Below are 72,089 nucleotides of genomic sequence, written 5' to 3' on the forward strand. Positions count from 1 at the left end.
GGGTTGTGTCGTGGATATGTTTATATAGCGCGGGTTGTGCCAGCAGGCCAAGCGGCGGTTTGAATGCGGGCTCCCGAAGTGAGTTTCTCGTCAGTCGCACATGTTCAATGCCAGCACGCAGGCAGATGAGCATCTGGCTTCAATGTGGTGGAAATCATATCGCTCTAAGCCAGCATTCAACGTGGTGCGGAGAGCAAGTGGAGGCGGCGCTCTCGGCCACCGCGTTGCTTCAGTGTCGCGCCTTGGCATGCTCTCAACCCCACTTAGCAGTTGTACATCGGACTTGAAAAATGTTCGTGGATTTATAATATAAGAAAAGGAAAAGTATATTTTTCGTCCCTGAACTCTCTCGAAAGTATAGAAATGGTACCTCAACTTCAAAACCGGCAAATCTTAGTCCCTCAACTTGTCAAACCGGATTACTTTAGTCCCTTGACTCAACAAAAGCGGTTTTTGTGCTGACTTTGCATGGTTTTGACCGGTCATCGCCCATGTGTGCCAATCTTCTTCTTCCTCTTCTCATTTTAACTCGGCAGGCATTTCATCGAGTAGTTTGCGTGCACAGAGCACCAAGAGAAGACGTAGGCATGGAGCGGGTGTGGCTCGCGGCGGCACACACAGAGGGTGCAGGCCTCCAGGGAGCTGCGCCATGGTGATGCTCCCGGGACCAGCAGGGCTGAGGCGGGGCTGTGCTTGCGGCTAGCCGTCCATGGTTACCTTGACTAACTAGCCACACCATCACCACCACGTTCAGCGCCCAAAAGACTACAAGGTAAAGACAAGAGAGAGCACGACGCAGCGGTGTACATCGACAACATTGACCCGCGCGGCATAGAGCGCTCAACGCCGGTGGTGACGCGGCTACATTGAGTCGTCCAACCAGGACCGCCTGCGCCTATCGGCACCACCGTCCCCGAACGACGAGGGAAGACGAAGAGAGCAGCTACTCCAATACCTGCTCGGGCTCAAGAACTTCGCCGCTGTCGCCACTGCTCCGCCGAGCGCCAACCAACCATCATGTCAAGGCACAACAGTGGGTGAGAGAAGACCCCACGGTGTCGAGGTCGACAAGGGCCATGAGGCGGCGTACACCTGGGCGTCGCGCATGGCGGAGAGCACGTCGAGGATGCCGGAGCTCTGCGCGCTGGTGCTCTGTGCCGACACCTCATCTTGTCACTCTATGCGCGGCTCCTGGGAGCTCGCATCGACGTGACCAGCTCGCAGCGCTCGTGACATGCCTTATGCGAGGACGACGACCGTGGCAACATCGACAGAGCAAAGCTCAACATCCAACGGTGCCCACGGACAAGCGAGCGCCCAGCCAACACTCTGTTGTCTCTGTCCTGTTCCACGACCTGCAGCATGCATGTGATGGATGTGACGTGAACTGGACAACACGGAGACATCGACGGCGGCGTTGCTGGCAATGGCAGAGGCATTCCATGAGCACTTAGCTGTGTTACGATTTCACTTATGTTGAGGCCAAGCCACCATGTGCCTCCGTGCTGCTAGCCATGATAGCCGCAGCTCTTTGGCCGCCTGCACCCTCTGCTTGTGCCGCCGCGAGCCAAACAAGGTCGATGGCTACCTCCTTCTCTTGTTGCTCAACCCTCGCCAACTGCTCGATGAAACGCTCAGCTAAATTAAAACGGGAAGGACAAAGAAGATTACCACGTGGGCCATCAGTGGCCAAAACCATGCCAAGTCAGCATTAAAACCACTTTGGTGAGTCAAGGGACTAAAGTAATCCGGTTTGAGAAGTTGAGGGACTAAGATTTGCTGGTTTTGAAGTTGAGGGACCATTTTTATACTTTCAATAAAGTTCAAGGACAAAAAATATACTTTTCCCTATAAGAAATAAAAATGTTCCTAAATTTAAATAATGTTCATGGATTCAAGAAATGTTTGTGAATTCAAAAAAATTGTGATTTGAAAAAATATTCATGGATTCAAAAATATTTATTATTTTTTAAAAATGTAAACGATTTTGAAAAATGGTCCTCGTTTTTTAAAATGTCTGTGATTTAAAAAATGTTCCTAAGTATAAATAATGTTCACGATCTGAAAAAAATTCTTTGCAAATTTAGAAAAAAAGGTACTTGGATGCGTGCAAACCGGCACACACGTATGTTAAAAGTCAACCTAGTGTGATTTTGAATTAAGAATAATATATAATTGACCCTGCAATATATACTTGTATGCGGATTTTCTCGGGATTTCATTTCATCCCTATTCTGCTCACACGTCTCATCGTGTGATGGCAAACATTTTTCGCGCCATCGGAATTGGAAACTTGGACCAAAATCACAAGACCAGACTATGTGTTCTCTGTCTTGTTATGTATCTGCTGCTCTTACAGGCCCTGCCCGCACAGTCTCCTCCATGCTAAGCATATGTTGGCTACTTCAGCAGCACTAAGCCATATCTTCATTTCTCTAGTAGATCCGTCGGAAGAGAAGAACTGAAAACTCTGTTCTTTGCCTTCGTTGCCTATGCATTATACATACACATATTCAGTTGACAAAGCATGTAGTATTGCTGTATACTTGCACGCATGAACTTAAATCTGCCAAAACGGAAGCAATCTTTCAACATATATATACCTCCTTCTGCCAGTCGGTGCAGAGTGTGATGGCCACGAACAGCAAGACCTGCACCAGAATACCGAAGATGATTCCCATCCAAAGGCCCTAACCATTCAAATTATTTTCACACCATTAGCAGTCTATCGAGCATGAAAGAGGTAAGAAGTCGTGAAAGAAATCGGGGAGAAGCACCATCCCGCCGACGTGCAGCACGAAGGCGAGCAGGTAGGCAGCCGGTATGCCCACGGCGTAGAACGCGCCGAGGTTGATGCAGGCACAGATCTTCTGCCACCCACAGCCTCTAGCCACACCTACACACCAATTAATCCGTGAGGATTATTTGTCCAAGACAACTGCTCCCCTGTTGAGAAGTGAATCCATGGCCATTTGCATACCTGAGAGAACACTCTGAATACCGTCGAGGAAGTTGGAGACTGCAATGACCAGCACCATTTTGGCGACGTACGTGACGACCTCCTCCTCGTCGCTGTAAGCATGGCCCCAGACGTGGCGCACAGAGACCAGGACGACGCCCATGACCAATCCTTCCAAAATGGCGAAGAACATGACGACGCACACGGCGAGGCGGGCAGCCCGTGGTCGGCCGGCGCCCAGCTCGTTCGAAACCCGGGTGCTGCGCAGTCAGATCGTGCGAGAAACAAATGAGTACTGATGTCACCAGTCAGTCTAGCTTAGTTAATGAATCTGCATAGGTGGTTAGTTTACCTTATGGTGGCGCCGAGGCCGTAGGGGATCATGAACAAGCAGTTGGCGGTGTTGAGGCTGTCACAACGAATATGCATGAGGCAAATGCGGTCATACCAAGGGAATAAAGACGTTAAGAATCGCTGCGATTGAGGGTATATATCTTACGTGATGGACAGGACGGACGTCTCCAGCTTGGGGTTCGGAAGAAGCCCCGAAAGCAGCACCAGGGTCTCGAACGACCACCATTCCAAGCTGCAACGATAATTCCAAGACACATGCGCCGATGATCAAACAACATCTAGGAACCTGATTGGTCCGATGGAATCATGGAGCGCCGAATCTCACTTGCCAATTTAAGAGGAAAACTCACTCACCACACCATGAGAGCAGACGGCACGGCGAGCCTGAAGAAGCTGAGCGGGTCATGGAAGGCTTCCATGGAGAACCCCGTCCATGTCTTCTTGCAAGAGCTCGACACCCTCACGTACACGGCTAGTATGACCACGTTGATCCAGTAGGAGACGGCGTTGCCGATCGCGGCGCCCTTGCTGCCCAGCCCGAGGACGTACACCAGCAGCCAGCAGACGACGAGGTGGCACAGCGCCGTCGCGGCGGCGCTCAGCATCACCGGGAGCACGATGTTCTGCGTCTGCAGGAACCGGACGTGGCACTGCAGCAGGCCGAAGGCGAAGAGCGCCGGGATCATCCACCGCGCGTACGTGCCCGCCTCCGCGGCGATATCGGGGTCCTGGCCGAACAGGAGCAGGATCTCGCCGGTGTAGAACCACACGACGGCGAGCGGGACACTTGCGGCGGTGAGCACCACCATCGCGCGCTGCTTGTAGATGCCAAGGAGGTGGTATTGCCTGGCGCCAAATGCTTGTCCGCTTAGAGTGTCCAAAGCAGTTGCCATGCCAAGCTGATCAAGGAGGCCTGCTCCGGTGCTCCCCCTAACCTAATTTTGGAGGGGTATTTTTGTTCCGGCGAGTTTGTTTTTTCCTGACCCGCCATAGCCCAGATCCAAACCCTGTCTAGCCCTGCCAAGCCCTGTATAGCCCAGACCGTATACGTACAGTACCTGGTCCGGAAAAAAAACATCACACGACCCCACGACCATATAGGACCTGCCGGATCCAATCATTCACGCACCTCCATCAATCTCGCGAGCATTCACGCAGCTCCATAATTCACGCGGTAGATCTCCAGCGTCGCGCGGCTATCTCGTCGCCGGCGATCTCGTCGCCGGCGATCTCGTCGGACAGCGGGCGTGGCAACATCGTGAATCTCCAGCGCTCACAGGTACCGCATCCTGCATCCCCCCGCACCCATCTAGTCTCGCTCGCGGCAACATCGAACGAACTGCCGCCGTCAGATATAGTGGTTAGCCTAGCGGGGAGGGTAACCTACCTACCCAGCGGCGCATGCAATCGTGGATCTTGTTCCGGTAGTGCTGCTCCTCGTGATCTGGGTTTCTTCAGTGTAGGATTCACGTAGCGTCGGTTGCCGTCGGCTGTGTCCACCAGGACTATCATTATTTGATGTGGCGGCTAACCTAGGTATCCGGTGGCAGAGGTAATCACAGATCTAGCTAGGTTTTGTAGTGCTTCTCCTCGCGATAGAAAGTGATCACGACGGGTGCCGTGGCCATCTTCCTGGCTTGGTTTGGCAGATCTGAACGGCCTCGGTTGGGGTTGTTTACAGAACATCCGTGATCGTTAGCTATGTGTTGATATTTCATCATTGATAATGTTTTCATCATTTGTTGTAGGAAATGGCGGACGAGGAGTTAACTGATATGATGGTAGACATGGAGTTTGAAGAACTGATGAAAGACTGGATAGAAGATTGGTCAGATGATGACAATTCAGATCTTGGAAATCAGTCAGAGAATGAGAACGAATGGGAAGATTTTAATGTGAGTGGCATTACCATGTTGTAATTTTTTGGTGCCATCGTACAACATTATATTTTTGTGTTGAAAATTTGTAGATGGATGAGCATGATGATGGTCAGGAAAACAATTCGGAGCTCTCAAATGAAGATTACATTAGTCAGGTACGTAAGTGAAAAAATTTATTGGCATGCAAATTGAATTCATTCTGGAATATTATATGATAAGTAATTATGTATTTGTGTTGTATTTTCAGTTCATTTCCGAATGTCATAATGCATACGACTTTTATGGTGAATCCGACGCGGAGACAGGCCTTAACGACGAATCATCAGATGCACCTGATTCTGGGGATTCAGTCGTTGGTCACCATGAGTGAGGTATTTGTGTAATCAATGTTCTATGAAAGTAATGTTAAACCATACAAAACAGTTTTCATGGCTATGTTTTGATTGTGTAGGTGACAGATGATGGTGGGGTAATGAATGTCCAAGATACTGCCAGTGCAGATGATAAGAGGGATATGTTCATGCAGATAATGGACATGACTTTTATGACTCAGGATGCTGCGTATGATTTCTACAACAGCTATGCTAAAGCTAATGGTTTCAGCATTAGGAAGAATAAGGTCAGGTACACCAAAACCGAGGCACATCTTATGCGTTATAGGAGGTTTGTTTGTTCCAGACAAGGGAAACGTGACAGCAAGTTGCTAACCGAGGAAGGGCACAGCCGTCGGCTCAGAGCCGAGACACGCTGCTTTTGCGAAGCACACCTGACTGTCAAGCTTGACCAAAAGCGTGGGGTTTGGTATGTTGCAAGTTTTGAGGACAAGCATAGCCATATGTTGGCAGGACCGGACGAGGTACCTTTTCTTTGGTCCCACAGAAAAATCAAAGAGTTTCAGAAGCATGAGATAATGTCCATGGGAGCTGCAGGGATTAGAATTCACGACATGATGGATTCCCTCATCAGCAAACATGTATGGTATGGCGGTGTTGGTTTTACCAGGCGTGAAATATACAACCTTTGTGCCAGGGAGAAGAGGAAGCTGCTTTCAAAAGGTGATGCTGCCACAGCCATAGGCATCATGGCCAGTAGGAAACAGAGGGATCCTAACTTCTTTTTCGAGTACATGCTAGATAAGGAAGGACACTTGAATAGGATGTTCTGGTGTGACTCCCAGTCTCGTCATGACTATGAGGACTTTGGCGACGTGCTTGTATTTGACAGCACGTACAAGATGAACCGCTATGGTATGCCATTCATACCTTTTGTTGGTCTTAACAATCATCAGAAGACCACTGTTTTTGGTTGTGCCATAGTTTTGGACGAGACCGAACAGACATACGTGTGGCTGCTGCAGACTTTTTTGAGGTCCATGTGTCAAAAGATGCCGAAGAGTGTAATCACAGACGCCGACACTGCGATGATCAAGGCAATTCGCGAAGTCTTGCCAGACGTGTGGCACCGTATATGTACGTAGCATATAGAAAAAAATATGAAGATTCACCTCAGTCCCAAGTCCTTGAAGGAGTTCCGAACTCTTCTGTACTACAGCACGTCCACGGCCACGTTTGAGGAGAGATGGCACGCGTTTACCAAAAGATGGCAGTCGAAAAAAACAATAACATGGTTGAGACGGATGTATAAGAAGAGGAGACTGTGGGCCGCGGCTTATCTGACAGAGGGGTTTTGGCTTGGCATGAAAAGCAACCAGCGGAGTGAAAGCCTAAACTCATGCCTTCACCTCCACCTAGACGGTGAAATGACGCTGGTGGATATGATTTTGCATTATGAGAACACCGTTGTACGTATCCGTGAAAACGAGGCGCGAGATGACTGCACAACCTCACAGAGTTTACCGGTGCCAGTTACTACATCGAGGGAACTTGAGATAGCTGCTTCTCATGTCTTCACTCTAGCAAACTTCTATATGTTGCAAGAAGATCTTAGAAAAATTGATGGCATGGAGATTGTAGAAATTAAGCTGGGAGATGGATCACAGCAGTACATCGTGGCCTGAAAGAATAACCGGAATAGTCGTTTTTGGGTGGAGTATACAGCTGCAGAAGAATGTTTCGAAAGGGTCTACCTTGCAAACACATATTCCACGTACTGAAGTACTTGAACATATCTGAAATACCAAAGTGTTTAGTTCTTCTTCGGTTCACGAAACAAGCAAGGTTGGGACTGCCCGCGAGGCGCACAAGCGATCTGTTGGGATATGGTTGGACTGGGGCAGAGGAAAGAATGAAATATAGCTAGGTCAGTGTGTTAGCGTCAGAAGCTATGCATGCGGCATGCAAACACCCAGCTTTGTGGGATCAGTTACAGGATAGTTTGAAGGCTGTGATAGCTAAGAGTCATGAGTATGATCTGCTACAGAGAAATTTGAGCAAGAATATAAATGACTTCATTAAGTGTGCAGTTGAATATGTAGACGATGGTGAAGGCAACATGGTCGCAGTTAAAGATCCTATGAAAGTGTCAAGCAAAGGTGCAACGAAGGTGGATGAGAACCGCCCTGTCTCGAAAAATGGTAGACCACTCTCTTTTGATGAGTTGAAAACCTGGTGCGGCGCTTGCAAATTGCTAGGACACACTAAATGTAGCAAGAAATGCAAACTAAATCAGAAGTAAGTGTTTGTATGCATTCTGGAATATTGAAAAATTTATCGTTCATAAACTTATATTGTCTTCTATGATGTGCAGAAAAGTGGAGAAGGAAGAAGTGTAGAACACTTGCTTCAATTTTTTACTGATGAATCGAGTGAACAGGGCAGTATATCCTTTTCACATTATGTCATCAATTTTAGTTTGACGTTTAACATTGTGTTTGGATCCTATATATATCTTCTATACCTAAATACCTAGCCCCCAGTACTAGATTTGTGTACACATGTAGTGGCGGAGCTAGCCAGAATCAACTGGGGGGGGGGGGCAAAAGGTAAAATATGAGTGTTTGGGGGGGGGGCAAAAGCTAAAAAATCTCTCATCTAAGCCCTCACAATTTTTTTCTTCACAAGTTGCATCAATGTTGGGGGGGCCACAGCCACCCCAGGAGCCTACATAGCTCCGCCACTGTACACATGCCACTCCCCACCACACATTCACCCACCTAAATAAACAAGAAAATCGGACCTAAATAAATTAGTTATAAATTAGAAAGAATATTGTACATTTCCCTTCCCCACGTCCTAACTGCCATTAAATCACCTAACTTACCACTCCCCATCACACATTCACCCACCTACCTCGCGCGCCGGTTCGAACTCCCCTTATCCCCACCTACCTACAGTAGATCGAGAAAACCACCGCCGGCGACCGCTACAGCCGCCTCCATGGAGAAAAGCCTCGGCTGGCAGAGAGCGATGATGAAGCTCGCCGACGATGACGAGGGGTGGCGCGCCCAGTTGGCGGAGGTGTGCGGCTGGTTCCCCAGCACGGAGAAGTTGGTCAACCACGCGCGTGGCCTCGTCAAAGTCCTGACCGACGCCGAGAAGAAGCGCGCCTTCCCCTACAGCTGTGGCGTCCCGCCGGCTCTCCTCCTCGTCTGGGCAATGCGAGAGGCCACGCTGATCGACTCTCCTGTTCAGCGCGCAAGGTGGTGGATGTACCGCTCCACCATCATGACGCTGTGGCCAGATCCAGCACGCGTCGCGTCAAGGGCGGAGCACGTCGACGTCGAGCTCGCTCTCCCTGCGCCCGTCAGCCCGGACTACCAGGTCCGCCACGTGCCGAAGCCAGTCCTGCCGTTGGGCTCTGACGTCGTGGAGGACGACGTGGACGAGGTACTGCTCATCCCTGATGACCCTGAGGAGGGCGAGGAGGATGCCGTGCAGATGGTAGCGCCTGTCGCCGTCGAGGGTGGCAAAACAATGCCCATCGACGTCGAGCTCCTTCCCCTGCACCCTGACATAGTGAAGGTGGAAGAAGAGGAGGTGGCTCAGGATCAGGTGGCTCAGGATCCGGTGGCGCAGCTGTCGAACAGGACGGTGGTCAAGAAGAAGGCTTCTCTGTGTGTGGTGCGCCGCTCACACCGCCTCAAATTTTTGAAGAAGTGAAGATGGGCACAGTTGCTGAAGGAGGAGGAAGCTGCTGGTTATCTTAGGTATGCTGTTATATGTTTCAACATATAAGTTTGCTGTTCTCCTAGTTTCTACTGGGCTCCTTCAGCTTCATGCTTGCTTTTGATGTAATAATGATCGATGTAGGGTGGATTGTTTCGTAGCTTGTGAACTTGTTTGGGTCATTGCGCGGTTTGCTGGCCTGTGTTGGCCTTCTATTTTTAGACTGAACTTCGTTCTGAACTTTCGTGGTTTTCAGTAATGAAAATCGAAAGGGGAAAGCCCTTATTTGATAAAAAAATTGGGCTTGATGTTGGTTAGGTGTGCTTTTCTCCAGGTAATTATATAAGTTATGGAATCGGTACGGTTTGGTCGGGTTCTTTGTGGCTAAAGAACTGAATATCTACTGCCTAGCCTAAGTGTGAAGTTCAGTTAAATTTTTAGAATATTGAATATGTACTGTTGTTTTGCTTCAGTGTTGAATCAAAGGTGTAGGTGTTGCTAGATGTTGCTCCTATGTTGCAACAAGACAATGAAGTGGGCTGCTGCACAAATCAGTAGTGTTGCTATGTGATGTGCCCATGTGCATCACTTACCAAATATAGAACATGACAAATGTGCAGTGTCTGCCAAATGTAGAACATGCCAAAAGTGCATGATCTACCAATCATGATGGCACCATGTTATTTCTGCTGCAATGTCTATTACACTTTGCCCATAAACTGAATAGCAAATAATTCATCAGGATTTCATCATGTCAACTACAATGATGTCAATAACTTTATGAACAATCTACTTGGTAACTATGACAATAATTATAGTGGCAAGCAGGCCAAGATACAGAAGACCTCCAAATCCTAAAATCCTATCCCTATAGAGCAATATTTCCTTGTGCATCTTAACAATTGCCCTCTTTTCTTTCTCATTCCTTTTAATTTCAGCTTCACATTCTGTAATCTTAGTCTCCAGTTTCTTGTTCTTCATGGCTAGATACTTAATGACTAAATTTGCTTTGCTATCCCACTCCCCATCAACCCATTCAACATACTCAGAAGTGACATCATCCTAAATAAATCATGAGCAATTCAAGTCAATTAATAATGCGATAGAGCGAACGAGCGGACATGACTAATTTTCATCTGTGTAATACGTTCTGCCTCGATATATTTACATAGCTAACATGATTACTTTTCATAATCATGTGATGAGGGGAAATTACCAGGAGATTATTGACATGCACATAGCTAAGGCAGAAGGCAAAAGTTTGATAGAGTTTTTAAAAAAGTAAAGAATGTGAAAATTTTAATATGAAACTTCTGAGAGCAGTTGAAGAGAAAAATAGAATGCGAATACTATGAATGTGATAAATACAATTATAAAAAAATTGAAGAACGAGAACAATATTAAGCAAGAACAATTGATAGTTAAAGCCAAAACTTTATTGGTACGACGAAATTGTCTTCTCCGAGCGAATTGTATGACCGAATTGTCAGGTACGAGCCTATTGTTTGACAGACACATACACATGTATGTGTCACAATATTCGTGATGCCGTGATTATTACATAAAAATGATAGAAACAGTAAGATAATCATGTCGTCAAAACCATCGATCGGACTAAATCCAAAGCACTAAAACTTGACCCTTGCATGCCGCAAGAACTCTTCATGCGCGCCTTTTCCTTGCGATTTCGTGAATTTTGTTCTTCACACACTCCATTGTGTTCGAAGGTGACATAATCAACTCGGCGATGAAACGTCTTCTACTTGCGTCAACGCTGGCCTGCAAAAAATGACATACAGGTTACATGAACCGAATTTTGTACACGACCATAGTAGCTACTCTACAAACGTAAATAACAACATACCTGTGAAAAATCGCGGGTCATTCGGTCCCCGTCCCAATGCTGTAGACATTCTGTGACAAAAAGGCCACAAGAGTTCCTGGTATATATGCAAACATTAGCGGCGTGCAATACGAACATGTGTATTGTTGTTTGAATGTGCATGATGTCGTACTAACTCACCCATCCTCTTGCTGCGGCATGTCACACTCCTTGATAGGCCACTTACTTACGTCCGGATATTTCCCTGGTGTAATAAGATTTGCTTGGCGAAAATCGTTTGCTATAGCCATTCGCTATAAACAGGATAGTGTTAAAGAAGAATCATAAACAACATGGAAGAGCAATGGTACAAATGTTGGTTATATTACCAGTGCTTTGACAGTCTTTTCTGTCAGCTCCAGAGGATAGAGTGAATCGAGAACTTGGAATTCTTTCTTGATCATGTGCATGACCACGGTCATCCAGTGGGCATTTTCGATATTCAACGCGATATACGTCTACAGTGCCAAAAACCATTATGGATCAAATGAAATACTAGATGAAATGTCCTGAAGTGAAGAATTACAAACATAACGTACCTTATCACGCACAGTATACTCTTGCGTGACTCTATTAACTGCTCCAGCTTTGGACAGAGCACTGTCCATATTGCAGCTCGACGGCAACGGATCGTCTCGCGCGATAGCACGATCTACAAGGAATTTGGACCTCCACGCTGGACAGAGGTAACGATCATGACCAACGCTCAGCTCCAAATGTCCCATATAAGCATCAATAATCTTCATAGAATATCAGGGCATTACATGTTGAAATTTGAGACATAGATTATTGACAATTTAAATAACAGAACATGCAAGTAGTACTTACATCGTCCGACAGCCATCTATGACTTAGTACCGGTCGAATCCTTTCGGATGTCAGAGATATGCCACGAGCTTCACTGTAGTAAACTTTCTTCCCCTTATTCTTGTCGGTGCTAGAAGCTAACTCGACAAATGAAACAGCTGCATCAATTATTTCCGGCGTCAACTCATCTGCCACACCCTCCGGCTCATCAATCTCAGAAAAAAGAGCTGCATGAAATAATATGAACGTCAACAATGGTGATCATATGCATTCATAGTATACAACAAACCGAGAAAGTTAGTTACGATACCCCTACTAGCAGAACGGGTACCGGTGGGTTTCTGACCACGGTTGGTACGCCTGCTGGGCTTTTCAAGTGCGTAGGGGGATTCAAATTTCTTGGGAACGGTCCGCTTCCGCTTACCGGACATAACTTCCTCATCCTTATCAACTGTTGCACCCTTTTTTCCGTTCGCCTTAGCCATTAACTTGCTGACAGAAGATGGACAAATGTCTATGTCCGATGAAGGTGCTTGTGTAGAATTACCAACGACCCAAGGGTTTTCGGGTGTAGCGCCACATTCATCATTACGCTTAATAGGTGCAGCTTCCTTGTGTCCATTCATCTTTGCTGGGGTTTTCTGTTTGGCAAACAATATGGTGTGAACATTTCAGCCCATATAAAAATGGAAGGAGAAAATTATAGACAGAAATATATATACATAGTACCTCAGGTACGGATTTATGGTTGGGAACCACTTCATCAGGCTGCGTCATGTCAATGACAGGCTCTCCGTGTGAGTCTATGTCATCCTTGTAAACGAATTCCTTCTTTTCATATGGACCGTTCTCGAACGAATCCACTTCTTGATCCACATCATTGTCCACGGATGGCACGGCAGCAGCCGGCTTGTACATGACACCTGATTTGTTCATCTTCTCCAACAACCTCTGCAATAGATATATAAAGTTAAGAATGCTTGCATGGTTTAAAACAGGGAACAAACTGTAAACTATTATGTTATGGTGTGACACCTCAGCAACTTGATCAGGGATTTGCCTCATCTGGGTGTGTATGAAGTCCATGCACCGCTTCATTAGAAGCTCCATCAAATCTTCCGACATTGGGGCTGTCGTCGACTTCTTTGCGTTTCCATTTGCAGGTTTGGTTTTTGGCTTCATGGTAGGCACATTATATGGGATTTTGGGCTCCTGCGCCCTATACTCTTGGGTGATATTATTTTCGATCTGCATGCGATATACAAGTACATGTGATGAATTAAAAATAAATATTATTTAGTTACAAAACATTTAAGAAAGACAGAACAGAATGACTTACCTTGACGTTACCACGGCCGCGCCCATTATCATAGTCGAACCGATCTCTCCTAGTGGCTACACCTTTGGTCCAGTTCCTCATAAGAGGTTGTATGGACAAGTTGGGATTATAGGCACAATCGCCTTCGACAGGTTGCACCTTCTCCCAGTACAAGTACTACAAAAAAATATAAGGATTTAGAGTTAGTTCAATACGACACATAAAATTGCAATGATATTATAATTGACATTATTCAACAGGCCTCATTTGTGTACCTGCAACAGAGCCAAATTGCCTTTTGGCCATTGGCGTAGGTGTTTGCCTTTCCTCACTATGCGAAGGCAATCGAGTAGAACACGCAGGGTGAAGGCATTCCAGTTAATATTTGAAATACGTTTCACATCATGGACCAAAGCGTAGTACTGCTTTGGCACAATCTTGCTCGACGTGGGAGCAATAATTGTTCCTAACAGGACAAGGACTAATTTTCGAAGAAAATCGTCGTCAGTGGCTTTACTTTTAATTATGTCCTCAATGAGATTATCTATCACTATGTTTTCTGATGTCTTACTGAGAAATTGTGGTGGCACCCACTCCTTCATGTCCTCTCCTTCTTCAATCAAAATGTCTGAAGCGGAGAGTCCTTGGTTCTCGAGGTTAAAGATGCACTCGACGTCGACCGCACCAAGAGTCACCTCCCCAACCTGATCTTGTATAATGAATCTGGACTTGCTGGCATCAAAATTCTCAATCATATACCTAATCAGAAGGGTACGCATCTTAATAGATGGTATCTGGAGCATGCTGCGTAATGTTGTATCAGCCACTCTAGCGCGTTGACCGCTCGATAGAGCGGCAACAAGCTTGCACCATTTTTCAACGGCGCACACTATTTCTCCATTCAGCTCGTCCATCCTATAGAAAGAAAATATAAAACTTCGTTACATTTGCCAACACAAATGCAAAAATAACAATAGACATGTAAAAATATAAAACTTTCTGGCAGCAGCAAACAAAAATGCAAAAATAACACTAATGCAAATATAAAACTAGCACCATGTATACAGTAACATGCACCCAAATGTGTGCTGATATGAGGCAATAAAAAGTAACATTCTGTTTGCATAATTGTTTTTTTCGACAAGATCTTTAAAACAAGACTAATATTGAATATATTTTTGAAAGTTAGTTTTTAGACAACTAAATAACCATGCTTCAATATTGTTTTGTATAATTGTTTTAGTTCCATGCATTTTTTTAATAATGTTGCATTCTATTTCGTAAAGAAAAAAATCTAACTAACACTATGGCTTGCCGTGTTACATTGTGTATCATAATGTCACATTGGCTGCCGATTCTTCTTAATTTTAAAGTGTTTCATCATGATTCAGAACATGAATCTTCGAACTTGTTAAAATATATTCAAAAGTGGTCTCGTATTAAAGTTCTTGTTGTCATAAACACATATATGCATCCGATCTTCAAGAAAAATCAACGGCTCTTCCATGCACGGTACCTCCCGAGCATGGGAGATTTGCTTTTCTCTATTCTACCCTGATATGAAAGATTTATTTCATGTACGCCTTCTGGTCAGAACGCATCTAGTCGAGTTGATACTAGCTACTTGAAACTATGTGGTAAACCTAAGTCCATGAGAGCAACAAGACGATAGAACTAGCTTGCTATGAAGGCACGAGGTAAGGAGGACAACTTACTTGATCGGTCGACGAAGATGAAAGAAGTCGGCGATGCATTGTCAACGTAGTTCGTCGACGGCGGCCAGCACGTGGGGACGACCTTGATCTTCTCGGGGTTTTTGTGGCGTGTGGGATGCGGCAGACAGAGCTGTCGACGACTCGCCGGCAGGAGGCGATCTAGATGACGACATGTGCGAGGAGGTTGAGATTATATACGAGGTCGTCTCCTAGGTTGTCGTAACTTCCCTGTGGCCAATCTCACGATCTATATTTTCGTCTGTTGAATTGAGGCTGAACGTGCTCCTCAATCGTAGGGATTAGGAACATAAGGATTAGCACGATCCCGGAATTGTGTAACCGAACGTCAACTACTTCCGTGATCGACGTGCATGTGATCGACGTGCATGGAAAGCGCAGCGTGGTGGGCCCCCACAATATGGATCGGACAGTTATTTGCGGTCTGGGCCGGCCCACCTACCTCTACATTGTTTTTTCCTCAAAATTAATATCATTGTTTCTTCCCTCAATAAAAAATATTTGTGACACCTATTAGTTATTGTATACTTGTATATGTTCAACAATATTTATAGTATCTCTATCAGTTCTGCAATATTATATATTGAAATGTATCTCTATCAGTTTGCACAAATTCGGACACAAAACGCACTTTGCGTCACGTGGGGGCAGTGTTGTAGGGTTTTGTCGCCGGATAAACTCTAGAAAATGGTTCGAGTGTCAGAAATGAACGATACTTGTCATGCATGCATGCCATGATCATCCTTGGGTATGCATAAAGTTTGGGATCATTCGGTGGGACCGGGAAGGTAAACCACTTTCAGACCTACCCTCCGGCAGACCCGAATGGTCCTGCTTGTACATGGTGCATGTGGAGGCATGCATGAGATGACCCCAACTATTGGGACCATGTGGGCATGGCCAATGTGGTCCCCCCGGCAAGGTGTGCACAAATTCGAACACAAAACGCACGTTGCGTCACGTGGGGGCAGTGTTGTAGGGTTTTGTTGCCGGATAAACCCTAGAAAATGGTTCGAGTGTCGGAAATGAACGATACTTGTCATGCATGCATGCCATGATCATCCTTGGGTATGCATAAAGTTTGGGATCATTCGGTGGGACCGGGAAGGTAAACCACTTTCAGCCCTGCCCTCCGGCAGACCCGAATGGTCCTGCTTGTACATGGTGCATGTGGAGGCATGCATGAGATGACCCCAACTTTTGGGAGCATGTGGGCTTGGCCAATGTGGTCCCCCAGGCAAGGTATGCACGAATTCGGACACAAAACGCACGTTCTGTTACGTGGGGGCAGTGTTGTAGGGTTTTGTCGCCAGAAAACCCTAGAAATTGCATCGAGTGTCGCATATGAACATACTTGTCACGCATGCAAGCCATGGTCATCGTAGGGTATGCATGAAGTTTGGGATCATTTGGTGGGACCGTCAACGGAAACCAATTTCAGACCTGACCTCTGGCAGAGCCGAATGGTCCTGCTTGTACATGGTGCATGTGGAAGCATGCATGAGATGACCCCAACTTTTGGGAGCATGTGGGCTTGGCCAATGTGGTCCCCCAGGCAAGGTGTGCACGAATTCGGACACAAAACGCACGTTGCGTCACGTGGGGGCAGTGTTGTAGGGTTTTGTCGCCAGAAAACCCTAGAAAATGCATCGATTGTCACATATGAACGATACTTGTCACGCATGCAAGCCATGGTCATCATAGGGTATGCATGAAGTTTGGGATCATTTGGTGGGACCGTCAACGAAAACCAATTTCAGAACTGACCTCCGGCAGACCCGAATGGTCCTGCTTGTACATAGTGCATGTGGAAGCATGCATGAGATGACCCCAACTTTTGGGAGCATGTGAGCTTGGCCAATTTGCCCCCCCCCCCAGGCAAGGTGTGCACGAGTTCAGACACAAAACACACGTTGCGTCACGTGGGGGCAGTGTTGTAGGGTTTTGTCGCCGGAAAAACCCTAGAAAAAGCATCGAGTTTTGGAAATGAACGATACTCGTCATGCATGCTTGCCATGGTCATCCTAGGGTGTGCATACAGTTCGGTCTGAATTGGTGAGACCGAGAAGATAAACCTGCTCCTGGTACATGGTGCATGTGGAGGTATGCATGCGACTGTCCCAACTACATTTGGTTAATAATATTTCAAGTATCAAACAGAAAATAAAATTTATAATTTGGAATGAAGAATTGAAATAATGAAGAAGTGCAATAGAACATAACATATTATCTTACATTTTGGAAATATTTCGAATATAAAGAAGAGAACAAATATTAGAATGAAGAAGTGAAATAAAACAGAACATTTTATCTTACAAACTAAAAATATTTCAAAAATAATAAAGATAAGAAATATTAGAATTAACAATTAAAATAGAACACACCATTTTAGTTTATATTTCATAAATATTATCAATATACAAAAGAGAACGAACAAATGAAATAAAACACAACAGAATTTGGCTTATTTTTTAAATTTTAGTAAACACTTTTACAAATAATATAGAAAAAGAGATTTGATTTTAAATATTAGAAATATAAACAAGAAAAGAAACAAAGAAAATAGAAAACATATCAGCGCGCGGGTAAGGCTGCCCTGGGCCAGCCCGCCCGAATTGGGCCCAAGGCGGAGCCGCGCAGGGCACATTGCAGCGCATAGCCGTTGGGTGGTGGGAGTTTAGTCCCACATCGCCAAGCGAGAGAGCGCCGCACCGGTTTATATACCCGGCTGCGACTCCCCTCACAAGCTCCTATCAATTGCAGGCAGTACATTGCCTAACTCTCGTACCCTCTGTCCCGTGGGGCCTACTAGTAGCAGAGATATTCTGCACCACGGGCCTGCATCCTGGCCCATGCACAGCAGGGTTCCTAGTCGTATGCAGACCGTGGAGTATGAATTCTCCTGCTCTTGTAGGTGGGCACTTTTTTTGGCATATTGCCATGTGTATTGATCTTCAAATCACACACTAAATTATACACATGCTCACTTGCATTCAATACACAAGTTAATGTTTTGACCTTCAAGTCATCTAATAAAAAAATTTGAAATTGTTTGAATTTTTTATTAATTTATAATGCCTTCTAGACTAACTGGTCAAAACATCGGTCTATACCTCAGGGGGGCATTGTAAAAAATTCTTTTTCCAAATTTTCTTTCATAGCCATGATTGGCATCACACACTAAATTATAAACATGCTCACTTGCGTTCAATACACATTTTTTTGCATATATGACAAGTTAATGTTTTGACCTTCAAGTCATCTAATAAATTATATTAAAATTGTTTGAATTTTTTATTAATTTATAATGCCTTCTAGACTGACTGGTCAAAACATCGGTCTATACCTCGGGGGGCATTGTAACAAATTATTTTTCCAAAAACTGGCTTAAGTTAGACCAAATGGCCCCTCCGAAATGCGGTCATTTTTTCGACCACCTCCAGATGACCTCAACTTTGGCACACATGATCTATTGCACAAACAAAGGTGGGTTCCAAATGTTTTATATTTTTTTGAATTTTTTATTAATTTATAATGCCCTCCAGACTAACTGGTCAAAACATTGGTCTATTCCTCAGGGGGGCATTGTAAAAAATTCTTTTTCCAAATTTTCTTTCATAGCCATGATTGGAACATGTGGGTCACCATGTTCAAGAAAGTTTGTGTGATTTGGAGGTGGTGGGAAAAATCACATTGTTTCAAAAACTGGCTCAAGTTAGACAAAATGGCCCCTCCGGAATGCGGTCATTTTTTCGACCACCTCCAAATGACCTCAACTTTTGCACACATGATCTATTGCACAAACAAAGGTGGGTTCCAAAGGATTTATATTTTTTTGAATTTTTTATTAATTTATAATGCCCTCTAGACTGACTGGTCAAAACATCGGTCTATACCTCAGGGGGGCATTGTAAAAAATTCTTTTTCCAAATTTTCTTTCATAGCCATGATTGGCACATGTGGGTCACCATGTTCAAGAAAGTTTGTGTGATTTGGAGGTGGTGGGAAAAATCACATTTTTTGAAAAACTGGCTTAAGTTAGACCAAATGGCCCCTCCGGAATGCGGTCATTTTTTCGACCACCTCCAAATGACCTCGACTTTTGCACACATGATCTACTGCACAAACAAAGGTGGGTTCCAAAGGCTTTATATTTTTTTGAATTTTCTATTAATTTATAAAGCCCTCTAGACTGACTGGTCAAAACATCGGTCTATACCTCAGGGGGGCATTGTAAAAAATTCTTTTTCCAAATTTTCTTTCATAGACATGATTGGCACATGTGGGTCACCATGTTCAAGAAAGTTTGTGTGATTTGGAGGTGGTGGGAAAAATCACATTTTTTCAAAAACTGGCTTAAGTTAGACCAAATGGCCCCTCCGGAATGCGGTCATTTTTTCGACCACCTCCAAATGACCTCAACTTTTGCACACATGATCTATTGCACAAACAAAGGTGGGTTCCAAAGGTTTTATATTTTTTTGAATTTTTTATTAATTTATAATGCCCTCTAGACTGTCTGGTCAAAACATCGGTCCATACCTCAGGGGGGCATTGTAAAAAATTCTATTTCCAAATTTTCTTTCATATCCATGATTGGCACATGTGGTTCACCATGTTCAAGAAAGTTTGTTTGATTTGGAGGTGGTGGGAAAAATCACATTTTTTCAAAAACTTGCTTAAGTGACCGGCCCCTTCGGAATGCGGTCATTTTTTCGACCACCTCCAACTGACCTCAACTTTTGCACACATGATCTATTGCACAAACAAAGGTGGGTTCCAAATGTTTTATATTTTTTTGAATTTTTTATTAATTTATAATGCCCTCTAGACTAACTGGTCAAAACATTGGTCTATTCCTCAGGGGGGCATTGTAAAAAATTCGTTTTCCAAATTTTCTTTCATAGACATGATTGGCACATGTGGGTCACCATGTTCAAGAAAGTTTGTGTGATTTGGAGGTGGTGGGAAAAATCACATTTTTTCAAAAACTGGCTTAAGTTAGACCAAATGGCCGCTCCGGAATGCGGTAATTTTTTCGACCACCTCCAAATGACCTCGACTTTTGCACACATCATCTATTGCACAAACAAAGGTGGGTTCCAAAGGTTTTATATTTTTTCGAATTTTATATTAATTTATAATGCCCACTAGACTGACTGGTCAAAACATCGGTCTATACCTCAGGGGGGCATTGTAAAAAATTATTTTTCCAAATTTTCTTTCATAGCCATGATTGGCACATGTGGGTCACCATGTTCAAGAAAGTTTGTGTGATTTGGAGGTGGTGGGAAAAATCACATTTTTTCAAAATCTAGCTTAGCCCCTCCGGAATGCGGTCATTTTTTCGACCACCTCCAAATTACCTCAACTTTTGCACACATCATCTATTGCACAAACAAAGGTGGGTTCCAAAGGTTTTATATTTTTTTGAATTTTTTATTAATTTATAATGCCCTTTAGACTGACTGGTCAAAACATTGGTCTATTCCTCAGGGGGGCATTGTAAAAAATTATTTTTCCAAATTTTCTTTCATAGCCATGATTGGCACATGTGGGTCACCATGTTCAAGAAAGTTTGTGTTATTTGGATGTGGTGGGAAAAATCACATTTTTTCAAAAACTGGCTTAAGTTAGACCAAATGGCCGCTCCGGAATGCGGTAATTTTTTCGACCACCTCCAAATGACCTCGACTTTTGCACACATCATCTATTGCACAAACAAAGGTGGGTTCCAAAGGTTTTATATTTTTTTCGAATTTTTATTAATTTATAATGCCCACTAGACTGACTGGTCAAAACATCGGTCTATACCTCAGGGGGGCATTGTAAAAAATTATTTTTCCAAATTTTCTTTCATAGCCATGATTGGCACATGTGGGTCACCATGTTCAAGAAAGTTTGTGTGATTTGGAGGTGGTGGGAAAAATCACATTTTTTCAAAAACTGCTTAGTTAGCAATGGCCCCTCCGGAATGCGGTCATTTTTTCGACCACCTCCAAATGACCTCAACTTTTGCACACATCATCTATTGCACAAACAAAGGTGGGTTCCAAAGGTTTTATATTTTTTTGAATTTTTTATTAATTTATAATGCCCTTTAGACTGACTGGTCAAAACATTGGTCTATTCCTCAGGGGGGCATTGTAAAAAATTATTTTTCCAAATTTTCTTTCATAGCCATGATTGGCACATGTGGGTCACCATGTTCAAGAAAGTTTGTGTTATTTGGATGTGGTGGGAAAAATCACATTTTTTCAAAAACTAGCTTAAGTTAGACCAAATGGCCCCTCCGGAATGCGGTCATCTTTTCGACCACCTCCAAATGACCTCAACTTTTGCGCACATGATCTATTGCGCATACAAAGGTGGGTTTCAAAGGTTTTATATTTTTTTTGAATTTTTTATTATTTTATAATGCCCTCTTGATTGACTAGTCAAAACATCGGTCTATACCTTAGGGGGCATTGTAATTTTTTTTTTAAATTTTCTTTCATAGCCATGATTGGCACATGGGGGTCACCATGTTCAAGAAAGTTTGTGTGATTTGGAGGTGGTGGGAAAAATCACATTTTTTCAAAAACTGGCTTAAGTTAGACCAAATGGCCCCTCCGGAATGCGGTCATTTTTTCGACCACCTCCAAATGACCTCAACTTTTGCACACATGATCTATTGCACAAAAAGGTGGGTTCCAAAGGTTTTATATTTTTTTGAATTTTTTTATTAATTTATAATGCCCTCTAGACCGACTGGTCAAAACATCGGTCTATACCTCAGGGGGGCATTGTAAAAAAATCTTTTTCCAAATTTTCTTTCATATCCATGATTGGCACATGTGGGTCACCATGTTCAAGAAAGTTTGTGTGATTTGGAGGTGGTGGGAAAAATCACATTTTTTCAAAAACTGGCTTAAGTAGACCGGCCCCTTCGGAATGCGGTCATTTTTTCGACCACCTCCAAATGACCTCAACTTTTGCACACATGATCTATTGCACAAAAAAGGTTGGTTCCAAAGGTTATATATTTTTTTGAATTTTTTATTAATTTATAATGCCCTCTAGACTGACTGGTCAAAACATCGGTCTATACCTCAGGGGGGCATTGTAAAAAATTCTTTTTCCAAATTTTCTTTCATAGCCATGATTGGCACATGTGGGTCACCATGTTCAAGAAAGTTTGTGTGATTTGGAGGTGGTGGGAAAAATCACATTTTTTCAAAAACTGGCTTAAGTTAGACCAAATGGCCCCTCCGGAATGCGGTTATTTTTTCGACCACCTCCAAATGACCTCAACTTTTGCACACATGATCTATTGCACAAACAAAGGTGGGTTCCAAAGGTTTTATATTTTTTTGAATTTTTTATTAATTTATAATGCCCTCTAGACTGACTGGTCAAAACATCGGTCTATACCTCAGGGGGGCATTGTAAAAAATTCTTTTTCCAAATTTTCTTTCATAGCCATGATTGGCACATGTGGGTCACCATGTTCAAGAAAGTTTGTGTGATTTGGAGGTGGTGGGAAAAATCACATTTTTTCAAGAACATTTGGGTCACAATTTTTGAATTTTATGAAATGAAGGAATATGTGCTCAGTTATTGGAATATTTGATCATATGGTGGAGTATTTGCTATTTTTGCTTACTCAAATGAAGGAAAGATGTCATATGTGTCGACGAACAATTTCCACTTACTACACTAAAAAACATTAATTTACTTTACCCAAAGTTTTACATTTGGCAAATTTTGCTTATGGGCAGAGCGTGTTGCACATGGCCACAACCTGGGAATTTATTGCACCATTGCCACAGCATGTTCCACATGGCCGCAGCATGGGAAGTGTTTGCAGCATGCCTGATCAGTGAAGCAACACTGATGCGACATGTCTGATCATTGCAGCAGCTAAATTGAAGCAAATCATACATCTAAGGAACCATAATGGCAAATTTAAGGGACACAAATATAGATAGAAATATATACTACTGCCATAGATAGTAGCATCCACACAGCACACTTGTTGATGCAGACCACTACCATATTAGATATGTTTCGACCGCACATCACAGTACTGCACTTAGATAAAGTTCATACTAAATTACCACCACAAGTTTCCACCATCAGAATACCACACAAAGTTCACCAAAAGGACTGAGCCTTCCTACATCATACGACAACGAGGGTCTAGGGGAACTACACGTCAGGGTTTCAGGACCTTGTGGAGGGCAGAATGCTGAGCCCTGATCTTGTAGTCATGACTGGCGATGGATGTAGCCCGACAATGCTCCATCAGATGCTCCAGCAACCCAGACCTGGGCTTGGGCCTGCTGCAGTAGGGGCACCGGTACTTGTCAGACCTCCAGTTGTAGTACCTAGCAGCTCCTTGGGCCCTGATCTTCACCACCTCCTTCTCTTCAAAGGACTCGACATTCCCCTCGACCACATCATCTCCAGATTGATACTGCACACATTAATGACTGACATTAATACATTATGCATTGAAATACTATAAACATCTAACACTAAGTCAATGCACAAATAACATTTCAGCTAGGCCTTACCTCGTACGGCTCATCCTCATCACTGTCATAAGGGTAGTAGCCAGATGAGTCCCACTTCCTCTTCTGGCCAACAAGATCCTCATTTTGCTATATTGTCAACCAAGCAAGTCATTTACAAGGAATATAATTGCACTTCAAATAATATCATGCCAAACAAGTTGATTTTGCATAATGATGGAAAGCTCCTAACTATATTTCATACACTATATATGAAGCTATATACATACTAAACAATTAGCTTATGAAAATACAAGTTCATTCATATGGACATAGAATTTCAGTTTTTGCTTTTGAACATGCATATGAAGGTATAAATGAATATCATTCCTCTCTTATTAACCCATGATATAGCAGTTTTTGACAGACAATGCAAATAGGACCTTTATATATAACTTCACAAACATGTCAGGTTTTCATTTCATTTGTAAATCTTAATAAATATTTAGTTCAGAGCAGTTCTCAATGATCACTCATAAGTCAGAATAAGTGAAATGGTGAAGCCTAACTCCTACATCTAATTAAAATACCTTAACTCCAGCATCTAATTAAAAAACACTAACTCCTAGATCCACTGGAACATTGAATCACAAAATTTACGTACATATATCATTGGATATAAATGAATCCACTACAAATAACACTAACTAATACATCTAATTAAAATCATAACTCTTACTTCTACTACATCATTCAGTCACACCATTTAATTACATTTATCTCTGCCTATAAATGAATCCAATACAATAGAAACCTAACTAAACATCTAATTAAGAAACACTAACTAGTACATCTACTACATCATTCAATCACAGAATCTATATAACTGTCTATAAATGAATAATACAAATAACCCTAAACTAACCAACTAATTAAAAAACATAACTACTACATCTACTGGATTATTCAATCATACATCCTACATATAACTGGCTATAAATGAATCCAATACAAGAAAACCCTAAGTAAACATCTAATTAAAAAACCCTAACTACTACATCTACTAGATGATTCAATCACAGATTCTGTATATATCTGTCTATAATTGAATCCAATACAAATAAACCTTAAAAACAATAACTACTACATCTACTGGATGTGATTCAATCACAAATTCTACTTATCAGTGGCTCTAATTGAATCCAGTACAAAAAATTCCCAACTAAACATGTAATTAAGAAACCCTAACTAGTACATCTACTGCATGTGATTCAATCACAGATACAACATATCTGTGGCTCTAATTGAATCCAATACAAAAAACCCAACTTAACATCTCATTAAAAAACCCTAACTACTTGATCTACTGGATGATTCAATCACAGAATCGAAACTTAACCTTCACTATAAATCAATCAAACATCTATAAACCCTAACTATCAGAAGGGGATGCAGCAACTAGCAACTACAAAAAACACTAACACCCAAAACTACTGCTTAACGGGGGTAACAACAACGGAGGGGACTGCTGGCAAGGATTACCTGCAGGTCCACGTGCTTGCCGCCGGCCTCCGCAGGTCCATCAGACGGGCCGCTCGACGCCGTCACGCCAAGCACCGGCACGGCTGAGTCCGCCACGGCGGAGACCGCCACGGCCACCTTCTTCTCCTCCGGATCCGCCGCCGCAGCGGCCGATCCAGCACGTGGGGATGCAGCAGCTCCTGCACCCGCGCCACCGACGAGGGTCTGCACAACATCTGCCACGGTCTCCGCGCCCGTCTTCTGCAGATCTCCGCCCGCGACGGCGGCTTCGCGACGGCCTTGCTCCATCCGAGCCAGAAGCAAGCAGGAGAAGAGAGGGAGGTGGTGGTGGTGAGCGAGCAGGTGGGGTGGCCGGTGAGGGAGACGATGAGGCCGAGCAGAGAGGAGGGAGAGGAAGGCGATTTGGGGGAAATGGGGTGGGCGATGCGGCCGATGCCCGTTCCCCTCCTCTTATACTAGGGGGCTTTTTCTGGAAACTACCCACAAACACGTGCACGCGCACGACCGCGGGGAAACGCAACCGCCAGCGTATAATACACGTACACGCCCGGCGTACAATATACCACGGGCCGGCGCGGGCTCATACAGGGCTCTACGACTGGTCTACGCGCGCTATACACCCACCTGAAATGACCATCGTGCCCCTCATTACGAACCGCCATCGACGCATCTGGACCGTCCTTGTGTTTTTCCCACTCGCGTTCAGCCCAGGGGGGGGGGAGCACCAGAGCAGAAACCCTGATCAAGATCGTCGAAAGGACAGGAATATTAGGGATGGCTAAAATAGGAGTATTTCCTAAATTTGAACTCACAAAACATCTTATATTAAAGTACAATCATGGTACTATCTAGTTCAAAGTTGACTTAAATACCAAAATTGTACCACTAACTTAGGGGCACAAGACTGCCTTTCATAGAAATCCGACAACTCCAATCATATCATCGAAACGATGAAAATTATGTTTAATGATTGGAATCCTGGAAAAGAGCTATGATATTCTAGAGTTAAGATAGGAGTTGTTCTTGTTAAAGTTTTGGTATTTAGTTTAAATATGATGTTAATACTCCAGTCGATTTGTTTTAATTGTTACTGATTTAATACAAAGTTGTAGAAAGTTTAGTTTCAATATAATGTTAATACGCACTTCGATCCATATTGGCAAAGTTGTTTTTCAACTTGTCGATGAAAATTTTCTGTACCCACCCCACCAGCAGTATAAGAAGAGTAAAATACGTCATTGGTCTATTAACTCAAATTAGTTGCAAACTTTAGGCCAAGAACTCGGGAAATGATCAATTTAGGTTGTAAACTCGTTTGTTTGATCACCAAGGCCAAAACTGATTCGGAGGAGACAAACCGGTCACGTGGCTGCCATATAGGCGAGTGTTTATCCAAAAAGCTCTTGTTTGAATGGAAGCGAGGTCACTTTGGGGTACCAAGCCAAATAAGATAGGGTTAATTATCCTTTTGCCCTCAGTGGTGTCCATGTGCTCAGTTTTGCCCTCAGATGCGAATTGTCCTCAATTTTGCCCCTAGTCCGTGCGCACCGACTCATTCCGTGAACTCTGCCGTCTCCGTCAGGTCAACCTTTTGACTCGGCCCTTACAGGTGGGACCAGGTGGCAGAAACGACCAATTTTATTCAGACCGTTGCACGCGTGGCTTGTGGGACCCAGCAAAGAGGCGTTGAGCAGAGAGCCGTTGGCGGGTGTGCTATATAAGCGGGCGACAGCGGCGGTGACCACGGCGACAGAGAGCACGGCGGTGACCACGGCAAGAGAGAGAGCACGGCGGCGGGAAGCTAGCTGTGGAGGGCGCGGCGGTGGGAAGCTAGCAGTGGAGGGCGCGGCGGCGTTGAGATCCCCTTCGGCTCCGAGCTCCGTGTCTTCCTCAAGCTCCCGCGCCACCTCGCGGATGCAGAGCCGGGCGCGTGTGGACATGTCTGTCTTCGTCTGTCCGCGGTGCCGGGCGGGCGTTGATCGAAGGGTTTCTCAGACACCGAGGAACCAGAATCGTCCGTTCTACGTGTGCAGCGAGAATGGGGTAAGAATCGGGGCAATTGCACCATTTTCGTCGTCGGGATGTTTGAGCAATGGGTTGATCTGTTTAGTGTTCATGCAGGTGACATGCTTCTTTCTTTGGGTCGATGCTCTGGCCAAGACTCTGATGAATGAACTGCAAGAAGAGCATGAAGAATGGTTGCGCATGCTGCCACGAACGGCAGTGGCCACACCACGAGCTCCGGAAGAAGAGATGGATGGCGAAGCACGCACTGACAGAGAGCTAGCTATTGAGCTTAGGATGTTGAAGAAGAAGGTTAGGAAGCTTGAAGATCAAGCACTACCAATACCCATTTTCAAATACTTTTGGGCATTTGTAGGTATGGTAATCGCACTGGTTGTAATGTTGAAAATGTATGGAAAGGCATGAATTATGAAGGAATTTGTAATCTTGAAATTGTTTGAGAAATTCACCTAGTTTAAATGTTGGTTAAAGTTGTTTAAATGTTGAAACAAAAAGAGAAGAAGTGACCAACATTTAAATATGTTGGAAAAAAGAGAAGAAATTAGGAATTCAGAAACTTTTGATCAATGAAATGTAGCTCTCTGCTCTGCCTTTCTGTCTGAAAAAAAGGTTTCTCTTGGGCCAAATTCAGAGCGTAGAGCCAAGTGCGGGCTAGACTAATGGGCCAACTGCATCCAATTAGGCCCATTCAGGGGTTTTCTTGCGTATTTTTTTGTTTTCTATTCTGATTTAATTTAGGCAGTAAATCATAATGCTGAAACTTTTTGTGGAAGCTAATTGAATTATTCCGGAGCCAAACAATTAAGGTTAGAAATTTTTTGGAGCTGTTAATTAATCCAATTCAAATACACCGTGATTTAAATCAAAGACCAAAATGTCATGGAAAATGTGCCTCAGCTCTGGTAGAGGTTTACGCCAGGTGCCAAAATAAATGAACATTTTTTAAGGGCATTACATTGAGGAAAACATAATATGTATAAAAAATGAAGGGTGGAAAATGCACAAAAAATTGGTGCGGCTGGGGACTCGAACCCAGGACCGCGTGGGTTTGTGGTGTTTAGGGCTGCGCTGGTAACCGCTAGGACAGATGGCAAGACTTTGACATAGGTAGGGAAGGAAGGTATACATAGTGAGACTGTGATTTTTTTTAAAAAAATAGTGAGACCGTGAATGTTTGCACACACGTGAGAGTGGTTTTCCTTTGTTTTGCACTTAAATTTTGGAGGGTTGCAAGGTTGAAAATGTATGTTGCACTACCACATGATTTTGGTCAGAGTGGCACTTGGTTTAGGGTTAGAGTGGCACTTGGTTTAGGATTTAAAGGGAATAAATTTACATGTTAGTTCATGACTTTTTGTTTGAATGAAACAGAGGGCTTCTCACCCCCTACGATTTTCATTAATGAAAACCACAAGTTCTTGAACTTCATGACTTGTTTAGGGAAGAAATGATAAGTTTGGGCACGGACATTTTTTAACACACATAATGAGATAGAACACACCGTACCATTACAATAACTTAGATAAGTTCACGGACAGTTCATGGACACATGACGAAACATGACACGACACGACATGACATAGAAAAGCAACAAAATAAAAAACCAAACATGACGAGCTTGACTCCGGGCTTGAACATCTTCATCTTGACCTCCTTCTTCCACCTTGGCCGCGCGCGCCCCTTCAACACCATCTTCATCTTCACACCTCCTCCTCGTCGTCGTAGGGAAGGGAGTGCATCTGGCCTGGAGCGGGGAAGATGCGCTCGTAGTTGGTGTAGATGTTGTAGATGGTGAAGAAGATGGCCTCGCAGCCGCACCAAAAGACTTGGCCGAGGAGCTCGCGCGCGTCAAATGGGTTGGTGAAGGTGACCGTGAGCAGTAGGAGGATGCCGCCGCGGTCACGAACCTCGTTGAGGGTGAACATCCTCGGCGAGCCCCGTGGGAGGTGGGCATAGCCGGCTCTGAGGAAGGCGCGGGTGAGTTCGACGGAACCCCTCCACCTTGAAATAGCCCACACACGGAGCTCCCTCTCCACGAGCACGCCCGGTGGGTAGCGCAGCTCCGGCACCACAGGCGGACGGCGGAAGGTCGGCCCGTTGAACTGCATCTTCTTCACTTGGTCTCGCTTGGGGAGGGCTTGGTCGCTTGGGTGTTTGAAGTTGGAGAGGATCGGATCTGGCTTGTGGGTGGGAGAGGAAGAGAGGCACCCCATTTATAGGCCTGTGGGTGGGAGAGGAAGAGAGAAAGGATGAGAACGGTGCGTGCGTGAATCCGGACGCGTGTGTGTATCCGTTACGTTTTGCACACTTAAATTTTTGCACGAAAACGATGCATCTTTGACCGGGCAGTGCATGTGAACCGCTGCCCTGAACCACTGCCCTGAACCACCTAGCTCGCCTCGCTAGCCTAGCTCGCCTAGCTGGCCTAGCGCGCCTCGCTCGCCTCACTCGCATGCATGCACGTCGCCGCCTCCCGCGCATGCGCAAACCCACGTAGCCGCCTCCATGCATGCAAGGCCTGGAAAGGCTGAGACGGGCTATTTACTGCGATCTCAGGCCCAGACAACGAGACGGCCCAACGGTCCATCCAGCGCGTCCGATATTTGTTAAAAAAACAATCTCCCAGCCAATCAGATTGCATCTCGCGGATCGCCCCCCTCCTCCCCGCAGATTTCTTCTAGAAGGGTTAGATCGACGGCCCTTGATCACCGCTAGGGTTAGATGAACGGTCCTTATTCAGCGCTAGGGTTAGCGGGGTTTGGGAGGGGTTTGGAGCAGTCAAAGCTATGTTTGACCAGATTTCAAATGAGCATAATAAATTAAATAAAAATCAGAAAAATGAAAAACCTGCGCACATAGTCTTCTTATGTCATATACTAACGATTTAAGTTGATAAACAAGCTTTACATACATTTAAATGATAAGTTCATGTGTATTGTATGATATCTCGAGTATCTCAAACTCTCTGGTATGAAGTGAAGAGAAGTGTTTTGGGGAAATGAACATGAAAATTTCAAAAAACTCACCACAGCTTCATTTTGGAGTGACTAAGAAGGATCCAGGCTTAGTTTTTCATTTTGATGTTTTACACTTGTTTAAATCTTGGTCAAAGTTAAGTTTGACCAGATTTCAAATGAGCATAATAAATTAAATAAAAATCAGAAAAATGAAAAACCTGCGCACATAGTCTTCTTATGTCATATACTAACGATTTAAGTTGATAAACAAGCTTTACATACATTTAAATGATAAGTTCATGTGTATTGTATGATATCTCGAGTATCTCAAACTCTCTGGTATGAAGTGAAGAGAAGTGTTTTGGGGAAATGAACATGAAAATTTCAAAAAACTCACCACAGCTTCATTTTGGAGTGACTAAGAAGGATCCAGGCTTAGTTTTTCATTTTGATGTTTTACACTTGTTTAAATCTTGGTCAAAGTTAAGTTTGACCAGAATTCAAATGAGCAAAACAAATTTAAAAAAAATCAAAAAATGGAAAAACCAGCGCACATAGTCTGTACATATAGAATATATGTGTAGGAAAGTTATTTGGCTGATTTAGATAAGGTCGAAAAAAACCTTGCTTAGAAATGAGGCCGTTTACCCTACCTTTGGACCCCTCTTTTTAGCACATTTTTCATGAAAATTTCAAAAACCTCACCACAACTTCATTTTGGATTGACTAAGAAGTATCCAGGCTTAGTTTTTCATTTTGATGTTTTAGACTTGCTTAAATCTTGGTCAAAGTTAGGTTTGACCAGAATTTAAATGAGCAAAACAAAATTCAAAAAAATCAAAAAAAGGAAAAACCATGTGCTCATTCAAACATCATCCAACAGATATTTAAACATCATGTCAAACATACTTCTAACATAGGTCCAACATCATCCAACAGAAATACAACATGTCAAGTGATAAATGTTTCATAATACAACATCATTCCTTATTCATAATGTTTCATAATTGTTCATAGATAGCGTTGGGGCTTCTGTCTGTTCCTTGAGCTTCTTGCCATCACTTTGCTCCTCGTGCACCTTGTGCTCATTGTTTCTTCTCTTCTTCTCTTGGTTGTCGGTACCTTGCGCGTCTTCTTCAAACCTACCATAGAGCTGTGCAAAACATAAAGGGTCCAAACATAAACGGTAATGAGATCGTGTCAAGTGATAGATGTACAGTAGTATTTGACCCTTGCAAGATTTACATACCTAGCAGAACTCACAACAACAGAAGGTTGGTCACCATTTGGAGCCTCACTTGGATCACCATGATCACCATTTAGAGCCTCACTTGGATCACCATTTGGAGCCTCACTTGGATCATCATTTGGAGCCTCACTTGGATCACCATGATCACCATTTAGAGCCTCACTTGGATCACCATTTGGAGCCTCACTTGAATCATTATTTGGAGGATATTTTGGATCATCGTCAAAATCATGCGGCTGTTGACCATCATCATTTGGAACCTCGTCAAAATCCTCATCTGATGCAACCGGCTGTTGACCATTATTTTCATCATCTGTTGAGGCAACCGGCTGTTGACCAACATTTTCATCATCTGTTGAGGCAATCGGCTGCTGACCAACATTTTCATCGAAGCCTTCATCGAAACTCTCTCCGAACGCTGGATCTACTGTGTTATCACAATACTTACCGAAATGACCAGACCCACCACATCTTGTGCACTTACGCTTCCTCGCTCCAAGTCCAGCTCCTTCGCTGCGAGGTCTTATTCGACTCTTCCTTGGTCTACCTGCTGCTCTCTTCAGAACTGGAGCGCAAAGCTTGAATCCAGGGTCCACCATGTCCCATTGTTGTTTTCCCTCCATAGCAGGCAAGGCATAAGCATATGTGGCTTTGAACCTTGCAACAGAGTAGTAATCATGCACATACTGCTGTATGTTCCCTGCTGGACCTGGAAGAGAAGTGATGAAAAACAAGGCATGAATGCATGGCAACCCAGTTATCTGCCATTGCCTACAACTGCAAGTTCTAGCTTCTAAATCCACTGGATATCTCCATTCCCTCTTCTCTTTATCCAAATATGATATCTCTGCTGTGGTACCCGAGCAAAGCGTCATGTTCATTTCCAAGCCTATTGTCTTCTGCTTCAGTTCATTCATCACGGCAGGGATGATAATGTGGCCCATGAATTTTGCCTCGGCTATTCCTGCACGATAATGAAATTTCTGCATGTATTCTATCCTTATCCTGTCAAGCAAATCCACCACATAATGACCCTTTAGTTTCCGGATCGTTGAGTTGAAAGACTCTGCTAGATTATTGTGCACATAGTCAACTTTGCTCACTTCACTGAATTGGCTTCTGGCCCATAACTTGGAGTGGTGTGTTTCCAAGTATTCTTTCACTTTGGGATTCATGTATAACTGCCTCAAGTGGTAGTTGTGCTTCTTCACACTGCATGTCAAAGATGCTGGCCATAAATTGTCGGTATACACCTTTCCTTTGAATTTCTTCATGAAATTTGCAGCAAGGTGACGCATGCATTCCCTATGCTCTACTCCAGGGAACACATTGTCCACGGCCACTTCTAAACCTTTGCAGGCATCTGTATGAATGACCAACCCATTGGGATGTGCAATAGCCCGGCGGAGATTATGCAAAAACCAAGTCCAGCTCTCCTCAGACTCTGTCTCCAGCACACCATAGGCAACTGGAAATACAAAACTATGTGCATCAACTGCACAAGCTGCTACTAACTGTCCTTTAAACCTTCCTGTGAGAAAAGTGGCATCAATAGCCAAATAAGGCCTGCAGCCTGCCAAAAAACCCCGGCGACAAGCCTCAAAGCAGACAAAAACCCTTCTAAAGCATTCCTTGGTCTTTGTCACTCCCCTGAATGTGTACTCCACGGTGTGGTGATCAATATCTACAATACTACCTGGGCTTGTCCTCTCCACTTCACCTTTGAATGAATACAACAATTGAAAACTTTCCTGCCAGTTACCATAAATAGAATCCATAGCATGTTGTTTACCATTGAACAACCTCATGTATGGTAAATCTATCTTGAACTTATCTTTGATGTTCTTCTGCAATTCCTTTGGACCCACTTGCTGGTTTTCTTTCACCCACTTTTTTACTTCTTCTGCCACCCATCTTGACTTGGCTCTACTGATTGTATCCTTCCTAAGGGTTGATTCCTGGCATGTGTGCTTAAAAGGATTCACTTTGACCTGAACATTAGTGCTATTCCGCATTTTAGCTGCAAGCAGCCTCCATGGACAACCCTCAGTCGGACAGTGCACTCTGTAACGTACTTGATCGCTCTTGTCAACTTTGAAAGTACGTTCTACCTTGATGCAGTATGTCACAAGTGCATTTCTACACTCATTCATGGATGCAAAAACTGTACCTTCTTCCATTTGAGGGTTCAAAGGGTCCCATTCAACAGCTGCAAGGTCTTCGTCCTCACCCATCGCGTCATCATCCACACGGACTGCATTGTGAGCCTCATCTTGGTTTTCAGCCCGAGGTGCCCGTCGTAAATTCTGAATAACATCAGAATATAACTTCTCTTCATCAACCCCAGAATTGTAGCCATCAGGCTCCACTTCAAGGGGGACCCTACTGCTGTTGCCCACACTTGTCGAGCCACCACGTCGCCGTGCACCAACTGAACTGTTCTGGCTAGAGATGCCATTACGACGACTTGATTCTCCCCGAGATGTTGCACCCGCCATCCTAGGTCCAAATGCCTGCTCAAGCACATCAACTTGCAGCCTCACATGAAAATTATCTTTCTCTTTATGCCTAACAAACATGGTAGCTAGCTCTTCATCATTACTAACTGTCACCCAATTCTTTTCCCCATCATAGTATTTGTATACCACTTCATCAAGCAAACCCCAAGGATATTGGCTACAAATTACCTCCCCAAATTGTCTGAAACTCCAATTACTAGCCATTGGCAACCGATAATCAAAACCTCCTTGGTATTTCTTCTTATCCTTTGCATCGAACATGTACCGGTCCCTTCTAATGTGCACCATGAAAGCAAACCGCAACTCCATCCTAACCGGCGAAAAACAGAGACGCAATCAGCACACTAATTGGGCAAACCTACTCGAATCGAGTGTTCAAATGCACAACTAAGCTCAATCTAAACAAGAGGTGAGACTTACCCCTCGGGAACCCAGTCGTGGACGCGGCGGATCTCCGGCCCGATGCCTGCCTCGCCAAATACTCCGGGGTCGCCGCTGCTCACCATTTCGCCCTAGGGTTCTTCCTCCTATTTCAAATAGCTCCAGCAGCCCCCCACCTTTGAGCGCTCCGGCCGGGCGCACGGAAGGAGGCCGCGCCGCGAATCGAGCAGGTGGCGGGCGCCCCACCCGTGGCGTCGCAGCAAGGTGGTGGGCGTCACAATGAGCCGTGGAGCGTAGGCGCAGGGAGGTAGCGGCGGAGTAGGCCGTGCAAATGGTGGCGGGGCAGGTGCTGGCCGCGGCGCAGGTGGCGGCGGCGGCGGCGCAGGACAGCCGGCCGGGCGGATGGGTGTGAGCTAGAATGATTTGGGAATTTAGTTGCAGGGGCCTACATGTCAGGTCCGGACCCACGTCCACGCGGTCCCACGTGTAAGCTCCGGACCCACAACTACTAACGCCGGCGGACGGAATGGACTCAAATATGGCCGTTTGGCCTCGTCGTAGTTGCTGTGCTCGGACTAGGGGCAAAACTGAGGACAATTCGCATCTGAGGGCAAACCTGAACACATGGACACCACTGAGGGCAAAAGGATAATTAACCCAATAAGATAAGTACAATTCAATGTGAATTGTTAAATTAGAGGTAATTAAAATTCTTGTCTTTTGCTTGTGATTGCTTGATCCTAGTGCATCTTCAATGGCAACCTATAAAAAAATCTTCCAAATGCGGGAGACAACCATCCAACGCTAGCCGTCCGCCAGCAAATTCAAATTCAAATCTACGCTGATCCACAAAGCACGCTGGATCACACCTCCGCTAGATCGCATCCCCGATCACAACCAAAATGAGGCAAATATGCTTAGTTTTTACATTGTGGCCCCCTCCTCCTCCCTCGCCCCCGTCGTGGATGATATCGAGCATCTCCCTGTCCACATCGCACGCCGGCTCCCCCGTTTTCGGCACTGCAGCAAACAGCGCGCGGGCACCCATCTGCTCTCCTCCTGCCGTCCTCGCCCAAACGAGCGACGACAAAGCATACTCGGAGAAGAGCGGCGCCGTGTTAACATTGACGATATAAGGAACCGTACCGGCGGGGTTGGCGAGCTGCTCGGCGGCGTAGTAGTACGAAGGCTTGTAAGGCTCCGGCCACGGCGCCGTCAGTACTGTGGGTGCGCCCGTCTGGCGGCGTGCGCCACGGCCTCGCCGACCGCCCGTCCGCCACGACCAGCGCCGCCACCAGGCCCACCGGCGGCCAGACGCTTCATCATCTTCTCCTTTGCGGCCTTTGCTTTGACGCGATGATTCTGCCGCGTCTCTGAGGTGATCTTCCGGGTAAGCATGATGCCCGGATCCTCCCGCACCTCCGCCGCCTCCATCTCCGACAAGTTGTCCGACGGTTCCATGCGTCGGCGGCAGAGGGAAGGAGGGGTGGGAGAAAAGAGCCAGAATTGGGCGGGGAGTGGAAGAAGAGAGTGGGGGATTTTGGTACAGAAACAATGCATCGTGCTACAAAAGCGCGGGCTCGGCCCTCCTTTTGGGTGGGCCAGGGAGGCGGAGAGCGACGTTTCGCGTGTTCGGACTCCCGCAAACCTCCCCCATATTTGTCACGGATTTGCGGGAGAAATCGCATCCGGACCACTCTGTGGACCGATACAGATCGGCGTTGAATGGCTCCCGCAGTCTGAACGGTTGCGGCAGGTTTAAGGGTCGGCGTTGGAAATGTCCTTAGCTAGGTTTGTCTTGAAATTGATTGAAATGGTTGTTATTTGGAGCAAAAGCATTGACTAGGAATTGATTGAAAGGGTTGCAATAGGAGTATTTTCTACTCCCTCCGTCCCATAATATAAGACGTTTTTTGACACTATGATAGAATCAAAAAACGTCTTACATTATGAGACGGAGGGAGTAGTAAAGTTCAATATGTATTTTGTTCGAAGTACACTTCACAGTCAGAATCATGTTCTGTACAGTGTGTCGTCTGCTAGTAGCTAATCACAGTTTTCTTTCTTGGGTGACCAATGGTTAATACTCCCTTCATCAGGGGATTAAGAATAATCGCATATGTTGAAAGTACTTGTCAGTGCCCCGCAACACTAACAGTACGTACATATCAGTGATTTTTGTCATCTTACAGATAAACTACTGGTCCAGGACCGTGCTAGCTAGCGGCCGAAAATACAGACAGCACATGCGTTCGACGGACAGCAACTCGTCAGACAACGGTCCAGGCGAAAGCTGATCTCCTCCTTCTCTAATTGATTGACTGATTTGATCTGTGAATTCTCTGTTGTGATATGTCGACGAAGATGCCATGTTAATGGACTAGCATGAACCAGCAGGCCAAGAGAAACGAAAAGAAAAAGAAAAATAGAACTCGCGCTTCGTCGCTCCCAGGAAGCCGCAATGCGAGCTTTCGATCCGGCGATGAGAAGCGTACTGCGTACATGTGTTGCGAAGTCGACGGATGGTATAAATGAGAATGGCCACGCGGAATGGTAGTACGTACGTACCAGCAGGCTGAATCCGGTGACGGCGGCGAAGGAGCTGGCCATGGAGGCGCCGGCGAGGGGCAGCTCGCCGAGGTGGCCGACGAACATGACGGAGATCATCTGGATCAAGTTCTGCATCAGGCAGCCGGCGATGAGCGGCCCGGCCAGCCACAGCTGCCGCTTCACCTCGTCGCCCACCGCCAGGCTCTCATCTTCTCCGAGCTCCTTGCACACCGGGCTCCTCGGGAGGAGCGCTTCCTCGAGGCTTGTCTTCTCCATGTTGGACTCCGGCGAGGCCTCCTCCCCCCTCACCCTTGCTCTATGTGTTGTGTATGACTGCCGCGAGAGTGTGTGCGGGGGAGAGTGGAAGGAGTCGCTCGTGTTCAGATTTCCGAGTATATAGACGCACAACACGTGAGGGTCAGCAGTGACGTGGAACAAAGGGGTGGCTGTGCTCAAAATAGCCCAAGTATTTATCAGTTTTGCTAGAACTCATCTAGATGAGATATAAGTTGGTCTCATTCACCTTTTATAGCCATTGAATGTGATGCTATAAGATACGTGTGTGCTAACGTGGATTTTATCTGTTTTTGTTTTTCATGTGAATGAGATCAAATTATATCTCATCTAGATGAGTTCTAGGTACTCCCAATATTTATTGCCCAATCGGATGTTCATTGCGTTTTTACACATCCATCGATCCCAAAAGCCCCAATTCCGTTTGTCCGTGCTAAAGACCTCCAGTTTCGGCCTCCTTTTTATTCTTCTTTTACATAAAGCGTTTGTGCATCCTCTTTTTCATCCTGCTAGCATGGCATTCTTGAACAAACGTTGACAAAGAAGGCGGAGAAAGCGGTGCCTTCCATTGCCCGGGTGGCACTGGCCCGACGGTTCGCCGTTGGTGACAAGCTCCCGCCTGACCGGCCGCCACCGCTTTCTCCACCTTGTTCGCCTTGACGCGCCGACCTGGGCGGAGAGTGGACGCGACCTTGCCAGTGGCCACCTCCGGGTCGAGCAGGATGACGGACGTTCTGATTGGCTCCTGCAGCGGACGGGGGAACAGAGATGGGACGGCGGCGATAGAGGTGGAGGCAACAGAAGGAATGGACTTTCACGTGGGAGGAGTGACGGGATGGTGGTGTCGGAGTCCGACAGGGCAGATGCCCGGACTCCGCCAAACCTCTACCAGTTTAGTGTAGGTTTGCTGGTTTTCGAATGCCCGGACCAGACCAGACATATTATATGACGCAGTTGGATTGCTAAAAGTGTTCCAACACATTTGTGATTGATTAGGTGAGTTGCCTTAAGATCTAACTAGCGGCGGAAAAATCCAAAGAGCACATGCATGCATGCATCAGTTGGAAAGACACTCATCACTTCATCAATAAAACAGCCCGGACGAACATTTGTACGTGATGGCTTTCTCCTTTTGCAATTTTGATGATTGATACACATAAAAATGATGAATACTTGGAGACAGAGAGATTCGGTTCCCAAGCTCAGCTACTTCCGAGCGTAAATAGTAAAAAAATAAAAGAAATAATTTTTTTTAAGAAATTGCATGGAAGATGCTTAAGTGCGTGATATCCGTGTGTTTGAATATCTGAGTAGCTCTCAGGAAAAAAAGAGGGGTCCGTGAAAAAGTTTGAAAAAACGCACTGTTCGGATGTGAATTTGTCTTTTTGCCACGAGGTTCTCAAATGTCCAAACACCACGTAATTTTGGCCGGACATCATGCATTTGAGTATCTTGGTTGACAGATTTTGTTTTCTAGTATTTGTTTTGAATTTAGTGTTCGGCCTAGGCTCCGAATTGAATATTCAAATAGTTGGTTCATTTTGATCTGGTGACTTCTCTGTTGTAATACGGTGAAGGTGTTATGTTGAATAAACTAGCATTCCCGCAAAAAAAAAAGAATAAACTAGCATGAGACAGCAGGTCCAAGGAAGAGAAAACAAATACAGAACCTGCGCGTCGTCCCTCCAGGGATCCGGCAGTCTTTTTCAAAGCGATCAGTACTTTGTTTGAAGTCGACGGATGGTATAAATGAGAATGGCCACGCGGAGTGATACGTACCAGCACGCTGAATCCGGTGACAGCGGCGAAGGAGCTGGCCATGGAGGCGCCGGCGAGGGGCAGCTCGCCGAGGTGGCCTACGAACATGACGGAGATCATCTGGATCAGGTTCTGCATCAGGCCTCGCACGATGAGCGGCCCGGCCAGCCACAGCTGCCTCTTCACCTCGTCGCCCACCGCCAAGCTCTCGTCCCCTCCGATCTCCTCGCACGCCGAGCTGCTCGGGAGCAGTGTCGCCTCCTCCTCCATGACCATGTTGGACTCGGGCCGGCTTGGGCTCCTCCCCACACCCTTGTTCTTTGTGGAGTATGATTGCCCCGAGTGTGACGGGAAGAGTGAAAAGATCCAATCGCGTTTGGACTTTGGACACAGTTCTGGCAAATACTCCAGTACTCTCCAGCCAGCGGCCCTAATATAGAGCCAATAAATATGAAGGAGAAATATGAAGAGTATTCAATACGAGTAGGTATACAAGACCCCATCGGCCATGATATGATAGTATCATTGCAGCAGCATATGCAGCACATCCGTTAATTAGCCTGGTATACGTAACATTGAGAAATGAATGGTATTTGTTCTTCCAGCCATGGCTTTTGCTGGCTGGTCCTCCCTTCCCACCGACCTCGTGCGCCCGCATCGCCTTCCACTCTCCACTCATGTCTTTTAAAGTACCCCTTCAGTTTTAAAATAAATGACTCAACTTTATACTAACTTTATACTCCCTCCGTTCCTAAATATAAGTCTTTTTAAAGATTTCAACAAGTGACTACAATTCACAACTAAAAGGTTCAAGGTTTAAAACCCATTAAATAAAAATAATAAATTATCGAGTTTGGTTTTTTTGTTGCGTTTGGCTAGTGCATGAAGCTTAAGCTTAATAGTATGAAAATACTAATGCCCACACGTGTGGCAATCTTGAAACTCGCCCACACGTCTGAATCACCGTCCAGTTAAGTTTGTAAGAATCTTGACACGTTGAAGCAGTTTTCGCGTGCCCTGTAGGATGAGGCTGGTGTGTGGAGGGTTGTCAGTTTGCTCGCACGCTGGTTTCTCGCTCGGAGAAGCCGCGGTTGCGAGTCGTACGTGCGGTGGAACTGCCGTCGCACCCGCATGCCGCGCACCACTCCTATTCACCGTGTCCCATGTCTGCCCATTTTCTCCTCAGCGGCGCTGCAGTTTCTCCCCCACCCCCTTCATTTCTTCCCCCCCCCACAGTAGCATTTCCATTCGATAGGAGGAGCAATCGAGAGGGGGAGGCGGCGGCGGCGGTGGAAGAGTCGTGGGTATTCGCGACCGTCGTTGGTGCTCACCGGACCAGAGCGTCGTCGCCGGAGCAGCCACAGCGAGTAGGTAAGGCTCTCGAAGCTTTCTACTGGTCCAATCTCTCTCCCTTCCTCCCTGGTCACATCCTTCTCGAGCCCTTATGAAATTTAGGCGGATTCGCGGCACTCTAGTGTCCATGTCGGCAGGGGAGTCGCGTGCGTGCCATTTAGGCCGGCATTGCGTAGTTTCGTCGCCGTCGCGATGGTAGTCAAGCCGGCGAGGCTTGCCCGTTCGACAACTATCTCTCTGTTTATGAGAGATTAGATTCCTGCAATTCTATGTGATAGCGATTTCTAATGTGTTTCTGTTAGTTTTGATGGTGTCATAGGCTGCGATTATCACTGTTTTAGGGGCGATGTTGTAGTCGAACTCAGGGACTGATAGTTGGGTTTGAACCCTAGATCTAGTTAGGTGCATTTCGATGTGTAGGATAATGGCAGTCATGGCAATTTCAATGCACTTGTTTATCTACAACTATCTTACTAGACGACAACTAATTTTCTGAATCAACTATGTCAGTTGCCATGTCCCATGTAGGATAATGGCAGTTTGTGTGTTCCACTGTACTTTCTTAGTTGCCACTCTGTCTACTACTAACATGGCATCTTGAATCTATTAGATGGCAACTCCTTTTATGAAGTCAAGGTGTGAGTTGCCACATTATATGTTGTACAATGACAGTTGGGTGTTCCACTATACTGCCTTAGTTGCTACTTTGTTTTCTACTAACATGGAAACTTTAATCTGCTAGATGACAACTCCCTTTTTATGAAGCCAATGTGTCAGTTGCCACATTATATGTTGGATAATGGCAATTGGGTGTTCCATTGTACTGCCTCAGTTGCCATATTGTTTACTGCCAACATGGCAACTTGAATCTACTAGATGGCAACTCCCTTTTTCCGAAGTAAACCTTTTTAGTTGCCATGTTTTTGCACTTGTTTCAGTGGTTATTTTTCGCCTACTGTGCATGTTCAGCAGATGGCAATTACCTCCTTTCACACGCTAAGACTTTACTTGACATGTTTTGTTTTTGCGCAAACATGGCAACGTAAATATTTTTAGTACATGGCAACTTCTGATTGAACCCAATTTTTGTCAGTTAGCTTGTTTATTCAGTCATCTATGTCTCAGTTTTTGCTAAATTGTGTTCAGGGAGATGGCAAACTACATATACGTAGCATGGCATTATTTTTGCATGCCTTTTCCTCAAGTACTTTTTTGTCAGCTGCTTAGTTTTGCTTAGGAGCATATGTCATGCATTTTTCAGATTGCAGGTGGCAACTCCCTCTTATGACACACTGTATACATTTCTTTTAGGGTAAACATGGCAGTTTTCATTTTGTTGTTGATGATATCAACTGCCTCGTTACTTCGTGCATCTCTTTCTGCATCTTTCGTTTGTGCTTTCATTTATACTAATGTGTTTTTGTTCTTACTGTAGCACAATGGCCCGTGGTGACCATCAAGATGATGATGACGACTTCATGGAGGTACCGCCATGGAATCGTGCAACTGGTCATAAAAGACGGCGACGAGGTCACTTTTTCCCCTCTATTTTATTGTGATACTGAGTTTACATTCATCCATCAGAACTAATTTTTATTATGTTGAACATGGCAAACAATGACCCTTTTATGCTCTGCAGAAGAAGAAACATCAGCGCAATAGGGCTTCGCAAGAATGCTTGACTATATTGACCAAGGGTTTTACTAATGACCAGAAGGGAGCTGCCGGTGAGATGGGGATGCAGGCATTGATGGATGTTCGATGCATGAATCTAGTGAACCCTGTATGCGACTGTCTCGGTGAGATATGTGATTCTGCGTCTAGGGAATTCATCATTCCGGGACGTGGAAGACTCTCTTTGGACGAGGAATCTGTGTTCTGCACTTTGGGTGTCTCCCGTGGAGAAATCAAAGTCCCGTATGAGGTGAACAATGAGATTGAGGAAGTTTTGTTCGCCAGTTTGTTTACTGGAATGGCATCCATGCCTAATACGACTATGCTGGCAACTTCGCTGGAGGGCATGACAACCCATGGCAAGGTATTTAAGATGAAGTTGTTTGTCACGCCCAATATGCGACCCTATCCAAAAGAAACTTGAAGGTTCCACCAAGGATAGACCCGCATATTGAAACACTTTTGCAAGGTGGATATCATTACATCAACATTACATAATATATGGGGATACATACCTAAGGCATACAATGCCACTCGAATACAACATCACAATACATCAGAGCATCATCCGACTACAGATGAAACACAAACAGAAACTCAAACGACATCCACCCTGCTAGCCCAGGCTACCGACCTGGAACCTATCCCTGATCGAAGAAGCAGAAGAAGAACTCCAACACAAGCAAACATCGCTCTCGCGTCATGATCATCGCAAAACCTGTACCTGCAACTGTTGTTGTAGTAATCTGTGAGCCACAAGGACTCAGCAATCCCATTACCATGGGTACCAAGACTAGCAAAGCTTAAAGGGATAGGAAGGGGTAAAGTGGTGAGGCTGCAGCAGCGACTAAGCATATATGGTGGCTAACATACGCAAATAAGAGCGAGAAGAGAACAATCAGAACGGTCGTCAACTAGTAATGATCAAGAAGTGATCCTGAACTCCTACTTACGTCAAACATAACCCGGAAACCGTGTTCACTTCCCGGACTCCGCCGAGAAGAGACCATCACGGCTACACACACGGTTGATGCGTTTTAATTCGGATCTGGTGTCAAGTTATCTACAACTGGACATTAATAAATTCCCATCTGCCTATAACCGCAGGCACGACTTTTGAAAGATTATACCCTACAGGGGTGTCCCAACTTAGCCCATGACAAGCTCTCGCGATCAACGAAAGAATAGACCTTCTCCCAGGAAGACCCGATCAGACTCGGAATCCTGGTTTACAAGACATTTCGACAATGGTAAAACAAGACCAGCAAAGCCTCCCGCTGTGCCGACAAATCCCGATAGGAGCTGCACATATCTCGTTCTCAGGGCACACCGGATGAGCCAGACGTCGGGTTGGCATAGACCCTGGTTGCCCAGGGGGCACCGGACATCGCTCGGTTCGGACCAACACTTAGACAAGCACTGGCCCGGGGGGGGGGGGCTAAAATAAAGATGACCCTCGGGTTGGCCGACCCAAGGGAAAGGGATAGGTGGTGGTGAGGCAAATGGTAAAACCAAGGTTGGGCCTTGCTGGAGGAGTTTTATTCAAAGCGAACTGTCAAGGGGGTCCCATAAATCACCCGACCGCGTAAGGAACGCAAAATCCGGGAACATAACACCGGTATGACGGAAACTAGGGCGGCAAGAGTGGAACAAAACACTAGGCAAAAGGCCAAGTCTTCCACCCTTTACCAAGTATATAGATGCATTAATAATATAAGAGATATTGTGATATCCCAACCAAAATCCTGTCCACCAAGGAGAAATCTTCAACTTCACCTGCAACTAGCAACGCTATAAGAGGGCTGAGCAAAGCGGTAATATAGCCAAACAACGGTTTGCATAGGAAAGGTGTCAAAGGTTAGAGGTTCATGGCAATATGGGATGGCTTGATAGACAGGTGATAGGTAGCGCAGCATAGCAATAGAACGAAGCATCTAGCATAGCAATGATAGTAGTGAGATCCAGGGTAGCGGTCATCTTGCCTGAAATCCCACAAGGAAGAAGAACGAGTCCATGAAGAAGACGAACGGATGAAGCCGAACGAACCGTAGACGAATGAATCCTCACGATCGCAACGAAACAGGAACTAACAAGAAGAAGCACACAACAAGGTAAACACATCACACATGAACAAGACATGATGCACAACAAGCATGATGCATGACAAGGCTACATGAGGCTACTCATGGCAAGAGATGATGCAAACAAGAGCAACACATCAAGACAAGTTTAAATGAGGCCGGGAACAACATATAACAATTCCGGTAAGTCCTCATATGCAAATTTCGAAATTGGTCCAGATCTGAATAAACCTTATGTTCAAGTTGTTAAACAGCAAGTTAAGATGCACAAAGATGATCTACACAAGATTCTAGTCAAGTTACATATAAAGTTCATTTAATTCGGAGCTACGGCCTAGAAGATATGAGCAAAACAAGTTAAACATGGCATTGATGTAAAATGCATCCAAACATCAAGCAAACACCTCAAAACAAGGATGCAACATGATAATACAAAACTACATGCAAAATCAAGCAAGTTTCATATAAAGCACACTCAAAACGGAGCAACGGTTCAACACACACACATGAAACAAGTTTAAAGGACAAGCTGTCCAAAACATCAACTAGGCATATTGCAAGCATCAAAACAATATGCTACAGGACCTCAACATGAAAACAAAAGGCATGGGCATGATGTACAGGTAAAGCACAACAAAACATGAACACTGAGCTATCTCCAGAAATCACTAGAACATGCTCAAACACACATGGTAAGATTGCAAGTTATAACAATTTCAGACTTTGCAAAAAATAACATCACGAAGCAATGTTCAGAGCTATCAAACAACATGTTATAGAAACTTATCATGGCAAACAAAGGCATGGCATGAAACTACTAAATGTATATATCAAAAGTCCCTTAGTGACCATAAGCCAAAAAGGATCAGAAAATATGATGGCACCCACGTAAACATAGCAAGTTATTATACAGATTCATACATGGCAGAAACAGAATTATGAAGGCATGTAAATGAGCTTGTACCACTCACCACAGAGCAAAACATGGCATGGTAATGCAACCAACAGTAATAAGACATATTTTTGATGCTAAGCATGGTAAGAGCAAGTTCATAGGGTGCATGGATCACTAGGAAAACACATGGAAACAACCGAACTTAATGTTAACAGGCTGACAGCAACATTATGAAGCAACTTTAGAGCAAGATTACAACAACTACAGCAACCTATAAATGCAAGCAGGGGAATGGATGGATAGAGGATGATATGTAGATCAAAACATGTTTATAGAACATCTCCAGATTATGCATAGAATGATTAGTAGCAACATGTTTATATAGCATCACGAAATAACAGATTGAGCCTAGCAAAACAGCAACATCACGAACCCTACTTAACAAGCTCGATTCACTCACCACAAGTCATTGCATGACAAGATAAGTATAGCATCATCAAGAAGACATGTTTGTGAAACAAACCAAGTCAAGAACAAGTCCATAACATGCAAGGATCAACTATAACAAGCTTGGCCAAATTGAATAACATGTAAACAATCTGCCAGGAAACATTTTGAAGCAAAAGTAGAGCACGAAAAAGACATGCTAGACTACTCCATAATTGCAACAAATGACATGAATGGATAGACAACAACCATATGTTCAAAACACCCTTACTGAAGTATCTCAAAATATGCATGGATCTCTCTGTATCATCACGTTTACATGGCATCAAAATAACAGCAGAACAGGGACTAAAATCAGCAACATTACGATGCCTAGTTTGCATGCTTGTGCTAGTCACCACATTGATCACAAAAATGCATGGCATACACCACTGTAAATAAGACATGACATAGTTCAAAACACATGTAGACATCAACCTCATAGGATGCACACATCAATCATGGCAAAAATGACAAAAGAGCTCGTTCTGATAACAGACAGCAGAAAACATCATGAAGCACTCTTACAACGATGATTCAGGCATCAAGATGACCTCAAATGAATGTGATGCAATGGAATGAAATGATGCACTCGTTGAGGCGAACAATTTGACATATTACACGCATGAAACGGAGCTACGGATGCAGAGATATAATTCGATGAACATGGCATGATTATGCAAAAATATTCGGGACTTAGTCAAAAACGAGGGCAACCTCCAAAATGGATCTGGATCTGGATCGGGTCCGTCGGGTACTATAGTAGCTCGAGGACGAGGATGGCCGGACCACTCGCCGGAGTTGGGGAGGAAGGCGGCGCCGAGGGGCTCGGGTGAAGGCCGGGGAGGCGCGACCGGGCGGCGCGGAGGCCGGAGCGAGGCCACCGGCGGGCGGACGCGGCGGCGAATGACGGTGGGGGCTGGCGCCGGCGAGGCAGCGACGGGCGGCCGGAGCGCCGGCGCGGAGGCGGCGGTGCGTGACGCCCAGGGCACGGGACGGCTCGGGCCACGGGCTGCGGAGGCGCGGCTGGACGCGGCTCCCACGGCAGGGAGGCGGCGACCGGCGGCGAGCGCGGAAGCCGAGGTCGCCGGCGCGGAAGCCGAGGCAGCCGGCGGCGGAGGCTCGGGCGGAGGGGCGCGCTCGGGCGGCGGCGGCGGCGCGCGGGCCGGCAGGGCCCCGCCTGGGCCCCGGCGGGCCGACGCGCGGGTGGCGGCACGGGGAAGTGGGCGCGGGGCGGCGGCGAATCAGGAGGCGACACGTGGCGGCGGAGCTGAGGTGGCAGCACGGGATTGGGCGGGGTGATGTGGCGGCTGGCCGTGCCCGGCGCGGGCGGACGCGTTCGGCGGCGCGAGGAGGAAAACTAGGGTTTGGACTGCGGGAATTTCGGGGGAGGCCACATATTTATAGGTAGAGGGAGCTAGGAGTGTCCAAATGAGGAGCAGTTTTCGCCCACACGATCATGATCGAACGCCGAGAGCATGAAGGGGAGTTAGATGGGTTTTGGGCCACTTTGGAAGGGTGTTGGGCTGCAAAGAAAAGGGGGGTTTTTCGGTTAGCCGGTTAACCGTTGGAGTACCAAACGACCTCCAAATGGCACGAACCTTGACAGGCGGTCTATCGGTGCTATACCAAGGCCACTTGACAAGCCTCGGTCCATTACGAGAACGTTTAACACCCACTCACAATGAGAGACGAAAAGGGGAACGCCGGAGGGCATAGGAGCGCCGGATTGCAAAACGGACAACGGGGAAAAGGCTCGGATGCATGAGACGAACACGTATGCAAAATGAAATGCACATGATGACATGATAAAATGCAACACGCAAGCAAATGACATGGCAACGGCGGCGAATAACTGGCAGACACCTGGCGCATCGGATCCGGGGTGTTACACTGTTGATGTACTTGTTCTTGTCCATCTTTGTGCCTAACACGTCGCTGCGCCCAAGCAACAAGTGCTTCCCTATCTTGGTGAATGCTCTATCTCTATTCCTTTTCCTACAATCTTCTATTTTTGATGTCATGTAGAAGCTAGTCACTGCAAGTTTTATGTTTTTATTGACCATCGATGTGGCGTCTTTTGTCCTGAATTCTTTTGTGCAGGCGAAACTGAAAGATGTTGAAAACATGAATTGGTGTAAATTCATTGTCGACTTCCTGCATGATGCATTCTCAAATAAGATGTACCAGAAGGGTTGTCGCCTGCACCTAATGGTATTTTCTCACTCTTCTGTAAATGCTCTTACCATGGTTCATTCTTTCCTCAATCACTTTTACAGTTGTTCATAAGTGGCAACCTAATTGTTTTGCATGTGGCATCTCTGTTTGGCCATACTTTGTCAACCATAGTTTGACAGAGCTTTAACTGATTTTTGCTTTTTTGATGGCAACCATAGTTGATCGTGAATGCCAACTTTAATTTTTTGTGTTTTACATGTCAAAAATTGAAGTTGCTGATACATGGCAACTGTAGTTGATGTCTACATGGAAATTACCTTTTTCTACAACACACATAGTGTTTACTTCCTCTATTTTTTTGTTCGTTTTAATTAGTCATTCATGGCAAACATACGTTCACGCCCATGGCAAATCTTTCATCTTCCTTTTTGAACTTGCGACTCAAGGGAGACTGTATTGGCAACAACGTTTAAACTGTAGTTATTTTCCTTTCCCTTTTTCCCGCATTTTTATTTGTTTTCCTTTTCTGCACAACACTAATCACTGACATATTTTGATATACTTACTCGCTTTATTATGTAAACCAGCTCATGTACGTCGATCGTCTTGATTTGTCCACTGTTGACTTTAGTGAGATAGGAGGTCCACCGCCTCCACATAAGTTTATCGTTTTTGCCTGGAGTTATGATGTTGTCAAGGCTGTGCTTGCCACAGACAGGATTTGTGATACAAAATATGGCAAACTGCAGGTTAGTGTTGTCTTCTTTGTTGCACAGCATTCTTGAAGTTCACTGTTGGAAATAATATGAATAAACCAAAATTGATCCATATTGGTTGTTCATAGTTTTTCTTTTTAAAGAGGGGAATATATAGCATATACAACATGGCAAATACGTTCGGTCCTGTGTGGCAAATGCACAACACTTTACTTTGGCATCCATATTCCAATTTGTGCACTCAACTTTGTATGCGCATTCCATTCGACCACCTCACTGCTTTTGTTATGGCTAACAACTCATAAAGAACTTGGCAACCATGGTTGTCTGCACATGGCAACCATGGTTGTCTCCATATGGCAATTTTGCCGTTGCCCCTCGAATTCCTTTTCCTTTCAATCCATGCCCATATTCACTGCTTCTTTTTTTACCTCTTTTTGTTTTTGCTATTTTTGCAGCTGATGGCCAAGCATGCCATAGACTACAGTGTGTTTGGTGGGCCACAAAATTTTGGCAAATGGTTGGATGTGCATTCAGCTCCATCTTGTTCCGCTGAGGTAATCAAGCATGTTTTTTTGTTTTTTGAATGCTATTTTCTTGCATTTGACTTATGTTTATGTTTTTTTTGCCTTCTTATCTTATGCACACATTTTAATGTGTTTGGAACTTGTTACTTTTTGTTTTCTGATCAGGCCAGGGCACCTGTTCAACACCTGGTCGGGCAATTTGCTTCCAGCATGACCAATTTGCTTGGGAAGTTGGTTGAGGGTTGGACAACATTGAATGGTTCTGATAGCGATGTGGTTGCGAGGCAGTTCACATCCTTTGTTGGAGAATGGACACATCGACCAACTGGATGTCCTGGCCGGTACGACTACAACAGCTCTCAGGAGCTCCCTGGCACGCAAGAGGAGCTAGTCGGGGATGGTTTCAGTGGCGTGGATGCTGACATTGACAAGGATGGTGACGATGACATGGAGAATGTGTGTAATGACACTGACCATGACGAACATCAGGAAGTTCGCGTAGGAGGTAACAACGATAAGGCTGCACCGAATGTTCCTCCACCAGAGGGAGGCATTGCTCCAACTGTTGTGAGAGACACGGGGGTTCCTCTCTCAAAGAGGGGTAGGGCTCCAGAGGATGCTACCCAGGGCTCTGTTGGCAAGAGGTGTAGGACCAATCCTGTTGCTGCTAGGAGGAGGTTCGATGTTTCTTTATTGTTTTATTCATTCTTCCTTTTTAACAGCCCAACTTTTTCCTTAGCTATGTACGCCATGATTTTGTGTCTCACAGTTGGTTTTTCTTTTTTGCATTTTTGCTCTTTTTTTGCCATTTTTTATGTGCAGTGAGGCGATAGCTGGTGGATGATCAGTTAAGCAGAAACAAGCACCCACACCAACCCGTGTTTCTGCCGGCTGAACAAGGGGGCACCCACTGCTCGTGCCACCACTTCCACTAGGTCATCTCCTCGCATATCGACGTCCAACACCGAGGATCCTGTTGTGCTGGAAGTCTTGAGGAAAACAAGCAAGAGGTGGGTTATCCCCTTAGTTTTTCTTATTTTTTTGTGATTGAGCTATTTTCATTGTGTCACGATATGGAAATGCATTCTCTTTTGAATTTTTTCATGGCAATTGCAGTATGTTGAGTATGACAAGTTATTCAGTCCTAACGCTAAATTTGCTTGATGCATTCCTCAATCATATGCAACTTTTACTATACCCAACGTGGCAACTATTGTCTGCCCCTCATGGCAACTGCTAGACTTGCCACATGGCAACTCTTATCTGTCCCACATGGCAACTACTAAATTTGATACACGGCAACTCTTGCTTCTTCGGCATGGCAACTGGTTACTAGACCACATATGGCAACTGGTAGCTTTCACTCATGCCACCCACTTATACAGCATGTGTTTTAATCCCTGCTTTTGTTTTCAAATGGAAACTCTAGCATATCACACATGGTATTTTATGATGACTAACATGGCAATTACTTGTTCATGCCCCTCACATTTTTTCTCTTGATGTGCTTTCTTGAATGGTTGTCTTATCGTTCGACACATTTTTGTAGGGTAAAGAAGACTACTGCACGCTCGACCAATTGCACTACTAAAGACCCACTTGAGCGCATTCACTCCAAGTTGTCGACATCCGATAATGCAGATATTCATGAGCCGACAGTTGAGAAATCTGTCGTTGCACCGTCCACTGTTGCCGCTAGTTCTGATGCAAGCAGCCGCCCATCTCCGTCGGTTGCAGATATGCAGACTACAACCGCAGGAATTCGTACATCTGGGGGCGATGAGTCAGTATCTGCCAGGACTACTGAGATATTGCCTACCCTGGTGGCAATGAGAGATGTTGTTGTGACCCATGCCACCCGATCAGCAAGTGTTAAAGTGGACGCTCCTGAGCTCAACCTAAACAAGGAAGATTCTCGCTCATTTAATATGGATTCCAAGTGTGCGACCGGTGGCACTTATATGTCCATGAAACAAGGGGTTGCGGCCACATTTCAGTATGACAGGACATCCACAGATGACTCTCACCGCACAACAGCTTCAGCGGCTGATGGCGCACAGGCTTCTACTACAACCGTTGTACAAGATGGCCTGCCATGTAGGCATAGCCCCTGCAATAATCCTGCACAGTTATCCAATGCACCAGAGGTAGTTAAGAGAAGTAGAGATGACTCTGGTTATGTGCCTACTTCCGCACTGTTCCCACCTGCTACCAAAAGCAATACAATCGAGAAGATGGAAGTCCGCAATATAACAGATGCAAGTGGTAAGCAGTGTACCACTGAAGGAGGTGGACGTTCAGAGCAGATGGCGCCCTTTACTGCTATGGAGAACACCAGTTTAAATCTACACACTTCTAAGCTCCCTGTCAACATTGGTGTCCCGTACAGTCCAAACAAGAAGATAGGTAAGAAGGTTGTGATTGAGATCGCTGACAGCACACCCTGCCCTACTAATAAGCATGATGATTCTGTAGCATATGAGACTGACATGTTTGTTGATCTGTCACCTCTGGATTCTGCTAAACATTTTGTTCGCAAACCGGCTGACCAGCAGGAGAGGCACCCCATGGATTTCACCCCACCAAGCTGCAGCCTTGGTATCGATCGCACTCAGGATGAACCAGTGCACGATCCTATGCCTATTACCTTTACTTTCCCGGCAGGCACGGTCCTAGTGATGGCGCAGCCCATGGCTGATGGCAGGAAGGCTGTGAAGTTTGTAGAGCCTATAGTGCAAGGTAAACTTTTTGTGTTTATCATTCATTTCTACATTTTTTGTCTAACCTTCATCGCAAGCTTTGGTTTTTGAATTGTGATGACAAATCTTATGGGATGTACATGTAGATGGCATTTGCAGGTTACCTAATTTGGCAGTTGCTATTCACATAACATGGCAACTGATTTTTATCCTGAGATGACAACCGTTGTTTATATTTGGCAGGGCTAGAACACTTTTGATCACATATGTTTGTTGTAGATGTTGCCGCATAGCGACTATAGTTCGTTGCACATGGCAAATGTAGTTGCTGTCACTTGGCAACTGAAATGCATTGCACATTACAACTGAAGTGCATCACATATGACAACTATAGTTGTTGTCACATGGCAACTGTAGTGCATTGCACATGGCAACTGAATGCACTTTTCACATGGAAAACTTTGTTTAAAGTGACAATTGAAATCGTTACTTTCCTATCAGCATTTATAGTCCATAGTTTGAACTTTTTGCACAATAACTTGTTGTGTCCAACTTTCTTATTCCCCTGCTTGTTTCTTTTAGCCACCCATGAGGAGATTTTGCCGTCCCTCGATGAGGCTTACCATAGGATTGAGTAGGAAGCATTAAACAGGAGGTCATCACGGAATCAGGGGCAATCAAGTTCTGACGTGCCTGCGGAGAAAGTATCTGAGGATATCATCAGAAGTGCAACCCCTGGCTCTGTGAGGCAGACAAGGGTAGTTCATGCACCACCAGTGGATGACTTTGAGCCTGATGTTAAGGCTACAAAGGAGAAGACCCAACTCTTTTTGACTGTACACAGTAGGGCAAAACCCCAAGCAGACCCAACTATACGATATTGTCAAGCGTTTCGGAAATGCGAGGTCAAACAACAAACACATGAAGGAGCTGAAAAAGTAATGTCCACATCTAACCCCTTACTTGCTTTTTCCCAATATATTTTTTTGCCCTTTTAGCCATGCGTTGTTTTTTAGTAGATATGATTCTTTCATGTTATATCATTTTCGTACAACTCTTGTTTGGACAGAACCAAAATCATACAATGTGATGCAACATATGTCGACCTGGGTGATCTTGCCGAGTCTTTGAGGCCTACTAGTAAAATGTAGTTGAGTGTGGGATTGACTTCATCAACAGGCATGTGGATATTTGTCCCGACAAGACAATCATGCAAAATATGTGAGTGTTTCGTCTCATTGTAGATGTTTTATTTTTTTGCATGCTATGTTTGTCCATAGTTATTTTCGATATGTGGGCTACATACTTTTCATGGAAGCTTTTTCATGTGGAAACAACTGCTATGGTAAGGAAGTGTCAACTTTAATGGAACTCATGTGGCAACTTCACTTAAATATTGGGCAACTTTGTTTAAACATGGATGGCAAGGTCTGACATTTACAGATGGCAACTGAGCCATTTTCCAATGTGTCCACTTGGTCATTTGATGCTTGCTTTCATATATCCATTATTGCAAATGGCAATATTACATATCATTTTTCCAACTACATCAATCTATTTTGATGTCAACTCTTTTTTTTCTTCTCTCTTTTTTACTTGCAGATCATGTTCCCCATGTTCCAGCTGCTTGCACTAGATAACCCACATGACAAATGTGGTCACCACTATGCCATTTTCCTTGACCTGAAGAACCAACATTTTGAGGTGCTTGATTCAATCCGTTCAGGAGATGACGAAGACCTTACTACTGATGCTGAATTCTTTAGCAACAACCTGAAAGAGACCTGGAACCGTCATTACGAAAACTCAAAGGTCCAGATCAGTTATTTTCCAATCGAGTACATCACGATTGAGAAGCAAGAAAATGGGTAATTTCTATCTTCTCATGTGTTTTCTACCTCAATTTTGACCATTTTCATTTCTTCATCAAAGTTTTATCATGTTTCTGTTGGCATGTGTTCACCTGTTTATTTCATTCTAGGCATGACTGCGGGTTTTACATGTTGGAATACCTTGCAAAGTGGGAAGGTCGACGGGTCCCTGTGATCATAGCTGCAATGGTCGTTGAGCTTCGTAATATATACATGGAACTGGTTGATGAATGAAGATTTCAACACGCGGGCTTCAGCTCGAGAATTCATAGAGGGAGCTGTCAAAACCGCGAACAAGAAGTACAAGTGATCACGTGATGCTCCATACACATGCCTACCTTACATTCTATGGCTGAGGAATGTAAGATATCACCTCGTTCTTCGAAACTATGTCCGTGTGCTAGGTTATGACTTCATTCCACGTAGTTGTAGTATATAGTGGTGACGTGTATGTGCCGTCTAAGCTTTGTAATATAAGTGTGGATCTGAACCTATTTAGGTGTGACAAGAACTACTTTTATGTTCACTATTATCATGTGTTTGTGATTGTGAGTATGAAATGGCAGTTTGAATGCGAGTTTGTGTGCTTGTCTGAAATGTGGTTTTGAAATTCTCCTATCATATGCTTGATTTTTGTCTTATGTTTTTTTTCTTTTTTTTCTTTACGAGGGGATGTGGCAGATGGTTTGAAAGTCTTTTTTTTAAATAATTTTGTGTTTTCATTTGTCATCTTTTTACTACATTCAGAAATGTGTAAAACTGCGGACGACCCAGTATGTCTAGTTATTTTTCTAATGGGGAATATATAGTTTGATACTTTTTGCTATTGTTTCCTTGTAGTAACCTTAGTTTTTCTGACTTGGCGTTTACAATGCTTGAAACATGGCAAATATAGTTGATCACGCACGGTAAGTGCAAGTAATCATTTCATTTATTTTTGGGATTTTGCATTGCTAATTGTATTAGTTAGCATGGTAGTTCATAAGTCCACATATGTGGCACCTATTGCACGTTAATTCCAATACAACTTAGATGGAAACTGTTCTCTCTTGTGATTCGCATGTGACCAATTCAATTAGTTCCTACATAGTATGTATACAATACAATATGCATGGCAACTTTTTTTTACTATGTCAAAAAATGCGTGGAATGAAAACGGAAATCTATGCGATGGCAGATTTAGCAGCAAGTATATGATAGATTCAGTAGGAGCAGCATGGCATATTTCAGTAGCAACTATGTGGCATATTTAGTTCTGCATACATGACATTTTCTTACATTTCTGTTGTCCACCAACAATCATTCTCGCATTTTTAAACCTTCATCATCTATGTTACAAAATTGTCACCAACACCAAAGTTAGAATCATCCATAGTTTCTTACGGATTGCCCGTTCCTTTCTTTGGTTTCTTGTGCTTTGCTTGAATTTCCAACCCTGATTTGTATCTCACCTCTTTTGGACGCCCTTTTGTGATGGAGCGGGGCGGGTTCCTGACCTGAGTTTGTGCGCTTGGTGTTCCAGACCCTACCTCCGAGTTTTCAGAGGACGGACCCGTGGACAAAGGCACATTTGAAGTGCGGGGGAACCTGTGTAAGGCTTCTTCAGCCTTCCTCTTCTTGATCTCATCAAACTCTCTTTTCAGGGCCTTCCTATGCTTTTCTGCCACCCTTGTTGTCTCATCGCTCTTGCATGCTTCATCTTTTAGTTCAGCATAGTTCTTGGTCAATACAACATGCCTCATGAAGTCCATGGTTGCCTTTGGTCTATCATCATGTACAACCAAAACTGCATTTGATGTTTGTGGCCCCAACGAATCTTCAGCATCCCAAGTCCATCACCGTCGTATGAAATGGCGGGCAATCGCGTGACTGCATGAATCTCCATTATTTTGAGTATGTGGCAGCACACAATCCCATCCCGTTCATATTTGCAGTACTCGCAGTAGTATTCACCTTCGTTTATTGAGGCCCTCACAAAGTAGTTTCTTCCCTTGTCCGGGTCTTCAGGTTCTGAATCAGACATGCCCGTGAGAGTACAGAACTTGAAGGTACGTTCGTCAACCTAGTAAGCTGTGTACATGTTGGCACACTTTATTTCTTCCTGGAATCTGCATGTTTTATGCTCGTTAAATTCTTGTATTCTTTTTGTAGCAACTTTTGTTGAGGTATGTCACAACATACCAAATGTATTAAAATCAAAGATGGAAAATAAAGCATTTTCCACATTTTTTGTATTGATTGTTTCCACATGGAAATTGTAGTTTATTTCACATGGCAACTGCAGTTTATTTCACATGGCATCTGCAGTTTATTTCACATGGCAACTGCAGTTTATGTTGTACAGTGTAACCTCGTGCTACTTTTGAAACAACTAGCATGTCAAAAGATGGCAACTATACTGCATTCTACATGGCAACTACTGTCTTCCTGGAAGTGCAACTGTATCATATTGTTCTCATGCCAAATCAGGTCATCTTACATGTGAAATAACATTTGCACTATACATGGCAATTACACTACATCCCACATGGAAACCACACCACATTCAAAATGGCAACTACACTTTCTTTCACAACAAACAACAGCTAATGTTTGTTTTCCAACTACACAGTTTTTTATTCCATTTTCCATCTTTCTTGCATTCATGTGTTCACTACATATGGCAGCTTCAAACCAACATACATGGCAAATATATTTATTTATTTATTTTGTTTTTTAGAAATTTTTCAATGTTGAATGTACCGTGTCATACATGGCAAATAAGACCATATGATCATTCACTTGTTAAATATATTGTTGGTGTATATCTTGCTCATCTGACTCTCCATCGGTAAATACGTTAGCAATTTAGGCTGCTTGAGTGTGGTGTTTGCTTCTTGCTGTAGCTTAGATCCCAAAATTTTCTGTTGCAAAGCTGAATATTGCTTGCCAAACTGCAGCAATGATTGCCAGGGCTCACGTAACGCTTCAAAATAGCATTGAAACCCTCGCTGCATTGTGTAGTCTGCAGAAATGGATAGAAGCACTGCATGAAGAAGGCTGTCACCCAGTACATCCTCTTCTCCCACAGGCTACTAAGTGTCTCGTTTGTCTTGGACTTGGTATGTTTCAATCATAGCCGTCTAGCTCCGTTCAAACTCCTCCACTGTCAAGCTGTGGCCCACACACAACTCAAATGCCTTGTGTAGCTCTGGACGGTCAGCAAAGAATGATCCTAGCGTCTCTTCAGCCTTCTTAATAATATGCCACCTGCAGTGCAGGTGCACTGCCAACCGAAAGACCTCCTCTATGCCTGCACGCATGCTAAAGTCTTGGTATGTTATTATGTTCATCGGAGCAAGTCCATCCATGCACTCCAAGAAGGTTTTGAACAACCAAGTGTAACAATCAGTATCTTCATTCCGAACGAGACCGCAACTGAACTACGAGGACTAATTGTGGTTATTTATTCCTATGAATGGAGCACATTGCATCTTCATATTCGTGACATATGTCGCATCGAACAAAATGGAATCATGGAAATGTTTGTAGGATCTTCTTGGAGCACCGTCCACCCAATACATGTTTCAGACACGGTCCTCATCATCCAATCTTATCCTATAGAAGAAATCATGATCTGCTTTTGATTTTTCTTCGAAGTAGGCGATCGTGTCTTCTATGTCAGCCAACCTTCTCTCTCTATGGTACTTTACCTTTAGGTTTGTGACGTTTGCTGGTATGTAGGGCATGCTACTCAGACTTCACTTTTTGCTGTGGATCAGGGACAGTATCTGGACCATTCTTGATGGACCGACGTTACAATCATGTAGCAACTTTATGAATTTCTTATTGTGAGGACAGAATCCTATGTGGGTGCTCAGAAATTTTATTAGGTCAAACTTGTTTATCAGGTCATGGTTGTGTTCTTCGGCATATTCGGAGACTATGATTCCCCCACAAGTCGGGATGAGACTCCAGACGAAAAATAAATTAAAAGAAAAGAAAAGAAAAAAAGAGGCCAAAAATGAGAAAGGCCCAAATAAAAAAATAGAAAATAAAAAATAAATGAGAGAAAAAGAGAGAAGGGGAAATGTTACTATCCTTTTTCCACACTTGTGCTTCAAAGTAGCACCATGATCTTCATGATAGAGAGTGTCCTATGATATCACTTGGCTTGTATATTCCAATGATGGGCTTCCTCAAATTGCCCTAGGTCTTTGTGAGCAAGTGAGTTGGATGCACTCCCACTTAGTTTCTTTTGAGCTTTCATAAACTTATAGCTCTAGTGCATCCGTTGCGTGGCAATCCCTACTCACTCACATTGATATCTATTGATGGGCATCTTCATAGCCCGTTTATACACCTAGTTGATGTGAGACTATCTCCCTCTTTTTGTCTTCTCCACAACCATCATATTCTATTCCACCTATTGTGCTATATCCATGGCTCACGCTCATGTATTGAGTGAAAGTTGAAAAAGTTTGAGAACATGAAAAGTATGAAACAATTGCTTGCCTTGTCATCGGGGTTGTGCACGATTTAAATATTTTGTGTGATGAAGATGGAGCATAGACAGACTATATGATTTTGTAGGGATAGATTTCTTTGGCCATGTTATTTTGAGAAGACACAATTGCTTTATTAGTATGCTTGAAGTATTATCGTTTTATGTCAATATTAAACTTTTGTTTTGAATCATACGGATCTGAACATTCATGCCACAATAAAGAAAATTACATGGATAAATATGTTAGGTAGCATTCCACATCAAAAATTCTGTTTTTATCATTTACCTACTCAAGGACGAGCAGGAATTAAGCTTGGGGATGCTTGATACGTCTCCAACATATCTATAATTTTTGATTGTTCCTTGCTATTATATTATCTGTTTTGGATGTTTTATATGCATAAATATGCTATTTATATTATTTTTGGGACTAACCTTTTAACTTAGAGCCAGTTCCTGTTTTTCCCTGTTTTCGTGTTTCGCTGAAAAGGAATACCAAACGGAGTCCAAACGGAATAAAATTTTTGCGATGATTTTTTTTGGACCAGAAGACAACCAGGAGACTTGGAGATGAAGTCGGAAGATCCATGAGGCGGCCACAAGGACAGAGGGCGCGCCTAGGGGGGTAGGGCGCGCCCCCACCCTTGTGGTCTCCTCGTGCACCCCCTGACCTAATTTCTTCGCCTATATATTCCCATATATCCCCAAACCAGCAGAGGCATCCACGAAAACACTTTCCACCGTCACAACCTTCTGTACCCGGGAGATCCCATTTTCTGATGTCCTGCCGGAGGGGGATTCAATCACGGAGAGTTTCTACATCAACACCATTGCCCTTCCGATGAAGCATGAGTAGTTTACCTGAGACCTATGGATCCATAGCTAGTAGCGAGATGGCTTCTTCTCTCTATTTGATTCTCAATACCATGTTCTCCTCGATGCTCTTGGAGATCTGTTCGATGTAATACTTTTTTGCGGTGTGTTTGCCGAGGTCCGATGAATTATGGATTTATGATCAGCTTATCTATAAATATTATTTGAATCTTCTCTGAATTCTTATATGCATGATTTGATGTCTTTGCAAGTCTCTTTGAATTATCGGTTTGGTTTGGCCAACTAGATTGGTTTTTCTTGCAATGGGAGAAGTGCTTAGATTTGGATTCAATCTTGTGGTGTCCTTTCCCAGTGACAGTAGGGGTAGCAAGGCACGTATTGTATTGTTGCCACCGAGGACAAAAAGATAAGGTTTTCATCGTATTGCTTGAGTTAATTACTCTCCATCATGTCATATTGCTTAATGCCGGTTACTCCGTTCTTTATGAACTTAATACTCTAGATGCATGCTGGATAGCGGTCAATGTGTGGAGTAATAGTAGTAGATGCAGGCAGGAGTCGCTCTAGTGGACATGGACGTGATGCCTATATTCATGATGATCGCCTTAGATATCGTCATAACTTTGCGCTTTTCTATCAATTGCTCGACGGTAATTTGTTCACCCACCATATTATTTTCTATCTTGAGATAAGCCTCTAGTGAAACCTATGGCCCCAGGGTCTCTTTTCCATCATATAAGTTTCCAATCTACAATTTTAGTTTTCAATCTACTATTCTTGCAATCTTTGACTTTCTGATCTGTAAACCAAAAATATTTACTTTATCGTTTATCTATCTCTATCATATCTCACTTCTGGAAGTAACCATGAAGGGATTGACAACCCCTTTATCGCGTTGGGTGCAAGTTTGATTGTTTGTGCAGGTATTTGGTGATTTGTGCATTGTCTCCTACTGGATTGATACCTTGGTTCTCAAACTGAGGGAAATACTTATCTCTACTTTGCTGCATCACCCTTTCCTCTTCAAGGGAAAAAGCAATGCGAGCTCAAGAAGTACCAGCATGCTTGTCATCATTGCTGCAAGGGTTGTCAGTTCTGACACCGATTCTGCATTGTTTCTGGTAGTATCGGTGGCTGGCTCATGGAACACCCCTTCCATGTGCTCTGAGGTACCTGCAGTGGATGTTCATGCACCGTTGTTGATTGTAGTTGAAGCTCCTACAAAATCAGGTATGTGTGTAAGCAATATTGCTTGAATGGCATATTCATTGAAATGAAATATGGCAACTACATGTGATTGTTCATGGCAACTGCATCTGAAATATGGTACATAGCCGAAGTTGTATAAGTTACATGTATAAATTGCTGGAATGTGCAACTTTGAAATCATGGCAACTGTAACCGCCCCATCTTTTTTTGGCATGACATCATGCATATATGCAAGTTTTGAGCATCTGCAGTTTGCCATGTATGGCAACTGCAGTTCTTTAGCCATGGCAGCTACAGTTGACATAATATGGCATCTGCAATTGCCAAGTCATGGCAATCAACATCTTGACATCAAATGCATTCTAGATATGAGCCCAGAAGGCAAATGCAGATAATCACAAATGGAAAATACACACAAACAGTAATTGGCAAATCCGATGATCATAGATGACTAATGGACGTATTCACTTGGTGGCAATTGCAGTTGCCACCACCACCTTGACAAGTGCACTTTCCCAATGCTTTTCCACAAAGCAAATGCATGATTTTTCGTGGTTCACAAATTACCTTGTTGTGCCACATGCGCCAATCGAAGTTGGTGTGACACTTCAAGTTGGTGTGTTGTATCTGCATTACCGATGGCCCGCAATGGTGCAGCTTGCCACGAGACCTCTGCTGGTGTGGTTGTACCATAAGAACCTGCAATCATGTCAACATATATCATAAGATGGGATGCCATATTTCTTATTTTTTTGTATGAAAACATGTTCCATCTCTTTTTTTCCTTGTCGCATCATGTGGAAGTTTAGGTTTGAAATCATGACAAATATAGTCCATCATGCAAGGCTACTACAGTTGACAAGCATTGAACAACTGCAGTTGGTCAGGCATGGCAGCTATAGTTGTTAAAACATGGCATATGTAGTTGTTCACTCATGGAAACTGTAGTCATTCACACATGGCAACCACATTTGTTCAGTCATGGCAACTACAGTTGTTCAGACATGGCAACTACGTGCAATAACGTATGGCAACTGGCAGTCATACATTTAATTTGACACATGTAGTTGTCCATGGATAGAAAATATAGTTGACCAGGCTTGGCATGTGCTCTTCCCATCACTTTTTTGATATATGTCTGTAACATCCCAAAATTCTAAATTTTGGAATGTTATAAACAAATAGATAGTTTTGATTGTTTGTTTGATTGATTGATTGAAAGTGAGTGAATTCGAAACTTTTTGAAAGTTAAATGAGAGGGAATAAAAGGACTTTCCCAAACTTTCATCTTCTTTTATGATCTTCATGAATTCAAATTCTTCTCAAATACAAAACCCTTGAGCGAAGATGATATGACTTCTTCCATTTATTTAAATGAAAGGCTATTTGAAAATATTTGAATTTCATTTGGAAATATTTCCAATTCATAAAACTTCAAGCAACTCAATGATTTTCATGAGAGAAGATAAAATGACTTCTTAAAAAAATGAAATATGAGTTGGGAGTTTCAAAGGATCAAATTCAAAGTCCTTTTGGAAATTATTTTTAATTTGGAGTTATCTGGGTTTTATTCAAATTATTTTTCTCCAAAAATAAAATACATGGAAAATAGGGTAACATGATTCCCTACAATAGAAAATTGGAGAGAAATAAATTTGAATTCATTTTTGTATTTTAAAATGATTTTCGTTGGATTTTATTAGAGCAGCAGCAGTGTTTGATTTATCTAAATTTGTGTCAATTTTATTTGACTCTAGAAAAAAGTTCAGATGTAGAAAATCTTTTTCTGAAAATTTTGATATATAATATGCCTATATTATGTTTTTATTTTGGTGGTTTATTTCTATTTATTGTTTTCCGGAAAATGTTATTTTTTTAAAAAAAATATACTCTCCACCGACTGGGCCGGCCCAGCCAAGCCGGGCCAAGCCACGACCCAGCCCAGCAGCGCCGCCCCTCTCCTTCCCGAGCGGGAGTCCCGCTCGGGCATGCCGCCGCACCGCCATGGACGCCATGCGCCGCCCGGCCTCCTCCTGCCCCCTTCCCCACGCCACCCCCCTCACCCCTTCCCATAAAAGGCGCCGCCCCGGGCCCTTCTCTCTCTGGTCGCGCCGCCGCCTCTCCCGCATCTCTCCGCGCCGCCGCGTCTCGCCTGCCGCCGCCGTCGGCGAGACCGCCGCTGCCGCCTTGCTCCACCGCGCCACCGAGACGACGCCGTCGCCGCGCCTCGCCACCGCGCCACCTCCTCGTCGCCCGCACTCGCCGGACGCCGCCACCGTCCCAACGCCGCGCCGGAGTTCGTCGCCGGCCGGATCCGTCCGCTGCTGGTTTATTTCGCCCGAGCCGGTAAAAGCCGATAAAACTGCCCGGTTTTATTTTATTTAGTCGGTTTATCCTCTAGATCGGTTTTTCTTATATACACCGTTTCGTTTCTGTTATTTAGCGAACGCTTTCCATTTAGTTAGTATCGGTGAGCAGTTTTCGTTCATTACCGATCGGAAACGAACGTTCACTTTTTAGTTTTTTCTTTTTCTGTTTGTTTTTACGTCAGGGACCTATCCGTGAATATAATTATTTACAGATTAGCCCCTGGTTTTCAAACGCTCACAACTTTTTACTCGTTAGTCCAAATCCAACGAAACCAACGCCCACTTCTTCGTTATGTTATCCTCTATCCAGTAATCCAACTCAAACATGTTTTTGAAAGTTTTAAAATTTGAATTAGATTAGATTTTATTTGAACTTCGTTTGATTGTAACTTGAGTTTTATAACTCCGTTTGAGTTGATTCTTTTTGCAAATCAAAGCTCTTGAACTAAACTTTCTGATAAGGCCAATTCACATAATTTTGGTACTGTTAGAAATTGTTTTATGCTGCAAGAGTTATTTGTTTGGTTTTGATGTTTTCCGAGTTGTTCTCTTCATTCTTTCCGATCTTTTGAGTGATTGCTTATGTGTGGTTACTATTGCTTTCTCACGATAGATTGACCGGAGTGTGATGAATATAACTATCACGAGTTGAGTGCGAATCATCTTCATCAACATTGCAGGCAAGTTCACACTTTGATCATAACTTTTCTCATACCCAGTTTTATGCATTAGATCTATCCTCAAACATTGCATGATTAGGATCTAATTAAATTGTGGGTTATGGGAATTAGTTGAGGTAGTGCCTATTACCTGTTTTATTATCAAACCCTTGGGAGTTACTTCTACGTTTGCTTGTTATGCCATGCTATGCAAGTATACGTGGAATGGGTGAGTGAATTTTCCATGACAGATGTGAGTTGTGAGTTTGTTAATTAATGGTTTATTTAAGGTGGCAACTTTTATACACATCTGAGTGGATTGAGGCACCTGGTTACTCCAGGACTTGCCTGTCTAGGCACCTGGGTTTCCAGGACTTGCCTGTATTTCTTCGGACCGCCACCCAGGCTCAAAGGGATCATGAGATTATTCAAACTAGAAACTTCCGTGTGCAGCCACATGCTATTATGGGCTCTAGCATAGTTGACTAAGTTGTGCGAACTCTTACTGGGTAGACTAGCAGATGTAGGGGATGTAGGTTGGTACGGTCTACCCTCTATGTAAGGTGCAAGCGCTTCTGAAAGACTATGTCTCGGCCATCCGTTTCTCAAACACCATGTAGTGCGAGAAACCAAACGGAGGAGATCGAGTCATGTGGGGAAAAGTGCGCAAACCTCTGCAGAGTGTACAAACTAATCATGATTAGCCGTGTCCCCGGTTATGGACATCTTGAGTATCTAGTACTTGATTTTCCTGTGAATCTCATCATGTTACTTCTAATTAATATTGTTGGGATGTTAATGAGTATTTTTAATTGGGATTGATAATGCTGTCAACCATTCTCAATGTTTAACAACCACCATGATAGTTAACTAAATTTATTCCTTTGCAGTAGGGAAAAATTGGCTTTACGCAAAATTGTAACCATAGAGCTTTTCCACCAGCCAAATATGCATGTAGTGATAGCCTTTATTCAGCATTGCTCTATGGTGTGAATTTGCCAGTACATTCAATGTACTGACCCTTTGTGGCTGCAACGTCTCATGTTGCAGGATCTTACGACGAGTAAGTGATATGTTAGGGTTATGATTTCCTATACTCAACTTTGCCGTTGGTGTTGATGGGAATCCACAACCTTGTTACTTCCGCTATTTTGGATTGAGGTAATAGTATTTACATTACTTTATACATGTGATTTACCTCTGTTATAAATCCCGGAGTACTGTGTGTGTTAGCATACCGATCCAGGGATGACACATAAGCACAGAGACTTGACCCATTCGGGTCGGGTAGCTACAAGATGGTATCAGAGCACATGTTGACTGTAGGACGTGACCCTAGAAACTGGCAAGCCCATAGGAAAGATTTTTCTCTACAACTTTCTTTTCAAAAGAATCTTTTACCTCTCTTCTCTTCTGAGATTATTCAAAAATTCCTTTTAGTGAGACTATACCCCTTGCCCCTTTTGACCCCATGGAGATTCGACTGATGAGACCACTCCAAGAAGGACCAGATATCGGACAACTAAGACCACTTTGGAATGAAGAGGATTTTATCGTGCATGATAATGATGGAAACTAGGACGGATAAAGACTTCGAAGACTAGGAGAATATGAAGAATTTCCAGATTTGGTATGACCAAGGAAGGCTACACTTATGGAACTTGGCAGACTAAGGAAGCTGTCAATACCCAAGATCAAGGTGTATCGGAGAAAGACTGGAACATGGAGCATTAGAACTCAAAGTTTGTGTCATCGTGCGGAGTTAAGCATCCATCTTTTGGAAGAATTGGAGGGTAGAAGGCTAATGGAGCATCTATCAGCTAACATTGGAGTTTTAACTTTAGCTGGTGTATCGCCAGGATCTGGAGTATTACATCAATGATTTTAGGATGGACTTCTAGAAGTCATATTTGACAAGGAGGCAATTCGTGAAGAACTCAGGAACCAGAAGCTGAAGTAGCCAAACTGGAGGAACAAAACCTCGAGATACCAGAGATTTGTCAGGAACTGAAGGACATTAGGACCATGGTTCATGCCAAGGATGTTGAAACCCATAAGTTTGGAACCCAACTCCAGAAATATTAAAGGATGTCACTAAGAGACTTCGCGTCAATAGAGATTTGGCATAAGAACTTGAGAAGGACAAGCATGATCAGAAGGAGCCATCGGAGACATGACCAAGACTTGAAGAGTTTGATGATGTTGAGATTTATTGACCATTAGAAGACCAAACCCCTGTTTTATACCTACGTTAGATGCGACGATTGTGAGTTGTCATTTGTTTGTTGTTTTCCGACAGCCACAATAAAATCTGCCTTTTCAAAACTTTTGTTTGTATTGTGTGCATCCCTCTCGATCTCTCTTATCCCACCCCAAACCCATGGACCCAATAGAGGATGAATGGAGATGAGTTTGTATTGTCTGGACCAATGAGTCAATTGGATACGGACCGATGGATTCAGAACATGCAGGATAACCCTGTAGCCGGAAAGGATATGACCCAGCATGCTTTTCGGTGCTTTGTAAGAGGTGATGCTACTTGGTGGAGGATGTACCAAAACATCAATGGATGGCAAAGAGTAACCACTTGGAAGGAATTTAAGTTGACTTTGCTAAAGTCTTAGTTTGTGTCCCAGAAATTGAAGCCTTATGGAAAGGATATGAAGAAATCTTGTGCATACAAGATTTGTGGAGAAATAGGACACAACCATAAAGAAAACAAGGACGAATACCCTCATAAGCGGAGGATTACCAAAGGAGTTAGTCGAGGATTTTCAAGGAACTTCGGTTGGAGATTGTTCCCAAAGGTTTTATTGCAGCGATGGAAGTTCAGTCTACATTGTTGGGAAAGATACGAGAAGCTCAGAAGGATGACAAAGAGATTGCCGAGTTAAAAGAAAGGATGAGCAAAGGAAAGGCCAAAGGTTTTCGTAAGGATGAGCACGACACCTTATGGTTTGAGGATAGTGTACATGTACCCAATAATGTAGAGATCAGGAAGTTAATACTTCAGGAGGCTCATGACTCACTATACTCGACTCGCCCTGGAAACACCAAGATGTATTTGGATTTGAAGGAGTGTTTCTGGTGGACTGGTATGAAGAAGGATATTGCGGAGTATGTAGTCGTAGGTGATGTATGCCAGAGAGAGTAAGAGCAGAGCATCAGAAGCCAGCAGGATTACTACAGCCTATGCCGATAACCGAATGGAAGTGGGATAAGCTTGGCATGGATTTCATTTCCGGATTTCCCAGAACCCGATCGGGATATGATTCTATCTGGGTAGTAGTTGATTCGCTTGACCAAAGTGGCTCACTTTATCCCAGTGAAAACCACCTATACAAGTGCGAAGTTGGCCAAGATATATTTGACCGAGATCGTATGTCTGCATGGAGTTTCGAGGACCAACGTATCAGATAGAGGAACATAGTTTACCTCAAAGTTTTGGAATCAGCTGCACCACACTTTGGGTACTAGGCTAGAGTTCAGTACAGCCTTTCATCCGCAGACAGATTGATAGACCGAGAGAGTAAATCAGATTCTGGAGGACATGTTGACAGTGTGTGCGCTAGATTATGGATCTAGTAGGGATGATAATCTACCTTACGCTGAGTTCTCATACAACAACAGTTACCAAGCTAGTTTGAAGATGGCCCCTTTTTAAGCTTTGTATGAGAGAAGGAGCCAGACACCGTTGATGTAGGATGAAGTTGGAGACTGTCATTTGTTTGGACCAAATGTGATCAAGGAGTTAGAAGAGAATGTTAAGTTGATACGAGATAGACGGAAGGTAGCTTAGTCCAGGCAGAAGAGTATTGCAGAGTCAAAAACGCAAGGAGGAAGGCTATGAAATTGGAGATAGAGCATGTCTTCGTGTGTCCTCTCTGCGAGGAGTTAAACGATCTGGAGTTAAGGGAAAGTTAGCCCCGAGATTTGTAGGACCATACCGAGTTTTGGAGCGTATGGGTGAAGTGGCCAACGAATTGGAATCACCCGAAGGACTGTAAGGGTTCATGATGTGTTTCACGTTTCCCAGTTGAAGAATTGCCATGCAGAGATGGCCAATATTCCCCTGTAAGGACTCTTGACCCTGGAAAGGATAATGATGTTGCACGAAGTGGAGTATGGACTTCATAAGTATAAGTTTTATCTCGGTATGTGGGACATCCCACGAGGATGAAGAGATGTATTACTATTGGATATAAAGGAGGTATGATGTTGGAAATATGGAGCAATGGAAATTCCATGATGAGTCTGAGTAATCATGTCCTAGTTTGGTGCCAATAGAAGGAAGAAAGACATTACAATTGGATAGATTTTAAGTATTCTAGGAAGATGGAAGTTGAATGTTGGAATAACGATTAGTTGCCCGCGATGATGAGTTCAAGGTTTACAAGTGATGAGATGGGCCATAACCCACAGGCCCCAGGACCTGCCAAGAAGCAAGCACACTCTTGTTGAAGGAAAACCCTGGAAGAGGATACGCCTTACGATCTTATAGGAGCTATGAAAAACCTGAGAGTTGTTAAGGAACAGTAGATGTCTGTTTGGCTTGCAGAATCAATGGATTTATCCGAACTTGGTTCGTCGACAAGAGAAATTCTGCAATGCTTGTGAGGATGACCAAGTGTTAGAATGCGAGATTCGCTAAACCATGTACAAGGTAATGATTTGGGTGCGGGATGGGTTGATCACCATACTGACTTACTCTTATTATTCACCTTGTTATACGGGATGGTAAATCTGAGTGACTTACCTATAGTAGAGAGACGATGATCAAAACCTTATTTGGACCTTAGAATGGTATAAGTATTTTCCCGTGTACACGGCAGCTGTTGCCAAACGTAGGTCATACGGTAAGGTTCAGCCCAGACCCGTTTTTTGCAGGAGAAACCATAAATTGTTGACCACTAGGAGATATCGATAGTTGTTTAGTATCGGCGCCAGACCCGTCAGCTAAGAAGATCCAGTCCTGAAGGACCTTACCAAGATGAAAGGACAGAAGAATTGCGGTAAAGGTTATGCCACCACCGGAAGAGCCCAGAGATGGAATTTCCCGAGATCTGGGAAGACCGACACAGTCATGAATAAGGATGGAGTATATGATTTTTTGATGGGACCGTAACAATGCTTCTAAGGGTGGTAGCACCCGAGACCCCAGAGATGATCGATGGATTTTGAAGACCCCTACCCTAACCTATTTCTTGCTAGCCTCTCCGAATCTCGAGGACGAGATTCATTTTAAGGGTGGTAGGTTTGTAACATCCCAAAATTCTAAATTTTGGAATGTTATAAACAAATAGATAGTTTTGATTGTTTGTTTGATTGATTGACTGAACGTGAGTGAATTCGAAACTTTTTGAAAGTTAAATGAAAGGGAATAAAAGGACTTTCCCAAACTTTCATCTTCTTTTCTGATCTTCATGAATTCAAATTCTTCTCAAATACAAAACCCTTGAGCGAAGATGATATGACTTCTTCCATTTATTTAAATGAAAGGCTATTTGAAAATATTTGAATTTCATTTGGAAATATTTTCAATTCATAAAACTTCAAGCAACTCAATGATTTTCATGAGAGAAGATAAAATGACTTCTTAAAAAAAATGAAATATGAGTTGGGAGTTTCAAAGGATCAAATTCAAAGTCCTTTTGGAAATTATTTTTAATTTGGAGTTATCTGGGTTTTATTCAAATTATTTTTCTCCAAAAATAAAATACATGGAAAATAGGGTAACATGATTCCCTACAATAGAAAATTGGAGAGAAATAAATTTGGATTCATTTTTGTATTTTAAAATGATTTTCGTTGGATTTTATTAGAGCAGCAGCAGTGTTTGCTTTATCTAAATTTGTGTCGATTTTATTTGACTCTAGAAAAATGTTCAGATTGTAGAAAATCTTTTCCTGAAAATTTTGATATATAATATGCCTATAGTATGTTTTTATTTTGGTGGTTTATGTCTATTTATTGTTTTCTAGAAATGTTTTTTTCAAAAAATACACTCTTCGCCGACTGGGCCGGCCCAGCCAAACCGGGCCAGGCCACGACCCAGCCCAGCAGCGCCGCCCCTTTGCTTCCCGAGCGGGAGTCCCGCTCGGGCACGCCGCCGCGCCGCCATGGACGCCGTGCGCCGCCCGGCCTCCTCCTGCCCCCTTCCCCACGCCACCTCCTCGCCGCTCCCCATAAAAGGCGCCACCCCGGGCCCTTCTCTCTCTGATCGCGCCGCCGCCTCTCCCGCATATCGCCACACCGTCGCGTCTCGCCTGCCGCCGCCGTCGGCGAGATCCGCCGCTGCCGCCTTGCTCCACCGCGCCACCGAGACGACGCCGTCGCCGCGCCTCGCCACCGCGCCACCTCCTCGTCGCCCGCACTCGCCGGACGCCGCCACCGTCCCAACGCCGCGCCGGAGTTCGTCGCCGGCCGGATCCGTCCGCTGCTGGTTTATTTCGCCCGAGCCGGTAAAAGCCGATAAAACTGCCCGGTTTTATTTTATTTAGTCGGTTTATCCTCTAGATCGGTTTTTCTTATATACACCGTTTCGTTTCTGTTATTTAGCGAACGCTTTCCATTTAGTTAGTATCGGTGAGCAGTTTTCGTTCATTACCGATCGGAAACGAACGTTCACTTTTTAGTTTTTTCTTTTTCTGTTTGTTTTTACGTCAGGGACCTATCCGTGAATATAATTATTTACAGATTAGCCCCTGGTTTACAAACGCTCACAACTTTTTACTCGTTAGTCCAAATCCAACGAAACCAACGCCCACTTCTTCATTATGTTCTCCTCTATCCAGTAATCCAACTCAAACATGTTTTTGAAAGTTTTAAAATTTGAATTAGATTAGATTTGTATTTGAACTTCGTTTGATTGTAACTTGAGTTTTATAACTCCGTTTGAGTTGATTCTTTTTGCAAATCGAAGCTCTTGAACTAAACTTTATGATAAGGCCAAATTCACATAATTTTGGTACTGTTAGAAATTGTTTTATGCTGCAAGAGTTATTTGTTTGGTTTTGATGTTTTCCGAGTTGTTCTCTTCGTTCTTTCCGATCTTTTGAGTGATTGCTTATGTGTGGTTACTATTGCTTGCTCACGATAGATTGACTGGAGTGTGACGAATATAACTATTAGGAGTTGAGTGCGAATCATCTTCATCAACATTGCAGGCAAGTTCACACTTCGATCATACCTTTTCTCATACCTAGTTTTATGCATTAGATCTATCCTCAAACATTGCATGATTAGGATCTAATTAAATTGTGGGTTATGGGAATTAGTTGAGATAGTACCTATTACCTGTTTTATTATCAAACCCTTGGGAGTTACTTCTATGTTTGCTTATTATGCTAGGCTATGCAAGTAGACGTGGATTGGGTGAGTGAATTTTCCATGATAGATGTGAGTTTGTTAATTAATGGTTTATTTAAGGTGGCAACTTTAATACACATCTGGGTGGATTGAGGCACCTGGTTACTCCAGGACTTGCCTGTCTAGGCACCTGGGTTTCTAGGACTTGCCTGTATTTCTTTGGACCGCCACCCAGGCTCAAAGGGATCATGAGATTATTCAAACTAGAAACTTCCGTGTGCAGCCACATGCTATTATGGGCTCTAGCATAGTTGACTAAGTTGTGCGAACTCTTACTGGGTAGACTAGCAGATGTAGGGGATGTAGGTTGGTACGGTCTACCCTCTACGTAAGGTGCAAGCGCTTCTGAAAGACTATGTCTCGGTCATCCGTTTCTCAAACACCATGTAGTGCGGGAAACCAAACGGAGGAGATCGAGTCATGTGGGGAAAAGTGCACAAACCTCTGTAGAGTGTACAAACTAATCATGATTAGCTGTGTCCCCAATTATGGACATCTTGAGTATCTAGTACTTGATTTTCCTGTGAATCTCATCATGTTACTTCTAATTAATATTGTTGGGATGTTAATGAGTATTTTTAATTGGGATTGAGAATGCTGTCAACCATTCTCAATGTTTAACAACCACCATGATAGTTAACTAAATTTATTCCCTTGTAGTAGGGAAAAATTGGCTTTACGCAAACTGTAACCATAGAGCTTTTCCACCAGCCAAATATGCATGTAGTGATAGCCTTTATTCAGCATTGCTCTATGGTGTGAATTTGCCAGTACATTCAATGTACTGACCCTTTGTGGCTGCAACGTCTCATGTTGCAGGATCTTACGACGAATAAGTGATACGTTAGGGTTACAATTTCCTATACTCAACTTTGCCATTGGTGTTGATGGGAATCCACAACCTTGTTACTTCCGCTATTTTGGATTGAGGTAATAGTATTTACATTACTTTATACATGTGATTTACCTCTGTTATAAATCCTCGAGTACTGTGTGTGTCAGCATACCGATCCAGGGATGACACGTAAGCACAAAGACTTGACCCATTCGGGTCGGGTCGCTACAATGTCAGCTACAAACGCCAATGTCATCTTTTTTCCATTTTTTGTCACAGCACGTAAACACCAATGCCATCTTGTTTCCTTTTCTGATACACTGTCCGCAAGATCATTTCATATGTCTCACCTGTGTAAAATGTTGATGGCACGTATTCGGTTGCCACCTGTTGCCACGTGTTGCATGATGGTCCTGTGTTTTTCCAAAATACTCGTAAGTCTTGCCATCCTTGAAACTTTTTTTTGCCACATCAACATGCTATTTTTTGCGTTACCTTGATTTGCCACATTTGCTACTTGAAGTTGGTCTCCCTCATATCTATCACCGATAGCCCCTTGTGTTGCAAGTTGCCATGGTATCCATGCCTGTGTAGTTGTGTCATAAGAACCTGTGAACAATGTCATCGTAGTACATAAGTAGAATGCAATTTTCAAGTCCACAAACATGTCAACTGTCCTTTTTTGATTAACCATCGAACCTCTGCTCGCATACTGCTCTAGTAGTGGCAGCAATGGTCCTGCAGAAATGAATTGATTGTACTCTATTGCATCCCAAGGGGGCACTTTCGGCCTTCCGAAAAACCAAGGATCAACCCCGTTTCCATGATTCATTTTTCTGCTTCTCCCACTGTGTTTCCAGTCACTGCATGAGTAAGAACGCATTATTATTTGAATTCCATTTGATGTTTCCACATAAAAGGAAACACAACAATCTTATCACATTTCTGGCATAAACAACTATTACAGCATGCCAAGTAGGAAACATCGTATCCGTGACTTTCTGTTCATAGGGCATGAATATTTATTGTCTTTCTACAATCTGGATGGCAACTACCATGTTGAACTGGCGGTACCTAACAAC

The 72,089-nt window shown here is 43.9% G+C and overlaps 1 protein-coding gene across 2 annotated transcripts; it reads right to left on the minus strand.

Moving 5' to 3' along the window:
- Positions 1-2,137: 2,137 nt before the first annotated feature.
- LOC123158179 (protein DETOXIFICATION 16) lies at positions 2,138-39,112 on the minus strand. Of its 2 annotated transcripts, none has more exons than XM_044576270.1 (8): positions 38,789-39,112; positions 3,668-4,212; positions 3,459-3,545; positions 3,312-3,368; positions 2,981-3,219; positions 2,778-2,896; positions 2,604-2,690; positions 2,138-2,490 (listed from the first exon to the last, which is right to left on the minus strand). In XM_044576270.1, the coding sequence occupies exons 1-8, from the start codon at positions 39,041-39,043 to the stop codon at positions 2,428-2,430; spliced, it is 1,452 nt and encodes a 483-aa protein (XP_044432205.1). In that variant the 5' UTR covers positions 39,044-39,112; the 3' UTR covers positions 2,138-2,427. The 2 variants fall into 2 exon arrangements, with proteins under 2 accessions (XP_044432205.1, XP_044432204.1); XM_044576269.1 differs by lacking the exon at positions 38,789-39,112 and adding an exon at positions 36,734-37,066 and having other exon boundaries at positions 2,142-2,490.
- Positions 39,113-72,089: the final 32,977 nt, after the last annotated feature.

The sequence above is a fragment of the Triticum aestivum genome, chromosome 7B (assembly GCF_018294505.1).
Source record: "Triticum aestivum cultivar Chinese Spring chromosome 7B, IWGSC CS RefSeq v2.1, whole genome shotgun sequence".
In the NCBI taxonomy this organism is placed as follows: domain Eukaryota; kingdom Viridiplantae; phylum Streptophyta; class Magnoliopsida; order Poales; family Poaceae; genus Triticum; species Triticum aestivum.

What these genes read in the sequence shown, in the direction of transcription:
- LOC123158179 (XM_044576269.1), bottom strand. Translation starts at nt 36,991, where the DNA reads ATGGAGAAGACAAGCCTCGAGGAAGCGCTCCTCCCGAGGAGCCCGGTG. An exon ending in ACGTCCGTCCTGTCCATCAC is followed by an intron (nt 3,369 to 3,458) that starts GTAAGATATATA and finishes TCGTTGTGACAG; the next exon opens with CCTCAACACCGCCAACTGCT. An exon ending in GCACCGACTGGCAGAAGGAG is followed by an intron (nt 2,491 to 2,603) that starts GTATATATATGT and finishes TATAATGCATAG; the next exon opens with GCAACGAAGGCAAAGAACAG.